General features: G+C 41.2%; 1 protein-coding gene across 3 annotated transcripts; it reads right to left on the bottom strand.

Annotated features, from left to right (window-relative positions):
* Positions 1-14226: 14226 nt before the first annotated feature.
* On the bottom strand, positions 14227-63931 carry LOC120518520 (zinc finger protein 62 homolog). Of its 3 annotated transcripts, XM_039741360.1 has the most exons (5): positions 50555-50564; positions 35119-35123; positions 33819-33877; positions 24059-24173; positions 14227-18591 (listed from the first exon to the last, which is right to left on the bottom strand). In XM_039741360.1, exons 4-5 carry the CDS (start codon positions 24153-24155, stop codon positions 15281-15283), a joined length of 3408 nt encoding a protein of 1135 aa, XP_039597294.1. In that variant the 5' UTR covers positions 24156-24173; positions 33819-33877; positions 35119-35123; positions 50555-50564; the 3' UTR covers positions 14227-15280. The 3 variants fall into 3 exon arrangements, with proteins under 3 accessions (XP_039597294.1, XP_039597292.1, XP_039597293.1); XM_039741358.1 differs by lacking the exons at positions 35119-35123; positions 50555-50564 and adding an exon at positions 63827-63931; XM_039741359.1 differs by lacking the exon at positions 50555-50564 and having other exon boundaries at positions 35119-35419.
* Between the last annotated feature and the right edge of the window lie 8158 nt (positions 63932-72089).

The raw sequence follows: 72089 nt of genomic DNA, 5'->3' as shown, positions 1-72089 counted from the left end.
TCTTCTCTGACTTTTGTCACACTTGACCACCCGATTCTCCTGGCCACCATCTCTGACCTTGGCATCTCTGGGAGTGCCCTCAGGTGGTTTACTCTTAGATCAGATCTTAGCCTGTGTGTCCTGGCATGAAGAGATGTCAAGGATACACCAGGCGAGCACAGGGGTGCCCCCAAGGATCAGTGCTGGGCCCTCTCCTGTCCTTTTTTCTCTATGCAGCTCCTCACCGGACCCTATCGTCCAGACCCCATCTGTGCTATGCTGACAAAACACAGCTGTACCTATCATTCCTTCCAGAGGACCACACAGTATCAGCTGGAATCTTTGCATGTCTAACCGTTAAATCAACCTTGATGAAGGAACACCATCTCCAGCTCAGCCTGGCAAAGACGGACCTTCTTGTTATCCCAGCTCATTAGTCTGTTCAGCACTCCTTCCTTGTTCAACTCAACTCATGATCGCCAACACCCACCAAGTCGGTACACACCCTTGGGTTGGTGGTTGATGACAAGATTCCTGTGAGGACAATGTTGCTACATTCTCTCAGTCTTGCTGATTTAACAAATTAATATCTTCAGCAGCACAACTCCTGGTCCACTCCTGGACTACTGCAACTTCTCTACTGGCAGGAGTTAAGTTGTCACCAAGCCACCGCAGCGGATTCAAACTGTAGTGGCACATGTCAGCCGAGTCGGGCACATGTCACTCCTCTCATCAGATCACTCCACTGACTTCCTGTAGTGGCACGTATGAAGTTCAAATTCTTGACACTTTTCTACGGAGTAGTCGATGGGACAGCAACTATGTATATGGAGACACTTGTGAAGTCCTCTGCTACAGAGCTGCCCACCGCCATCTGAACTGCCAACTCCCTCAACGTGTTTAAGAAGCGTCTGTAGGAAGTGTAACTCGCTTGTATTTTGTTCTCAGCTCTTCACTTCTGGTGTCACCTTGTACTTGTGGTGTCACACTTGTTCCCAGACAGATGTTTAATCGATTATGTTGATGTCGTTTGTAAGTCCATTTATACAAAAGTGTCTGCTAAGCCAATAAATATAAATGTAAATACGTGGATTAGAAAGGCAGGAGGTCAGCAATGCTACCTCACAACCCCAGGACCTGGACGCAAATTCCCACCCGGTCACCTTCCTGGTGTAGTTGTCCATTGGCTTTGTCGACTGATTCTTTAGCTCCCCTCACATCCAAAGACTTTGGGTTAGGTTCATTTTAAACTCTACCTTCAGAGGATATGTGCCCAAGTTAATTCCTGCTCTGCCCTTAATTCTGCCAAGATGGCCTCCCACTGTTCACCACCCAGCAATGAAATAAATGGAATGGATGGATAGTTGGGTGACACTTGTCGTGTTTCTAAAAGGTAGCCGAGCATCTTTTTAAAATCCGATATTTTTGTATACATTGAAAAATGTACACATTGATTTCAGTTGGTTTGTATGGTGCTCCTCACTGTTCCCACCCTTGAGAACATTCTATCTGTCCATCTTACATGGTAGTGTGGTGGAGAGCAGAACTTTAGGGACCTTTAATTTAACTCCATGTTATTTTTGACAATCTGAGTGAAAAGGATGGACGAGCCCATTGGGTTGAAGGGCCTGTTCTCATCACAGTTGTTCCAACATTTTAACGTTCATCCACTATCTCTGCCCACATTGTCCATTCCCAGCAGCATTCAGACGCGAGGAAGGATTGGACCGAGTGCCAAATCATTGGAGGACACAATCAGCCACACATCTGTCCCAACAGCAAAATCTGGATTTGCACCTATTTAGGATTCACTGTAGGTGGAAAAGCAGAGTACCAAGAGGAGTCCCATGCAAACACGAGGAGAACATGCACTGACATATGTATGCTTCGGTGGGGTCACCCGCTCTGGAATGGCAGGGGGTGCCGTTGCCAACTGCTTCTTCTCTTCCACCCACAGCTCTTGAGAAGATGATCATTGAGGGCAAATCTATAAGGTGGCATCTCTCATTCAGGCCCAAGCCTTGTGCAGGTTTGTAGCTTCTACATGAGAGAACCCCATGGCGACTGCTGTCTACACTGTCATTTGTGCCCTCATGCACTTATTTATTTAATTTTTGTTCTTGAGATTGTGATTAAATGGGGTTGCCCATTTGGTGCCCCAGCTCTTCTTGGTGGACTCTTTCTGCTTTTGGGCGATAGCAATGCAGACCCCCATTCAGCAACTGGGTTGTTATGCAAAGTCAGACAAACACACCATGGAAGCAGACACTAAAAGTGCCACTTTTCATTTTCTCTAACATGCTCAGCGTGTGTTTTGCCTCTTTGTTTTTTAACCTCTTTATGACGTTTTACTTTGTTTTCTAATCTTTGTCTTTTATTTCTGACCTCGCTTTGTCCTGCTTTTGTTTCAATGGCACCTGGTCCGTGGTGATTACTTTCCCTTTTTCGAGTAATAATTTCCATTTGTTTGCGCTCCTGCGATCTTTACTTTCTTTTTTTTTATACTTTCTAATTTTCTTTAACTTTCTCCATGCGTGTATCACGCCAACGTTTTTTTTGAGCCTTTTGAATTCCACTGCTTTCATAATCTCTAACCTGCTCTGCATGTGTGTAGCGCCAATGTCCGGATTTGGACGAGCTTCGTTTCAATTCCACTTGTTCCGGGCTGATAATTACTTTCCTTATTTTCTGAATTTGCACCTCGATTATTCTTTTTCTTTTTTGTCTCTCCAACGCTTTTGAGTCTCTTTTCTCCGCGCTGCTTTCTTCTTCGCTTAGTCGTCTACGTTTCATATTTATACGCTTTATAGGCGGCGAGACCCAGGATCTGTGTGTGCTCAAGTCCTTCCCACAAATGAGTGTGTTGCTGCCCGTGTAAGTAGGGCGTGTTTTGCAAGAATCTCATGTTCTACGTCATCGCTAGACGGTCCTGGGTCAATCTCTTGGCACAAAGTCTCATGTTTAAGGTCCCCGCGAGACGCTCCGTGGCCAATCTTCTTTCGTCTCGCGCGAGTCTTTTAAATGTCTTCCGTGATCTTAACGTGAAGATCACGTCTCGTCGCCCTACTGTTTCTCTCCACGATTTTTTTTTATAATAGAGAGATAGGTTTATTAGAGCTACGTGTGGCTCACAATGTTTGTTTAACTGTTGCTGACTCTTCTCAGCTGCTTGGCGATCTTGTCGGTCACATTTCTTTTGGTGAATATGTTCTTCATTCTGCATATGGTTTTGTTGACTGCTATGTAAGCTGTGTCATGTCCCCTGGTTTATGTAACCACCGTATGATTGTTCCATATTGGGTGGTATATGTCTTTTGTTGTTATATATGTTATACAGCTTGTGTTATATGATAAAACATCTGTAACTAGTGGATCTAAATGGTTTATTTGTGAATTTGGGATTAATAAAGTATCTATCTATTTCTTGTCTAAAAACTAGGGGGCTCTGTTCCCCTGCTCGCTTCGCTTGCCCACCCCCGGGTTTGGTTAACTGGATATACAATTTTAAGCGATTGTTATTTTCATGGGAATTGTTACATATCCATTATTTTCACTTTTACTTTAAAACTTCAGTAAAAACAATATTTGGAATGAACTTTTCTTCAAGACCACATTCCGTGTTTGGACTGACATCATGACAACACAACGTGAGTGAATATCAATTCTTTCTCTCTAATATATAAACAACTTCTTCGAATGTTTGTCCCTGCTCTTTCTTCTTCGCTTAGTCGTTGACGTGTCATCTAGAACAGGGGTGTCAAACTCCAGGCCCGGAGGCAGATTTTCATTCTAATCATCTTGTTCGTTAGTGCCCAGTTTTCACTGCTGATTAACTCCTCTTCCCTTCATTTTAATAGCCCTGTTCTTAAGGATTCAGTCCTCTTAACTGATTTGTTTCTTCATGAAATGGCAGCCAAACAGAAATGAGACGTGAAACGAGCCAACACATGAGCAGCTAAACTGGGATTTCAAACTCCAACCAATCTCTTAATGAGAAGCTGATTCTTGCTGTTAATTAAGCCCGTTATTTAATTCCGTGGCCCGTTGCTGCTCTCATTCTGCCACAGCAGACATTTCCAGAACTGTTGATTTTCCGTTTGTCAGAATGTTTTGGTGACCTGAGCAGATCAACCTTACTGAGACCTTCACCTTTCTTTATTTTCAGATATTGTGTGACGGGCACAGGTGAGCTGGTCATGTGGTGGCTCGTTGTGTGTCTCATTATTGTTTGGCTGCTAATTAAAAAAAAAGAGACAACTAAGGGGCCTGAGTCAAGTTAATTAAAACTAAAGCAAAAGAAGTTAATTAGCAGCAAAAACTGGTCACTAATGAAGAAGATGGTTAGAATGAAAACCTGCAGCCACTGCGGCCTTCCAGGACTGGAGTTCGACACCTGTGATCTAGAATGTATAAAATTATTGTCCTGATAAAATTTATAAGAGCTGAGAGCACAGGAAGTGTGTCTGAGAAAAGTATTCACCCGACTGAGGCTCGATGACCGTCGTCTTGTTTGGAAATGGTTGTAAGTATGGCGTGATTAGAAAGAATCTCATGGCAAAGGTCACCGTCACACAGCACTTCACTCCCAAAACTCTCTCTATTATAATAGATATATATATATATATATATATATATATATATATATAGTAATCCCTCCTTGATCGCGGGGGTTGCGTTCCAGACCCCCCCGCGATAGGTGAAAATCCGCAAAGTAAAAACCATATGTTTGTATAGTTATTTTTATATATTTTAAGCCCTTATAAACTCTCCCACACTGTTAACATTATTAGAGCCCTCTAGACATGAAATAACACCCTTTAGTCAAACGTTTAAACTGTGCTCCATGACAAGACAGAGATGGCAGTTCTTTCTCACAATTAAAAGAATGCAAAAATATCTTCTCTTCAAAGGAGTCTGCATCAGGAGCAGAGAATGTCAGAGAGAGAGAGCGAGAGAAAAGCAAACAATCAAAAAATCAATACGTGCTTTTAAGTATGCCGAAGCACCGCAATAAAGCGGCATTTTGTAAATGAGCGTCCGTATCCTCTAGGCAAACAGCCCCTCTGCTCACAACCCCTCCATCAGGCAGAGAGAGTGAGAGAGATAGAGAGAAGCAAACAATCGAGCACCGCGCGGGAAGCATATCGTATATCATTGAGGAGTTTTAGTTAACATGTAATACGTGCTCTGATTGGGTAGCTTCTAAGCCATCCGCCAATAACGTCCTTTGTATGAAATCAACTGGGCAAACAAACTGAGGAAGCATGTTCCATAAATTAAAAGACCCATTGTCCACAGAAATCCGCGAAGCAGCGAAAAATCCGTGATATATATTTAGATGTGCTTACATTTAAAATCTGCGATGGAGTAAAGCCGCGAAATTCAAAGCGCGATAAAGCGAGGGATTACTGTATATACACATTTTGTATCTATGTTTAAAACTAGTGTTCACATGTCATAATATATAATTTACGTAATATAGCACTTTTAGTGTCTGCTTACTTGCTGTTGATCTGCATAATTAGACCTGGACCACCCTGTATATATACTAGTTGTGCTAACCATCTAAAATCAGCATAGTGCTAATAAGTGCTTAGTAATCAGCGTAGAGCTCAACATTATCATCTGCAGTACACCACCTGCTCAAACATATTCTGTAATGCATGTTGTAATAAAATGCATTGCATTTGTCATTCCAACAGATGGTGCATCACAAATATTTGGAGTAATAATATGCATTGCATTTGTCATTCCAACAGATGGTGCATTACACACACTGCTTTTACGAATCCCATATAAGATGGCATAATAACAGAGACACAGCAACCAAATGGATACACAAACACAGAGGTTTTTTTTTTTTTAAGCAGGACTAGCAGTGCTACCCATCTAAGATGAGCTGAAATCTAATTAATCAATGCAGACCTCAGTGTTAACGTTTGCAGTGCACCATCTATTGGAATGTATTTTGTAAGGCATAAATGGATTGCATTTATCATTCCAACAGGGGGCACATCACAAACAGTTTTAGTAGTAGCATGCATTACTACAAATGTTTGTGATGTGCCATCTGTTGGAATGGAAAATGTGATGCATTTTATTACTACCTGTCATTTCCACCAAACCAGACTCATAGGCTGTAGCCTATCTCAAGTAACATAGAGTGCACGAAAGGGGCAAACCCTGGACAGGGCACCAGTCCATCACAGGACAAACACATACACGGGGGCAATTTAGTGTCACCAATTCACCTAATCTGTACTGTATGTCTTTGGACACTTCAAGGAAACCCATGCAGACACGTGGAGAATGTGCAAACCCCTCATAGAGAGGACCTGAGACATGAAGCCTAGTCTCCTTACTGTGAGGCAGAAGCACTAACACTGTGCCACCATGCCATCCTATTATTTAAGACTGATGGGAAAAATGACAAATGTATTTAAAATGAAATCCACAACACCATTAAGTGTGCAGAATGTAAAGGGGTCCACTAGATGCTCCTTTGTTTTGCACAGATCCCCAGTCCAGGTTGGGCTTTTTCTCTGTGCTTAGTGCTGCCAGAATATACTCCAGCCACCCAAAAATGACCATATTTTAGAATCTGTAGGTTTATAAAATTTATGGAATGGACTGTTGAAACAGGTAAATGGAAAGTCTGACTAAATATGGCGTGCCCCTACAATCAAGGATTAACCTTTGAGATGTCAGACTGCAGCCTCTGCACACGGACTGAGCTGGCGTAACACCACTAGCGCCATCTGGTGGAACATCATGGAAGTCGAGACATACCATTTCATTTTTTTTTTTTCCTCCAGAACAGTTCCAGTCATTTAGGACGCCGGCCGGACTCTCTTCTGTTTCTACTGTGGGTTGAATTAGGTGGTCCTGTATCTACCTTTTGTTCTCCAAAGGTGACCTAAACTAAAACACAAGAAAAAAAAAAGGAACCTAAGAATTATACATTCGCGGCAGTGCTTTTGTTTTCATTTCTCATTCCGGGCTTGGGCTGTGTAATTTGGTAGTTTGTTTGCTTTTTAAATTGCTTCTTCATATTGCCTTGATACATTCAATCTGAAATTTACAACAGAAATCAATCTTACAATTTTCTTCCTCCCGCATTGCAATTCAATTAATTCCAGTTCCGTGATCAATATGAACGTCCTTGGAAATCGAAACGAAGCAATAAACAATCAATTAACCTCTCTGGCGATCTCACGCCGGTGCCGTAAAGATGAATGACGGCTGTGATTTCGCTCTCATTTATTCCCAGAGCTTCGGCCTGCTCTCTAATGCGGCCACCCGGCGCCCTGCGTCGTCCGGCACTCGGCGTGCGGCAGCGAGACGCGCTGGGGAGGATTGAAAATCCTGGAATGAAGGGGACAAGTAATGACAGCTGTTGGCCGCCGTCCTACTTCTCTCATAATGGTAATAATAATAATCATCATCATCATCCTCCAGTTTGATAGGCTTTTGTCCTCCAGCGTAATGGAAAATGAGTACCCTGACGTGCGCTCGCTTTGTTAGCTCGAACGACTGAGATTGATTTCTGAAGACGAGTGGAAAACTTGATAAGAACTGACGAAGACGCTCAATGCCGAATTAAAACTGGAAAATGCTAATCCTTACTCCTTCGAGGAGCCTCGAGTTCACTTCAAAGTACAATCCTGGGAAAAAGTAGGTACACCCTTTTGGTTTTTTAACTTGACCAGCCACTGACTGGTGAAGTGGATACCTCATGACAATGGCACGTGTCAAGGGGTGGGATATGTTAGGCCAGCAAGTGAACAGTCAATGGTTGAAGGTGATGTGTTGGGAGCCTTAAAATGGACAACCGTAAGGAACTGAGCGACTTTGACAAGGGCCAAATTGTGATGGCTGGGTCAGAGCGTCTCCAAAACTGGTAGGTCTCATGGGGTGTTCTCAGTATGATGTAGTTAGTGCCCACCAAAAGTGGTACAAGGAAGCACAACCAGTGAACCTGCAGTAAGGTTCCTGGGCAGTCAAAGCTGCACGAGGGGAGCAAAGGCTAGCCTGTCTGGTCTGGTCTGGTCCCACAGAAACACAAATTTCTGAAAAATTTAAAGCTGGCCTTGACAGAAAGGTGTCAGAACATACAGTGCATCAAAGCTTACCGAGTAGCCGCCGACCACTTACAGTGTCCATGCTGACCCCTGTCCACCACCGAAAAAGCCTACAATGGGCACGTCTTATTATTTTCTAACCTGCTTGATCGAGACCCGGGTCGCTGGGGCCTAGATACTATCCAAGCTAGCACAGGGTGCCAGTCCATCACAGGGCAAACACACCCTAAGGTTAATTTAATGTTGTCAGTTCACCTAACCTCCATGTCTTTGGACACTCTGAAGAGTGACCACCCATACAGACCACATGCGAACTCCACACAGGGAGGACTGGAGTCTCTTTACTGCGAGGTAGCAGTTCTACCACTGTGCCATCCCCAGTGGGCATGTGAACATTAGAGGTGGACCATGCAGCAATGGAAGGTGGTGGCCTGGTCTGATGGCTTTTAGATCATGTGGCCGGCTAGGTGCGTGGGCATCGTTTACCTGGGGAGGAGATGGCAGCAGGTTGCATTATGGGAAGAGGGCACACCAGTGAAGGAAGTGTAATGCTCTGGGAAGTGAACGTTCTGCTGAGAAACCTTGGGCCCCAGCAGTCATGCGGATGTTACTTTGACACGTACCACCCACCTAAAAATGGTTGCAGACCACCGACATCCCTTCATGGCAAACGTATAACCTGATGGCAGTGGCCTCTTCCAGGAGCATAATGCACCCAGTCGCACTGCAAAATACTGTTCAGGAATGGTTTGAGGAACATGACAGAGAGCTGAAGGTGTTGACTTGGCCTACAAATTCCCCAGATCAAAATCCGACGGAGCGTCTATGGGACGTCCTGGAGGAAAAAAAAAAAAGTCGGACCCATGGAGGCCCCACCTCACCACTTACAGGACTTAAAAGGATTTCCTGCTAACACCTTCAGAGCACTTGTGGAGTCCATGTCTCAACAGGTCAGCACGGCTCCTACACTGGCACATGTGGACATGTCAAGATTTGATCTTCATTAAACCGAATCAAAAGTCAACTTACTTTGGGAAGGTGTCGTCTCCATAGAGGGATCATCACACCCTGTGCCCCCTTCAGAACATTTCACTACGCTATGTGGTGCTACACACATAACTACTTGGCACGTGTAAAGATGAATCTAATTTTGATATTGGCATATCTAATTGGCACTACACTGGCGTATCTAATTGGCACTCTTTGTCCTCTGGCCAGCAGTGCTGTAATTACACAGCGTATTAAGCCTGGCCTTTGGATGAAAACGAGCAGGGAGCGAGCGAGCCGACCTCGAGATGTCAAGTAATCCTTGCAGATTCTCCTCCAAATCAATTTCAGTAAATGAGACAGACATTTTGGAAGCGTGTCCAATATTTATTGTAAAAGAAAAAAAAAAAACAAAAAAAAAAAACAATGAATTTCTTTATAGTTACCTGGTAGGCACCTGCAAAGGTTTCCAATTTTTATCAACACAGTTACAGAAAAATAAGAATGATTTACAATTCTACCAGTGAATTGGGCAACAATTAAAAAAAAAAAAAAAAAACGCAGAAAAACAAGACACATTCACAAATAATACTGTAAATGAGACTTTACAGCTGCTACCAAGCCAGAGCTGGATAAAGAGAGCAGATCCTCTGTAGCAGGAGATACAAAGGAGGCTCTTGATACCTGACAACGGTAGTGGAAAAAATAATTATATTTCTCTGAAAATGACTAACGTGCCCACTACTGGAGTACAGGAAAGAACTGAAGTGCCAACTAATATTGAACAGATTGTGCTGCTCCGCCACTTCTTTATGCAACGAGTCCTTTAGGAAAACCTTAAAATGAGTCTAATTAGAAGCGGGATCAACTCGAAACGCTCGGGCTTGAAGGGCGCACCAAAGCGACGACGGCCAAAAACACTTCTGTCCGGAGCAACCCGATAAAATGTGCACATAAACCACAAACAGTGTCAGACAGGCCACAAAGAATAAAACGCTGGGCCGTAGCCTTAGAGAAATACCAAAATGTTATGAGTGACAAAAGAGAAGTTCCTCACAGCCAAACTAAAACGTTACGCCTAATGACTCTAAAGACTGGCCTTCGACATTAGCGACGCCAAAGATGTCCAGTTTGGAAGGGGATGGTTGGAGGGAGAAACTGAACATGGAGCTAAAACGAAGATAACAGTCCTGAATGATTAAAAAAAAAAAAGATTATTTTATTAAACCCAGCTATCTTAATTAACTAACACTTAAAAAAAAAGAATATTATGAATCATACATAAATACATGTCCACTACACAAAAATAAGCTCACCTCACAGAATACAATATAAATACCTTTCATATTGTGCTTCTTTTTCATTCAGCCTCACAATGGCATGAGGACCACTTTCTGATATCTGTGACGATGAAGTGTAACTGTGCAAACACTCACCTGGAAGCACTGACAGTTCTTAAGGTTTAAAAGACCTGCTCAACAAATTATGGGGTAAGCACCTATGTGGCCGGCATAATTATCACCCGATTCACTCTGCCTATGCCTTTATTTATTTGCAGGTATACATTTATACATACATATATACACACACACACACACACATATATATATATATATATATATACACACACACACATCTATATACACACATATATATATATATATATCTATATACACACATCTATATACATATCTATATACACACATCTATATACACATATCTATCTATATATACACAGTACTGTCATTTGCATCTGTGGATCATCCTTAGGGATCCTCTAAGGAATGTAGTACCACCTCAGGGCGAGAGGGGGTACTGTCGCTAACCATGTCATCTCCTTTTTCTCCAACAACTCCAAGGGGACACCCACATACCCAAAACACCACCCCCGCCGCACCCTGGAGGGCAACTGAGTCTGCCTCTTCTGGTTTTTCTGTGATACATTGCAAGCTGGCAGAAGAAGACGGCTATCTGCGAGTGGAGCACACGATGTTCCTAACCTGAACTTGACTATGACTTAAGCCTGTCTGAGGCCAATTTGTTGTTATTACTTTGTTGCCTTTGTGCCTGTATTTTTTGTTAATATTTGGAAGATGTAAACAGGGATGACCGATTTATATATATATATATATATATATATATATATATATATATATATATATATATATATATATACATACACAGTATGTACACAGTATGTATAGACAGATAGATCCTGCATGTCTAGAGGTTTAATGCAGGGAACAAATTTTAGACTTCTTAATATTAGTGTGCTGCATAAAAAACAGAAATTATGCCAAACTTCTATTTAAAGAGATAACTTTTTGTTAAATCCTTGGTATTTGTAAACCTGACTTTGATCCGACATAAATGAGCATGTGTGTGTATAACACAAGTGTGCCTACAAATACTGCACAAGTATCATGGATGGCTTGTCATAGTGTACACACATACATAGTTTGTTACAAACACTCTAATGTGCTGTACCTTATATATCTATTACACACGTGTTTATAGATCGGGCCAGAGCTGAGTCTTCAGTTAAGTACATATACTTTTTAAGAACTAAATCCTTAATTCTCACGTACGAAAAAAAAAAACAAAAAACTTAGTTAAATTTTTATGTCTAATGATAGCAAAAAACTAACAGATATCTGCAAACTGTGCTTTGTTTGACCGGCCCTTGAGGAGTCTACCTCATACACATACAGTATTTATTTGTCCAACTTGCAGTACTGTCTTTAACAACTGTCTTCACTTTATAGCAAAACAAAATGACTTAAAATGTGGAGATGCACTCTTTGCACATAGTATTGGGTTCACTGCATACATTAGATATTGTATAAATGAAACCGAGCTAAATTTTATTTAGTAGCAAACATTAATAAAGATTACTCTGCACGTCTTCTCAAGCTGAAAGAGGCACAACCCAAAGCCAGACTTGGACTCCAACTTAGAAGATGGACAACCAAATGTGTCGAGTTACACGGAGCTGAAAATGTCCACTTACACTGCGGTAGGGCCTGATAAAAAGAATGCCTCCTTAATATTCACTACAGCAACCTTCAGAATTTAATGACTGTCCTATTTGTATTTTCATTCTGAAATCCTTTTACTGATCTGCTAATCCAGGGGTGTCAAACTCTGGTCCTGGAGGGCTGCAGTGGCTGCAGGTTTTCATTCTAACCGTCTTCTTAATTAGTGACCAGTTTTTGCTGCTAATTGACTTCTTTTTCTGTAGTTTTAATTAACTTGACTCAGGCCCCTTTGTTGTTTCTTTTTCCTTAATTAGCAACCAAACAAAGATGAGACACAACGAGCCACCACATGACCAGCTCATCTGTGCCCTTCACACAATATCTGAAAATAAAGAAAGGTGAAGATCTCAGTAACGTTGATCTCTCAGGTCACCAAAACATCTTGACGGTGTTCTTAGAAAAAACAGAAAAATCAACAGTTTTGGAAATGTCTGCTGTGGTAGAACGAGAGCAGCAAGAGGCCACGAAATTAAATAACGAGTTTAATTAACAGCAAGAATTAGCTTCTCATTAAGAAACTGGTTGCAGTTTGAAGTCCCAATTTAACTGCTCATCTGTTGGCTTGTTTCACGTCTCACTTCTGTTTGGCTGTCATTTAATGAAGAAAAGAATTCAAAAGGACTGAGTCCTTAGAAACAGGGCTACTACAATGAAGGGAAAAGAAATTAATCAGCATTGAAAACTGGGCACTGATTAGGAAAAAGGGTTAGAATGAAAACCTGCAGCCACCGTCCAGGCCTGGAGTTTGACACTCGAGTGCTAATCCAATTCAGGGTTGCAGGGAGCTGGACCATCTCCCAACATCACTACGTGCAAGGTGGAGACCAGTTCTGGATGGGGCACTGCATCAAATATAAATTATTAGTATAAAGCAAAAGAAAGACTGACTTTTGCAATTTGTATTTTTCCTTTTTTTTTTTTACAGTTAGCATCACATACACTTTCTAAATCAATGATTCAATTTTAAAATCTAATTTCCCAACAGCATGTAAATAAGAGGCTTTACTATTAAAAGAGCCCAAAATTTTTTTTTTTGGTCAAATGTGCAGGAAGGCCATTAAGTAATTATTGAATGAATAAAAAAAAGCAATTAATGAAACATCTCTATCTTCATCAGAGTGTAACATGTATTTGAGCTCTAAATTACCTAAAATGAATACTCTGAGTGCGGTACAAAGTGAGCCAGTGAAAGTATGACTTGAGGACTGCAGCAGAGAACTTCTTCTTACACACAAACTGCAAAATGTATAAATTACAGTTCACAGTAGACTTCTTTATCTGCAACTGTCTCAGCCAAAGTGAATGGTGAATGAGAAATTCCGGTCTCTCTAAGCAGAAGTATGAATATCAGCCATAATGAATGCTGGAAAAGAAATGGCTCTCCGTTACATGCCGGATAATCCGATCCAATATGCTGCAGTATAACTGACAGCAAACAAGGAAATGCTTCTTAATTAGATCAACACGAGACTGGACATTTCCATTACAGCAGACAGAGAACAGCGACAAGAAACTGCTCTTAGAATGGCTTATACTGGCCCAGTCGGCTCAACTACAGCAGGGTGGACACTCAACATTAAAACGTCTACCAAGTACAACCCTGGACTGAATGATCAGCTTATGAAGAGTGGATGCTGAACTGGAAACTGTTCTTATTATGCTTCACCTCTAATCCACTAGGTCAGCATGGATACTGAAAAAGTAACACATCTAAACATCACGGCAGGCTGTCCAACCAACTCATCTATCAAGAAACTGCTCTTCGAATGGCTTATACTGGCCCAATTGGCTCAACTACAGTAGGTTGGACACTTAACATTAAATATCTACCAAGTACAACCCTGGACTGAATGATCAGCTTACGAAGAGTGGATGCTGAACTGGAAAATCTTATTATGCTTCAGCCCTATTCCACCAGGTCAGCATGGATACTGAAAAAGTAACACATCTAATCATCACGGCAGGCCTATCAAGAAACTGCTCCACCAGGTCAGCATGGATACTGAAAAAGTAACACATCTAATCATGATGGCAGGCTGTCCAACCAACTCATCTATCAAGAAACTCCTCTTATATTGGCTGCAGCAGGGTGAACACCCAACACCAAACATCTATCTGATGGAATGAATGATCATTTTATTAACCTCAAGTGGATGCTGAATCGGAAACTCCTCTCATGATGCTTCACCCCTAATACACCACATCTAAACAACAAGCGAAACTGTCCGACCAACTCATCTTCCAAGGACAACGAACAAGCAACTGCTGTCAGTTACTAAAGCGACAGCGAGTCCCCTTACCATCAACCCTCTTCGGCCCACCGCTACGGTCCACTGGCAAACTTAGGTCTATAGCTCTCTCTCACCATTATAATGTGGAAACCCCACCTAGAGCAGATATACTTCAGTGAAACTGGGTACAACCCAAGCTAGTCTTCCAGGAAAGAGCCCAAGCTACGCCGCCGAAAAAAATGAAAACACAGACCCAACAACTGGCTCAGCTGTTGGACACAAGGAAGGGTAAATGGCATATTAGACTGCGGAGCAAAAAAAAAAAAAAAAAATGGAGTCAGTATCATTTCACAACAGCAAAGGCAAAGTAGCAGCTGTAGGGCTTACTGTATATTTAAAAAACATACAACATAAAAAGATATGCATGTTTTTGTGTTTTAATTTATATATATATATACACAAACATGCATACATGTACGTACAAGTATATATTCAGAAACATATACATACACATACACACTGCGTATATATTATATATAAATATAAGAAATGACAAACTGTGAACTAAAGTCTTACAGGATTGAGAAACAGTTTTTTTCTTCTGTGTGTAAAATTTTGCCACGGCACATTCAGTCTTTTTATCCCCCCCATAACACAGGCTTGGAGCCTTCACTTGCACAAACCATTACCTTCAAATCACCAAGAATGTCAGACTGTGGTGCAAGGTAGCCAGTGCAAACACACACGCATGTGTACACATGAGGAGTATTTTTAACAAATACCTCTGGAGTGTCTGTATGTGTGAATATCCATCAATGTTTCTAAATGATAGTTCACGAAGTTACCATGGATGCCACCATGTCTGCTTGCAGGGACATTATGAAATATTTGAGGAAAAAACAGGAAGGCGATTCAGTCTCATGGCTGCTGGTGTTGATTTGCCCCCTCCGTGTCATACCACCGCTCAGCCTTTAATCTTATGCACATCCCGGATGTGCCGTGTCAGGTGGTAAGGCGATATGAAGCTCTTCTCACATTCTCCACAATGGAAAGGCTTCTCTTCTGCGTGCAGCAGGCGGTGGTATTTAAGGTAGGATTCCTGCTTGAACCGCTTACTGCAGAGCTCACATTCGTATGGTTTTTCACCAGTGTGCACCAGTAGGTGGCGGCGTAGCTCTCGTGGGCTGCGGAACCGTTTTGGGCACTCAGGGCAGATATGACGCTTCCTGGGGTCAGGTTCAGGTTCGGGGACATGTTTCCGCCTCTCGTGGACTAGACGGTGACGTTGGAGAGCACCCTGAAAACGAAAGGTCTTGGTACAGACCTCACAGACAAAAGGTCGGTCCTCACTATGTATGCGTCGATGCAGTCTTAGAAGGCAGGCTGTACGGAAGCGCTTGGAACAGGATTCACACTGGAAAGGTTTTTCACCAGTGTGAATGGTGAAGTGCCGTCGAAGGGTTGAGGAGCTAGAGAAGGTCTTGCCGCATTCACTGCAAATGTAAACTTCATTTGGGTCCTTGGGTTTCTTAGGCCGAGGGCAGGAATGAAGCCTTAGCTTCTCGGCAGCACCCTCAGGAAACCGCAAACCGCAGTCAGGGCACACAAGGGGGCCAGAGTCAGTTTTTTTGATAGTCTCCTCCAATCTCATCTCTCGTTGATGTCGCCGTTTGTGCTTGCGTAAGCTAGACGCTAGACCATAGCGGCGGTGGCAGACATCACACTCATATGGTGTGCCCTCCACGTGCGTCTCCAAGTGAGCTTTCAGATAGCGAGGGGTGCCAAAGGTCTTACCACACAGCTGACAGGGAAACGGCCTTTCTTCTCGATGTGTGATCTGGTGGCGGGCCAGGGCACTTTTGGTTGCAAAGTTCTTTCCGCACTCAGAACAGCCATGGGGACGCTCTCCCGCGTGCAGCATAAAATGTCGCTCGAGCTCCCACTGCTGGCGAAAGATCTTGCCACAGATGTCGCAAGGAAGTGGCTTTGGAGGCTCAGGCCAGTCACCATGAATAATAGCCCGATGTTTCTTTAGTTTTACAGCGGAGGTGAAAACCTTTGGACAGTCCTTACAGGAATGTGTTGTGGATGCTTCTGCTCCCTCCGAAGACAAAGCCGCCTCCGAGTTTTCTTGGCCGTTTGAACTTGCAGGTGGTGTCCACCCCTTGTGCATGCGACGCAGATGCCGCTGCAGGTTGCTCCGGAGCGAGAAGCGGCTGTTGCATACAGGACACTGGTGTGCCCTCTCCCCAGTGTGCACTACATGGTGATGGAGCAAGCCCGTTGAGTCTCTGAAACCCTTGTTGCATATGGGGCAAAGATAAGGCTTCTCTCCAGTGTGGGTGCGTAAGTGAGATGATAAGTTGAACGAATGCTTAAATGTTTTAGGGCAATGAGGACAGGGGTAGGGCTTTGCTCCAGTGTGACGTGCAAAGTGTCGCTTCAGTCCAGACTTGAAGCGGAAAGTCTGGTCGCACACACTGCAGTGGAAAAGCTCTTCCTTGGACTTGGATTCACCCTGAAGGCCACGGTTTTTCTGCTTTCTGTTTGGTGATGAAGATGATGATGATGATGATAGGGAGGAGACAGCTTTCCGTCTGCGAGGCCTCTTTTCTTTGGCATATGTCTCATCACTGCTTACATCATCCTCTTCATCAGCTTCCTCCTCTTCGTCATCTTCATCAGCTACCTCCTGTTCATCAAAATCTTCCTCTTCTTCCAGAACCTTGTTCTGCTCCTGGCCCATCTCATTGATAAACACTCTAGAACGGAGAGCTTTTGTGCTCGGTGTATATTTTTTGTTGTCTTTCTTCTTCTTCTTCTTCTCTTCTTCAAAATTAACTTTGTCATCATCAGAATTATCTCCATCTTCATCCTCCTCTTCCTCATCATCCTCAATCACTTTGACCTGCAGATCATCTTCACAGTAAGAGATACTTTCCTCACTTGCCTCAGGTTCAGCCATCTTTTTGCTAACCACTTCACTCTTCAAAGAGGTCTCCATATCCACATTGCAGCTTGGGTCAGCTTTCATATCTTTTTTATTATTACATGATACCTTAGGGTCTGTCTGGATACTAATCTTTTTTGCTTTCTTGTGAAGAGATGTAACCCGGTGGCGAAGTGGGTACAGATTCTCAACATTTCCAACCTTCTCTGTGTTAGGCTTCTTTTTTATGCTGGTATGCAAGGTTGTTTCCGCCTCAGATTTTACAAATCGATGGTTATCCTCCCTGAGGGTCAATGGTTTTGTGTCATCCTGTGTCACAGAGGAGTGTTCTATTCCAAACTCATCAATGAAGCAGGTCCCCTCCACTGTCTCTCCAACATCTCCCATGTCTTGTGCCTTTTCAGAATAGTTGGTATTTGGAGTTTCTTCATTTTCTGCCTGACAGCTTGACTTCATCTTTTTGAAAACCCCTTGCGTGGGGTGGAAAGATCCACTGTATTTGCTCTGTCCCTTTGTGATGAAGCTGCTAAAGTAATCCGCTGATTTGCGAGGTGATTTGCCATAGCAGTTCTGTCCAAATTCGTCTATGTATTTTTCACCATAAAGTCCCGTTTCAGCTTCATCTTCACCCAAATCTTCTTCTAGATCGTCCAGCTCAGCCGGATCTGGATCTGAAGGATCTGAGGACTCAGACTCTAGGCCTAATTCCGACAGTTTTATACCTGTCCCTGGGATCAGAATCCTGGGATTGTTACCCTGGGATACATTCACTCCAGGTCTGCTGACAAGCGAGGAAGGCCTCTTCTCTCCCGTTTCTGCCTGTGTAGAGTTTTCTTTGCAGAACATATCAGTCTTTAGTTTGCTGGTCAAACGTTTCTTTTTGTCACTCAATAATAAGTGCCGACTGCGCTGCTTAGACCTGTTTACTAGAACATCCTTGGAACAGACCATGTCATCAGTCTCTGAATGAGAACCACTTTTGGAGACATGCTGATCAGCAAACTGGTCAGGCAGCTTGGCAGAGAGGTGTCGCTCCTCCGTGTCATCAGAATGATCACTCGTATCTTCAGTTTTGACCAATTTGCTCCTTTCTTGTTGCTCTTTGTTCACCCACCTCTCCTCTTTAGTAACTGCATGGATGGCTCGTTTTTTCATTTGTCTTTTTGGCAGCAGTGATGGCCTATACCTGCGTATTCTCTCCTCTTGCTCCTCCTCTTCATCAGTAGACACTTTGCCTTCTTGTTTTAAGAAACTGGGACAATCTTTTTGTGTGGTTCGCTCAGGAGAAGCTGGGGGATGCATTTTAGATCTCTTCAAAGCCAGCTCTAGAAGACAAAAAGTAAAGACTATGTTTTGTTATTCTTACTACTGATCAGATGTCTCTCTTCAAAGCATACAGGCTGCAAGTTTTAACTATCTGCTCATCATGACCTCATTTTGTAAGTCACTGCTCTCAGAATGTGTGAAATGAGCATTTCTAGAACTACTTGTGAACATTTGTATCATTTTTTCAAGCATTCTACATGGCAGAGTAGTATTTAGCCTCTGCCAGTTCAGGCTAGTCATTTGTTTCACACCCCTTTACCAAAACTAGCTAATCAATTCTGAGATGGCCCTTAAAGGGATACTACACTCAAAAATGATATGTTACTTACTCCATGTAGTTTGTAGTGACGGTTGGAAAAAAAAAAACGTAATCTCACATTTTCGAGCCGTGTGGAGATAAAGTATCTGATATAATGAGCTCCCATGGTGAACAACATAGAAAAACAGCAACTAATACATAAAAAAACCTGCATTACTTGTGTTGCATAACCCATGTGAAGTTGTCTAGTCACACGCTCACAACATCCAAAACGCATTTTTACTGTTAAGTCAACCAATTCCAGAAAATGTTCTCATGAACGAAAATGGAATGTGCTCAGACGTGAATGAGAATTTGAATTGTAAACCTGCGTCCCATCGTTACAGTTAAATTCACATCCACAACAGGAGTACCTAAGAATAATTTAACAACAGTCTGTGAAAACGTGTGAGTGAAATGCCCCGCTGCTTGTTGATGAATCATGGATATGCACAATTCTGAAACATAGCCTCGTCTTGATAATGGTTTATTTTAACTTGAAATATTTGGTTTTCCATGTCTCTTGTTAGCCTGTAGCGGTCGCGGAGATGCACACCGTCCGAAGAAAGTGATACGTTTGTTTTGTTGTGGGGACCCCAGGAACACACCCAGCCTTGACCTGACATGCACACACTCATGCACAGAGACACTGTTGGTAGTACTGTGAATAGATAATTAAAATAACAAAAGCTACGTGTACAAAGGCCCTCCCCAGCTCCCCGATGGCGATAATAAAATACCACAATAACAGCAAACAATAAACACTAACAACAATGTCCAAAGCAGTTCAGTATAGTGTGGCAGCTGATGATGTTTATGCAATTGAAACACCCTGTGAACAGCTTTCTGAAAGCAATATAAAATTTTATCCTACCAGGTTCCTGGTGTGTGGTATGAAGTGGTTGGGAGCGCTCCCTCAAAAGACGACATATCTGATCAGTACAAACTCAAACAAACAGGCAGGCACACGACAGAACATACATCCAGACAGAAACTGTAATCCAAGGTGGTCAAGTTGTAATCCAATTATGTGTATGAGCCATATTAACAAACAGAAGGATGGTCACCTCCCCCTACATTTTTTAGGTTCCTTTTTTAAAGGACCCACCTGCTCAATCTTCTCCCCAGCAGCCCCTGCAAAACCAAAAGCTGTCTAACAGCGCTATATCGCCAGGGCCACTGGGACATTTTAAATAGCACTGCTACAAGACAATAAATAAGCTATCACTGGGCTGGACTCCTGCTGCATCTGAGTGTATCCCATTTTGTGGTTTACTTACCAAAAGTTTACCAAAAATACATGTGTTTGGGACACTGTCAGCATGCAAATGGATGCCTTGACATGTAGATTATGTAACATGAAATGTTTTTCATGGACTATTTGACATTGTTTGCTATACCCTATCTATTATAATAATAAACCACTAAGGTCTGGGTGTCCAGTTCCTCAGAGCAACCAGATTCTTCAGTATGGCTTTGGTGATGTGACGAAAGAAGAAGTGTGTGAAATGCAAAAGGAGCAGTACAGGTACACACTGACAGTGTTGCACTCAGAGACGGAAAGTATAAAAGCAGACAGGAGGTGAAAAAGGCACCTTGAAAATAACAACAGAGTCTGAGAAGCAGGTTTTACAAGAACACGCTTCAGATACGGAGCACCAGTCAAGAGACGTTCAGGCACACGCGAATACAGAGGAAAGATGCTTAAAGTACTATTATTCTATTGTCTGTCTTTGACAGGTAGCCTGGCTAGTTATATCATAAACTCAATTCGTTGTCTCCATTCTGTGTGAAAACATGAGATTAAGCATTCAACCATCACATTACTACTAACCTAAGGGAGAAAGTAACAGATAAATAATTAATCAATTCTAGTTGGAGTATCGTTTTCACAGATGAGAATGACAATCATTTTGGCTCATTCTATGAGAAGTAAATAGTCACTCACAACTCTTAGTCATATACAGATGTGAACTTCTCTATAGACAGAAATTAACAATCAGCCTACAGGGAAAGAAAATCAATACAATGGTAACATAAAATGTCATAAAACTTTGAAATCAAAAACATGCCATGCAAGTTCAAAACAAATCAGACTAACCAAATGCTTAATTAGATAGCAATAAGCCACAAGCTAATTAACTCATTTTAATGAAGGAAGATCTTACCACCTTCAAGGGTCAATAATTGCATATTATATTTGTCCTTCATCATAGATATCATCACTCAGAGTAGCTTTATCTACACTGTATAATAGTTTTAATATTTCTACAAATCAAACATTAGCAGATTAAAAACTCTTTCACAAATGCAGGCTATCCTAGGAGTCTGCACTGAACCTAACCATCTTTCCTGGCCAGTTAAAGACAAGTAACATTTTTCTTCACACACTTGCCTTGTATGTTGCCCTTGAGTTTTAAAATTGTACGTCCACAGTGCTACATCTCAAAGGCATCCTTGTGTATTGTACCCAGTAATAAGAATGATGCTAAATAAATGTCCTGCCAGGTCATAACCTCTGTTAAATTTTTAATTATGTTTTGGGATTTTTCTATCAGTACTTGCAATCTGGTGCACAATTTCAAACCTTCTATCTACCTTCACTACCCACTCACCTTTGGAGGTCTTCTTTTCGACCTGAACTTGGTTGACCTCTCAACCACAGAGATTAAATCATCATCTGGACCCAGTATTGCTAAGTGGCAAGAGCTGGTAACGGTTGGTCCAAGCACAGATGCCATTTCTTCTCTCATAACTAATCTCCAAGCTCTTTGAGATTCTGTGGGGTAGAATGTCTCTCCTCCTGTTATCTCAAACATCATACACTGAGAAATTGTGAGCTGGGGAATGGGCACTGATGGGGGCTATTTTTATATGTATCTAAACTGGTTTCCCTCCGTTTATAATTTCAAACCTATGTGACACTGTACAGTGGCTTGCAAAAGTATTCGGCCCCCTTGAACTTTTCCACATTTTGTCACATTTACAGCCACAAACATGATTCAATTTTATTGGAATTCCACGTGAAAGACCAATACAAAGTGGTGTACACGTGAGAAGTGGAATGAAAATCATACATGGTTCCAAACATTTTTTACAAATAAATAACTGCAAAGTGCGGTGTGCGTAATTATTCAGCCCCCTTTGGTCTGAGTGCAGTCAGTTGCCCATAGACATTGCCTGATGAGTGCTAATGACTAAATAGAGTGCACCTGTGTGTAATCTAACGTCAGTACAAATACAGCTGCTCTGTGACGGCCTCAGAGGTTGTCTAAGAGAATATTGGGAGCAACAACACCATGAAGTCCAAAGAACACACCAACCAGGTCAGGGATAAAGTTATTGAGAAATTTAAAGCAGGCTTAGGCTACAAAAAGATTTCCAAAGCCTTGAACATCCCACGGAGCACTGTTCAAGCGATCATTCAGAAATGGAAGGAGTATGGCACAACTGTAAACCTACCAAGACAAGGCTGTCCACCTAAACTCACAGGCCGAACAAGGAGAGCGCTGATCAGAAATGCAGCCAAGAGGCCCATGGTGACTCTGGACGAGCTGCAGAGATGTACAGCTCAGGTGGGGGAATCTGTCCATAGGACAACTATTAGTTGTGCACTGCACAAAGTTGGCCTTTATGGTAGAGTGGCAAGAAGAAAGCCATTGTTAACAGAAAACCATAAGAAGTACCGTTTGCAGTTTGCCACAAGCCATGTGGGGGACACAGCAAACATGTGGAAGAAGGTGCTCTGGTCAGATGAGACCAAAATGGAACTTTCTGGCCAAAATGCAAAACACTATGTGTGGCGGAAAACTAACACTGGACATCATTCTGAACACACCATCCCCACTGTCAAATATGGTGGTGGCAGCATCATGCTCTGGGGGTGCTTCTCTTCAGCAGGGACAGGGAAGCTGGTCAGAGTTGATGGGAAGATGGATGGAGCCAAATACAGGGCAATCTTGGAAGAAAACCTCTTGGAGTCTGCAAAAGACTTGAGACTGGGGAGGAGATTCACCTTCCAGCAGGACAACGACCCTAAACATAAAGCAAGGGCAACAATGGAATGGTTTAAAACAAAACATGTCCATGTGTTAGAATGGCCCAGTCAAAGTCCCGATCTAAATCCAATCGAGAATCTGTGGCAAGATCTGAAAACTGCTGTTCACAAACGCTGTCCATCTAATCTGACTGAGCTGGAGCTGTTTTGCAAAGAAGAATGGGCAAGGATTTCAGTCTCTAGATGTGCAAAGCTGGTAGAGACATACCCTAAAAGACTGGCAGCTGTAATTGCAGCAAAAGGTGGTTCTACAAAGTATTGACTCAGGGGGCTGAATAATTACGCACACCCCCACTTTGCAGTTATTTATTTGTAAAAAATGTTTGGAACCATGTATGATTTTCGTTCCACTTCTCACGTGTACACCACTTTGTATTGGTCTTTCACGTGGAATTCCAATAAAATTGATTCATGTTTGTGGCTGTAATGTGACAAAATGTGGAAAAGTTCAAGGGGGCCGAATACTTTTGCAAGCCACTGTATTTCTGTGATATGTCCCTATTATTGCTTAATAATACAAATGTATGGAAAATAAATTAACAGAACAAATGCAGCACTCAAGAATTGCTGCTTACCAAAATTTTACTTAAAAGGAAAAAAAAAAATACTGTGCATGGTCGCAGACCTTCTAAATTATAATCCTTGATTTTATTCATGTTAATGGTATCAACCCAGGAAACCATTGTGTCATCCTGGTTATGTGCGAAAGAAAATCCCACTAAATTCCTTTCTTATATACAGTCTCCAGATCTTATTGAAAGACATGTTTCATAAGTGCTGCCAGTGGGAAGCAAACTAGCTCTCAGTTTGCCACTTGGCAATTTGATGAGCTTGGAGTTTGCCCAAATAAATCTGGTCACTTTGTTCTGTCATGTTTTCAGAGATCAGTATGTAACTGTCTGGGGTAAACACACAAATTGATTTTGCTCTCCTTGTGTATGTAACAGTCCTAAGTGTAGACACAACAACGGGCATGCTTCCCACAGGTGAACTGTGTGTGTATGTATGTGTATTTTGTATATTCATACACACAGTATATCAGTCTGGGTGTCCTGCTTCATAAATTTGGTTACCAGGACACAAAAAACAAGCTGACACAATTTCCACTTACCATCTTGGTTTTTCTCAGTGGACATTTTATACTCCTTCCTTTTGAAATCTGCAGTGTCCTCTTGGGGAAATGGCTCAGAAAAGGCTGCAGGCTGCATTGAGGATCTCTACAAAGCCTGACATAAAACACAAGCATGAAGCAGCAGGTTAGACTTTTTACTGCTCGGAATGTGACAGCAGATCCAAAAACATTTATTTCAGCATAAGCACAGGAGAAAAGCAAAAATGACTCGCACAGTTAATCTTTCAAAGGAACACTTATTATAGCCAACTTTAAGTTGAATTACCATATATACTTGGGTATACGTAAAACCTGAAAAATCGATCATAAGACCAGACCCCAACTTATGCGCCAGTTCAACAATGCGACCCTTTTTTTTATTTTATGTCCTCTATCTTCCCCCAATCTCTCATCAGTTTCTCAGACACATGAAATTTTGTTGCAGCAGCGCCATCACCAATTTCTTTCGCCACTTCAACGACTTTTATTTTAAAACCAGCTTCATATTTTCTTCTGATCGAACGCTCCATCGTAGATAAGGGATGCTCTTACAATAAAGGTGTATGAGGGTGTGAGATACAAAAAACACAAAACAGTGCAAACATCGCTTTCGGAGTAGTTTGGGTATTACCATGTGGTCATGTAGGCACAATACATAAGAAAAAAAGGCAGTTTGCTCAGTGGTTACTCTCTCAGATGGGTGTTAGCATATCATAATCCCTTGTACCAATAGCGTGAGTTTTCCACATTCGATTTATACGACCGAGATTATAAAATACCGGAAATTATACGGTAAAATCAAGCCCCGATTTATCCGCGAGTATATACAGTATGTGATGTTCAATAAATTAGTCGTTGTACTGGTATCGGCCAATACTGGTTTATTTTTGGCAAATGGCTGAAACCAACATTTTTCAGGTATGGTGGACAAATACAGTATATATGTGGCATTATGTGTCAAAAGAACTGAGAAGCATTCATTTCTTCATTTTTTAATCAGATACTTACCAGGACTGAAACAAGGGTGAGAGGCGATCCTTAAATCATCAGACACATGCAAAGAACCATCCCCTGGAGGAGATGGCAGTCCTTTGCAGGGCACATGTTTACACCTGGCCAACCAACCTACACAACACATCATCAAATATGGGAGAAAACTGAAAACCCAGACAGACAGAGAGAATGTCAAGTGAAGCAAGAGACACAATCAATTTACTGTTTGCTTTGCAATGTAAAATATGCAGGATTACCAAGTATGCATATGTAGACTTATTTTATTTTTTTTTTTACCATGCATGTTAGTGACAACACCAGAACAATCTTCAGCACATGCTGTATCTTTCGTGAAATAAAAAAAATTGAATGCAATAAATTCGGTCAAATTCCAAAATAAAGAAATCTAGAAAAAAAAATAGATAAAATGCCTTAAACCTTAAAGCAAAAAAAACAAAAAAAAAAACAAAGCCTAGCCTGCTTCTCCATTGTTGACAGGGCAGATATTTGAGAAAATGATGTCAGCCTCAAAGCAAAATCTGTTACTTGGGAATATAATTGAAGTGACTTCATTTGATGATTATCCATTTTTCATCCATTTTTGCAGAGTATGCTTGATTTGACACCTGTGTTCAACCACCTTAGCTCAGCTACAACAGGTTTGGTTAGTTTTGTTATCTTAATACCGAATCTACCATCTGATGAAAGTGTACATGTTTACATTTAACGAAATATTGCTGAGAACATTCCTTCTCAAGGAGTAACCCAGTCACAGGGGATGCACAAACCACTGTGTTTGTTCGTGCTGGTCAAAAGCCCAGATAAATGCTGAGAATTATATCAGGAAGGGCATTTGGTGTAAAATTCTGCCAGATCAATATGCAAACAATAATACAGATTTCCATACGGGATGAGTCTAGGCCCTGGTTAACAATGGCCGCCGCCAATACTGTTAGCCAACAGGGTGCTGGCGGAAACAGGGCTACTGTTGGCCGAATAAGGAGAAGAGGGGGAAGACGTGTCCCGGAGGAGAGGAGGAAGGTAAAGCGAGTAAAATTTTTTGTAGGAACTTTGAATGTTGGCAGTATGACTAGTAAGGGGATAGAGTTAGCCGATATGATGGAGAGAAGGTTGATATATTGTGCATGCACGAGACTAAATGGAAGGGAAGTAAGGCCAGGTGGATTGGAGGTGGGTTCAAATTGTACTGTCATGGTGTGGAAATGGGGTAGGAGTTATTCTGAAGGAACAGTATGTCAAGAGTGTATTGGAGGTGAAAAGAGTGTCAAACAGAGAGATGATTATGAAACTGGAAATTGGAGGTGTGATGATGAATGTTGTTCGTGCATATGCCCCGCAAGTTATGCATGCGATGGATGGGAAAGATTTCTGGAGTGAGTTGGATGAAGTGGTGGATAGTGTACCTAAGGGAGAGAGAGTGGGGATTGCAGCTGATTTCAATGGATTTTCAATGTTGGTGAAAGGAACAGAGGAGATGAGGGGTCGGTATGATGTCAAGAGGAGGAATGCTGAAGGTATGACGGTAGTGACTTTTGCAAAAAGGATGGGCATAGCTGTGGTGAATACGTATTTTAAGGGAGGAGCATAGGGTGACAAGAGTGGAGGAAGATGCACACAGGCAGATTATATCCTATATAGGTGGCAGAGTTAAAGATGTTAAGATTCGCATTGGGTGTGAAGAGGATGGACAAGATTAGAAATGAGGATATTAGAGGGTCAGCTCAGGTTGGACGGTTTGGAGACAGAGAGGCGAGATTGTGTTGGTTTGGACATGTGCTGAGGAGAGATGATGAGTATATTGGGAGAAGGATGTTAAGGATGAATTGGCCAGGAAAAAGGAAAAGTGGAAGGCCTAAGAGGAGGTTTATGGATGTGGTGAGAGTAGACATGCAGGTGATGGATGTAATAGAGTAAGATGCAGAGGACAGGAAGATATGGAAAAATATGATCTGCTGTGGCGACCCCTAACAGAAGCAGCCAAAAGAAGAAGATTCCTTCTCAAGGAGTATTACAGATCCCGTCTCCGATAGGATCTCACTTTTTGCATTCTCTAGGAAGGGAAGAACTGCACAAAATGCATTCAGCTAAATTTACACATAGTAGTGGAAAGTTAGATCTTAATGTGCAATGTGAAGTCACTAGGCTAATGTCATTTCCCGTTTCCGCACTCTACACTGAGTCCAGCAAGTCAGTTATTCTTGGAACAGTGTTTTACAGCTCTCCTGATGACCAAAGTACTACAGTAAATGTGCAACAAGATGCTTACAGAAGTATCATGCTTGGTCAGGGTGGCTGCAAATCAAGTGAAAGGAAAATAAAACATTTGTAATGCAGAAATATTCAATCCTGATCAAATATACCATAACAAAACCTAACATGACCAATAACTACTGCCTTTTGGTTCAGCAATATTTAATCCTAACTTTAGGATGCTAAAGGGAAATCATTTCTATGCTATTTAAAGTCCAGTATATACTATAAAAAGAGTCAGCTTGAAGCTGTATTCATGCATTGTGAGATACCTAGCTATAAATGTATTATTTTCATCGCTAAAGGGTTGAATGTATTGTTGTGTGAGCATATTAGAAGTTTTTGATAATGTTCATTCTATCCTGTAACTCAAGGGGTACTTGAACCTTAAATCATTTCAGTATTTTTCCAAGTGAGGTACGCTCTTTTAGTGATGTAAAAGCTATTTCACTGATTGGTCGATACATTGACCACAAATACTAAGATTCCCATGCTCTGTACTGTATAAATACCCCTAGCCTAATTCTTCAACCTCATCATACCCAGATAATCAAAAAAATCATATCTATATATTTTACTGCCTGTATTTGGAGTTCAGGGTTTGGCAGTTGCCAGAAGTTGCAAAGCTAAATTGTTGGAGAAAGAAAAAGAACTCTGGGAGTCAAATTACCATCCCCTTCTTCTTCCTCTTCATCTTTTCCCACTACTATGTGGGGTTGATGTGCTTGAGCAACCTTCTCCACACAGTTTGGTCCTGACCCTCATCACCCCCCTTTTTTCCTTCAGATCTTCTTTTACTTTATCCTTCCACCTCCGCTTTGGCCTCCCTCTCTTTCTCTTCCCCTGTACTGCCATTCCCATCACTCTTTTGACCACATATTCATCGTCTCTCCTTAATACATGTTCATACCACTTCCATCTAGTTTCCCTGTACTTTCTTAGTCATTTCTTCTACTTTTGTTGTACCTCCGATTGTCTCATTTGTTATTCTGTCATATTCGTATCCTGTCTGTAATTGAGTCAAATTATCCTCTATATGTTAAAAATCCGGGAATAAAAACAGTACTGACACATCATTAAAAACAAAGTAAAAAATGAATGACATTTGTTGTGTACTTTTTATATTCTTCTTCTAATGCGCAGTCTTGGAGTTCAATAACTAAGCATTTCACTACATTGTGTACCGTGTATAATTGCATGTGACAAATTAAACTTGATTCGATCATTAAGAAAATGAATGCTTTCATTCTTACATCAAGTTAAAATGGCAAAATTGGCAATCCATCATATCAGATGGATGGTGCACACAATAGCAATATCGCACTATGTCTAGACAACATGCTGCAAAGTCCGGCTACATCTACAAATCAACTATGACATTAGTCTAGTACTGACAATATGTCGAATGGTACGAGAATCATCTTCTCTAACAGACAAAGTGCCCCCAGTCACCTAATATCATTCATCTAAACCTATTTACTACTACTGCTGCTACTGGTTCTAATAGCTTTATAAGCCGATGGGTTACTGGGTAATGTCTGTCACATTTAATGTTTTTTTTCTGCTCTTTATATTTTAGTGGATGATGCAAATCAAGTTTTCAAAAAACAAAAGAAAAAAGAAAAAGGAAGAGAGTTTTATAAGAGTTTATTTTTCTTTTATTAAAGTGCTTTTCAATGTCTCAGCTACCAGAATTATATTACATTGTCAGACTTGAGTGATCTGTGCTATTATCTTTAATTACATTTCGCCTTACTTTCTTTTTAAGATATTTTGACCCTTGCATTAATTCAATTTGGGATTCAATGGCATATGTCGAATAACAACAGTAAGCAATGTGCTGTGGCAATTAAAAAGGTAGGCAACAGTTGACAATATGCTGAATCAATTAAAACAGGAAAAGGAAAAAGGCTAGATAATATTGTGAAAACTGCTGCATATAAATCAGGAGGAGTTATGAAAGGCTAAAACTACATCCGCACTACCATGTTCTCATTTAAAAATGGCATTTTTAAACAACAACTACTTCCATCCACACCTTGTACAAAAGTATCTCCGTCTGCATTAAAATGACATTGATGGTTGCCTACATTGGGCATGAGCACATTGGCAGCAAAATCCCTGAACCCCACCATCTATAGGATTTTTAACAAAACTGTATTGGCCGATAAATTATTTGCTTTTTGTCCATGTAAGCAGCATTTAAACTGTACAAAAATGCAATTTACTTGCATACAGGTAAGCAAGCGAGCACAGCCATGGGACGCAACTCCTCTACGTTCACTATGCTGGAATATAGTTTTCCTCTTTGAAGGATGACCAATCAGGGAATGAGACATAATCACCAGTATCCAATCAGGAAAGGGCTACATAATAAACATAAGCAAATTACAGCACATTTAAAGTCTGCATTTTCAAAGGTCTATGTGTTCACCCCGAAAGACTTGCAAGTTACACTAACTGGTGATTGTAAACTGTGATTGTGTGCGTCTCCCACAATGGAATGGCACCCTGTCCAGAGTTGGTTCCTGCTTTATGCCTAGTGCTGCTCAGATACACCCCTACACCCTGTGATCATTAAGTAGATTTAGTCATTTGAAAATGTGTGAAATTATGCATGTATTATGATCTTAACATTAATTTAATTTAGGATTTTATTACATGTGCTTAATAACAATAAGCTGTAAAAACAACTGACATTTTTCCAGGACACTGTGTGATAGTGCATGCTGTGCAAGGCACTGCATAAAAAGACCGAGCATAAATATATATACTCAGCAAAAAAAGAAACATCCTCTGACGTTCAACTGTTTTTACTTTCAGTAAACTTAATGTGCAAATATTTGTATGAACACTAAAAGATTCAACACCATAAGACATAAACTAAAAATGTTTCACAATGTGTCCCTGAATGAAGGGAGGCTCAACATCCAAAGTACCAGTCAGTCTCTGGTGTGGCCACCAGCTGCTTGAAGTACTGCAGTGCATCTCCTCCTCATGGACTGGACCAGATTTGTCAGTTCTTGCTGTGAGATGTTACCCCACTCTTCCACCAAGGCACCTGCAAGTTTCTGGACATTTCTGGGCAGAATGGCCCTAACCATCGATCCAAATCGATCCCGCTCCAGGGTACAGGCCTCGGTGTAACGCTCATTCCTTCAACGATAAACACGAATCCGTCCATCACCCCTGGTGAGACAAAACCGTGACTCATCAGTGAAGAGCACTTTTTGCCACTCCTGTCTGGTCCAGCAAAGGTGGGTTTGTGCCCATAGGCGTTGTTGCTGGTGATGTCTGGTAAGGACCTGCCTTACAACAGGCCTACAAGCCCTCAGTCCAGCCTCTCTCAGCCTATTGCGGACCGTCTGAGCACTGATGGAGGGATTGTGTGTTCCTGGTGTGACTCGGGCAGTTGTTGTGGCCATCCTGTACCTGTCACGCAGGTGTGATATTCGGATGTACCGATCCTGTGCAGGTGTTGTTACACGTGGTCTTCCACTGCGAGGATGATCAGCTGTCCTTCCTGTCTCCCTGTTGTGCTGTCTTAGGCGTCTCACAGTGCGGACATGGCAATTTAGTGCCCTAGCCACATCAGCAGTCCTCATGCCTCCCTGCAGCATGCCTAATGCATGTTCACTTTCTTTGGGTGTTTTTCACAGTCGGTAGACAAGTCTCTTTAGTGTCCTGCGTTTTTAGAACTGTGACCTTAAATGCCTACTCTCTGTAAGCTGTTAAGGTCTTAACGACCATTCCACAGGTGCATGTTAATTAATTGATTAGGGTTAATTGAACATGCATGGAAAACATTGTTTAAACCCTTTACAATGAAGATCTGGAAAGTTATTTGGATTTTTAAAACATTATTGTTGAAATACACAGTCCTGAAAAAGGGACGTTTCTTTTTTTGCTGAGTATATGTTAATTTCCAAGGATTCGTGACACTGATTGGCATCAAACTGATCACATTTAACATATAGCCTTTCTTTGTGTATATACATATATCATTCTGACTGCATACATAAAATCAGCAAGATATGTTAAAAAAAAAAAAAAAGTTTCATGAAATATTTTCGTTTATAAACTTTAGTGTAGTGGTTACCACCGTAGTCTAACAGATTCAGAGCCCTGAGTTCCAATCTCATGTGCAGGGTTTTTCTCTCACATTCTCAAAGGCAGGCATCAGGTTAACTGGTGTTTCTGAGATGACCTCTTACAAGAATAGGTGAGTGCATGAGTGGGCCTGTGAGGGACCGATGCCATGTCCAGGGCTGCTTCCTGCCTTGTTTGCAATGCTGCCACCCTCCAATGCCCTGCGATTGGATTAAGCTGGTTTGAGGGTGCTATTTTAGTTTAAAATGTTATTTACTATGTGCATTTATGATTAAATCTATCTTAAGCTAAGCAGACTAAGTCAAACCTGCTTGCAAGTTTACCAGCTAAACAGCACTTCACTTTTTCAAATTTACTTAAGACCAAAAGTACTATTTAAGTATTCACCACCCTTATGACAGTAAGCACTGTTTAAGCTTTTGCTTCACTTTTAGGTTGAATAAAAGATGATTTTGAAAGTCCTCTACATGGAGTGTTTTGATTTCCAGTGGACATACAAATCTCAAGGTCACCTGTTTACATGTTTTATGTATTGTCATGGATTTTACATCATGCCAAACTGTATTTTTTCAAGGGAAAGTCAACAGATAATTACAAAATGTGTTGTATACACTGGACATCTCTTTAAAATAAAGGTACTAGAAGTATTCAGCTAAGTGCCATTAACAATAGATACATGCAAAGAAACAGACTAGCTGTGCATTTTAGGGTTCACTAAGTGGTATAGTTAAAAGTGGTGATGGAGACCAGCAAGTGGTGAGCTTGTGTTGTTCTTGAAGATTTTGCTGAGAGCGACTAGAACCAGAATCTCACAATCAACAGATATTATATTGTAGAAATTATAGGGATAGGATTGGTGAGCATGTTGTGTGCACTGAATGGCCTTTTCTTATCAAGATTGATCTAATGTATAATAAATGTCTCAATCCATTTCCTCAGCTTCCTCTGAAAATAATAGGAAAGTGACAGGTGGTGGTGACCCCTATGACTCGTGGGTAGTGAAGATATTTAGACAACCTCTATAATAGAATGGTGTGTGGAGAAGAGTCTTAACAGATAAAGCCAGAAAATGAAGCTGAGAAAGTTAAGTAATGAGTGGAACTGATGAAAAGATGACTTATGGAGTAATGGAAAGAATTAAAATGGAGGGGAAAAAAACAGTGCAGATTTGTTTGTGCATAACTGAAGGTACAGGGAAACTGGGTAAAATTGTAATCTTGATTAGGATGAGTCCGAAAGGAAAGTCAAAAACTATACGGATAGAGGTGATAGCAGATGACATGACTTGAGTGAGTCTATGCAGAGAGTAACAAGAACTATGTTGATGGATAGGGGAAGAGAGAGATAGAGAGCACAAAGATAAACTTACAGATAGTTCCTTAAATCATGTTATGTATACGTGTGACAAACACAAGGAAGTCAACAATTGATTATAGATACGAATGGCATTGTATGATAGAAGATCTTATACCATGGTAGGTGCATGTGTATGTATGCTTCAGACAGAAATAAAGATCAGCAAACAATGATATATATGAAAGACACTACTGAATATGGCAGAATGATGCTCAGTTATTTGCCTGGTACATAAAGAGATACACTATTGATCCCCAAAATTGAATTTTTTTTTTTTTTTTTACATCTCATCACCTTCCTTATGCCATCCATACAGTGAAACACAGTGTCAGTATCATGTTCTTGGGATGCTTCTCAGTGAAAGGGACAAGGAGACTGGTCAGAACTGAGTGAAGGATCAATGTAGCCAAACAGAAATAGGAACTTAAAGAAGACCTGCTCCGGAATGTATGTCACCTGGGGAGACAGTTCACCATTCAGCACAACACTGAACCAAAGCATGCAGCAACAACAATGCTGGAGTGTCTGAGTGGACAAGACAAGGCCCAGACTTGCCTATAAATAAAACACCTGTTGAGAGACCTGAAGATGGCAGTTTACAGAAGCTTCCCCTCCAATCCAACAGAGCTTCAGAGGACCTGCCAGTGAGAAAAACGGGACAAACTGCCCAAATCTATTTGTGCAAAGCTTGTACAGACTTACCCAAGAAAACTCAAAGCTAGAATTGCTAACAAAGAGACCCTACAATGTACTGAATTAGAGTCAGAATACTTCTATGAATGAGAGATTTCAGCTTTTGATTTTTCCGAAATTTGAAAACCTACCAGAAAACATGTTTTCTCTTTGTCAGTATGGGTCACGGAGTGTAGACTGAGGGGCAAAAATGTTAAATGTATCCATTTCAAATTGAAGCTACTACACTATAAGAAAGTGTGCAGAAAGTAAAGGGACCACAATACATTTTGAATCCACTGTATGTGCTCACCAATGGCAAAGAATGTCAGTAACATGATATCATCAGCTTACTCACTAGAACGGAAGATGGAGTCTTCTGAATTCTGGAAGTCTTTTCTTTTTTCACATATTTTGCTGTCAAAATTAAAGACACAAAAATATATTAATCATAGAAAACTGTTGTGCAAGAAACAAACAAACACAAACAAAAACATTTAAGAATACACCAGTTTAGTGTCTCAAACTTTCTCCTAAATAAATCCTATGGCAGCAGGTTTATGTTTCAAAAAGGTTCAATTATAAGCAAATTCTTCTTGCTAATTTCTTCCATCAAAATTAAGTGCTTTAAAAAGACATTTTCATTTTTCTGTGAAACTGTGCAAAGACCTATGTAATTTATTCACAGAAATAGATTTGTTCTTGAAGTTTAAGATTCTCATATCCCATAATTCTTTTTTTAAAAAAATGGCTGCTCATTAAGAAAGTGCTTTCTCCAAACTAAGCTAACTAAACTAAAGAATCTTTAAGTTTGGTCTTTATTTTGACCTTGTGTTTGAGAAACACTGAGCACATTTGTCCGGACTGTCCGGACTAGCAGACACTTTTATCCAAATAGATTTGTAAATCACAGTGTAATCGTTTATAAATGTCTACAACATGACAGCACTGGGAGGTTAAGTGACTGTCTGAGGAGAACACCAGGAGTCAGTGGCAGTAAATGAACATTCAGTATTGATTTTGTGCAGCATTATACAGGAAGACTACAATTCCTTGTGTAATTTTACAATGATAGCTTGGAGGTTTAAGTATCTCACTCAGCACAATATGGTCAGTCAGTAGTGAGACTGAACTAAGCGACCGCGTCCTTTGTACTCCAATACCCTAGTCACTAAGGGAGGGCATTGCTTATGATTAGGCCAGACTTTCCGTTATTAAAATAGCCACTTGCTTCTTCATTATGAGCACAAAGAGGTGAATTGAAAATAATCGAGCAGATCCTGCTTAGGACACATTTACACAACAATTCAAGACAGAAGGTAATTTCTATATTTTCTCTTTTATTTACAGCTCCCAGGCCAAAGTACTATAAATTTACAATAAAACAGGGCGTATGGGTAATTCCATGTCAAATAATTACACTTTTGGACCTCATTGTCACAGATACTAACAAAACTTGGCATGCTGATATGAGTAACCCATGGAGCTGAAATTGCATGTGTCTTGGATCAATATTAAGGAAGATTTAAGATAAAGTTTGAACTTATTATTTGATGACTTTAAATGGCTATATCTCCTGTCACACATGTGGGAGGCAGCTAAAGGGTCTAAATGAGAGTAATTCCACACAAGACCAGGGGGTGGCGGAGTACACTGACCTTTTCTCTCACTTTCCTGTAGACCGTTCATGGGAAATCCTGCCTGGCCCTGAGGATGTCACTTCCGGTGTGGAACCTATGAATGAAGAGCCTTCTGGTTCCGACCCTTTGGATGAAGTCACGTCCGAGTCCAAGCCTATGGAAGAGGACCCTTCTGCTTCCACCCTGAATGACCTCACTTCCCTTGCTGGCCTATAAAGCTGCCATATTTATCCTAACTCAACAGTTCTGTTTTGTACTCCGTACTGAGCACATCAGTGTGAACAATGCATCCTTTTGCAGCCAGGAAATATTATACGGGTGGCTGCCCCAAACCTTTTTATGACTCTGGCGCCTGTTTTTTGTGACACTCCCAAAATATAAGTTGCATAGTAATGGTTCTAATATCACTTTAAAACTCCTTTCCAGCTCTCTTCTTCTGTTGGCTGCTCCCAATAGGGGTCGCCACAGCAGATCATCTTCTTCTAGATCTTCCTGTCCTCGTCATCTTGCTCTGTCACACCCATCACCTGCATGTCCTCTCTCACCACATCCATAAACCTTCTCTTAGGCCTTCCTCTTTTTCTCTTGCCTGGCAGTTCTATCCTTAGCATCCTTCTCTCAATATACTCAGCACCTCTCCTCTGCACACGTCCAAACCAACGCAATCTCGCCTCTATACAGTTAGGTCCATAAATATTTGGACAGAGACAGCTTTTTTCTAATTTTGGTTCTGTACATTACCACAATGAATTTTAAATGAAGCAACTCAGATGCAGTTGAATTGCAGACTTTCAGCTTTAATTCAGTGAGTTGAACAAAACGATTGCATAAAAATGTGAGGCAACTAAAGCATTTTTTTAACACAATCCCTTCATTTCAGGGGCTCAAAAGTAATTGGATAATTGACTCAAAGGGGCAGGAGTGTTCAAGTCCATCGTTATGTCCTTATCAATTAAGCAGAAAAAAGGCCTGGAGTTGATCTGAGGTGTGGTGCTTGCATGTGGAAGATTTTGCTGTGAACAGAAAACATGCGGTCAAAGGAGCTCTCCATGCAGGTGAAAGAAGCCATCCTTAAGCTGCGAAAACAGAAAAAACCCATCCGAGAAATTGCTACAATATTACGAGTGGCAAAATCTACAGTTTGGTACATCCTGAGAAAGAGAGCAAGCACTGGTGAACTCAGCAACGCAAAAACACCTGGACATCCAGGGGAAAGACAACAGTGGTGGATGATCACAAAATCATTTCCATGATGAAGAGAAACCCCTTCACGACAGCCAACCAAGTGAACAACACTCTCCAGGGGTGGTGATCGATATCCAAGTCTACCGTAAAGAGAAGACCGCATGAAAGTAAATACAGAGGGTGAACTGCAGGGTGCAAGCCACTCATAAGCCTCAAGAATAGAAAGGCTAGTTTGGACTTTGCTGAAGAAAATCTAAAAAAGCCAGCACAGTTCTGGAAAAACATTTTTGGACAGATGAAACCAAGATCAACCTCTACCAGAATGATGGCAAGAAAAAAGTATGGAGAAGGCGTGGAACTGCTCATTATCCAAAGCATAGCACATCATCTGTAAAACACGGTGGAGGGAGTGTGATGGCTTGGGTGTGCATGGCTGCCAGTGGCACTGGGACACTAGTGTTTATTGATGATGTGACACAGGACAGAAGCAGCCGAATGAATTCTGAGGTGTTCAGAGACATACTGTCTGCTCAAATCCAGCTAAATGCAGTCAAATTGATTGGGCGACGCTTCATGATACAGATGGACAATGACCCAAAACATACAGCCAAAGCAACCCAGGAGTTTATTAAAGCAAAGAAGTGGAAAATTCTTGAATGGCCAAGTCAGTCACCTGATCTTTACCCCACTGAGCATGCATTTCACTTGTTGAAGACTAAACTTCGGACAGAAAGACCCACAAACAAACAGCAACTGAAAGTAAAGGCCTGGCAGAGCACGAAAAAGGAGGAAACCCAGCATCTGGTGATGTCCAGGAGTTCAAGACTTCAGGCTGGCATTACCAGCAAAGGGTTTTCAACCAAGTATTAGAAATGAACATTTTATTTCCAGTTATTTAATTTGTCCAATTACTTTTGAGCCCCTGAAATAAAGGGATTGTATTAAAAAAATGCTTTAGTTGCCTCACATTTTTATGCAATCTTTTTGTTTAACTCACTGAATTAAAGCTGAAAGTCTGCACTTCAACTGCATCTGAGTTGCTTCATTTAAAATTCATTGTGGTAATGTACAGAACCAAAATGAGAAAAAAGTTGTCTCTGTCCAAATGTTTATGGACCTAACTGTATATTGCGTAAATAAATGCTATTCCTCAAAATGAAAAATTACTATGTTATGAGTGATTAGAATATTAAAAGTTAAATAGCAAAAAAAAGTATATTTTAAAATTGGTCAATTGTTTTACTAAAGCTATCTTATAATGTCATGAACATCTCCAGAGAATTTAGTCTTTGGTTTTTGAGTCGTTGCTAAAATATCACTACTTATCTGAAGTGTGCATCAAAACAATTCCTTACAATGCCATTGAATAGCAGTTAGTGATCAGTGAATGGTGAAGGGTTATTAGGGTTCATGAAAACTAAGACTAAAGCCAGAACTAGCAGTGGAAATATAATTTTAACTGAAATGAAAATGCCAATTATAGTTAAAAATGACCAAAAAAGACAATAACACCAAAGTAACTAAAACAAAACAGAATTTAATGGCAACATCAGAATAGTTTTAGATTTTCTCTTCAGTTCACACTTTTGACTTCTTGAGAGACACTGGCCTACTAAAAAGGGCCTTGAATTAAGTAAATCATATTTGAGATCATGCACTCATTCATTGTATGTTTTTAGAAAATACAGATCAAACCTTTCCTCATAAACCTGAAAAACTAACACAAAAACTAAATAAACTGAAACAGTTGTTATACTGCATTTGCTTAGGCACACAAACCACAGTGGAGGACTGGGTCCATAAATTAAAGTCTCTGGATTGCTCAGTTGCTACAGAGAAAATGCACTATATATTAGATTAACACTGTGGCTCCTTGTACCTTCATCTGCAGATGTTGAGGGACCAGCCATAGGTTCAGGATCGAGAAGGTCTCCTAAGTCACTACTGGAAAAGTCAGACTGACAAAATAGTTTGTTCTTGGGTGTGAATTTCTGCAGATGTGTTGACCTGACCTTAAATTGAGACTTGGGTGATCCTGTTTTGCTTTCTCAGGCCCATCCTTAAAGCATGGGTTATCTTCTTCAGATGGCATTTGAAAGGGTCACAACAAGATTTCTGATTGAGTCTTGTGAAAATGTATGTTGCTGCAGCAAAGACGATGCTTTTATGTCCATCAGGTAATTGACAGCATCTGCTACGGATTGATTACACCTGGCCGATTTGCACACCTCACTCCCCTCTGATGAATGCAGGGCAGAGCATTGGCATTTCTTAGCCACACTGGAATGGGCCCTTTTCACAGCTGCCATTTTGACATGAAATAACATGGCAAGAACTAGGGTCACTAATGAAGCTTCGGTTCAATTTCAGTGTATCATAATTGGAACCTTAATGAACGTAATTACTTACACACGTGCTTGCAATACCGTTTCATGTCAAAATGGCTGCTATGAAAAAGGCCCATTAGTGATATGAAACCAAGTGATGCCACCTACAAGTAATGATAGCTCAGCAATGACTCAAAAACCAAAGATGAAATTTTCTGGAGATTTTCAGGACATTACAAGCGAGCTTTAGAAAAATACAAATACAGGTTTTTTTTCACTATTCAGTTGTAATTCATATAATCACTCATAACATGGTAACTTTTCATTTTGGGGTTAGCATTGTGTTTACACAATACCAAGATGGCCAAAATGCTTTAAAACAAATATGGGAACCATTTCTGTTTAGCTTATATTTAGGTAGTTATAGTCAGTCAAAGTCATAATCCCCCCTACAGTGGTGTGAAAAACTATTTGCCCCCTTCCTGATTTCTTATTCTTTTGCATGTTTGTCACACAAAATGTTTCTGATCATCACCATTAGTCAAATATAACACAAGTAAACACAAAATGCAGTTTTTAAATGTTGGTTTTTATTATTTAGGGAGAAAAAAAAATCTAAACCTACATGGCCCTGTGTGAAAAAGTAATTGCCCCCTTGTTCAAAAATAACCTAACTGTGGTGTATCACACCTGAGTTCAATTTCCTGATTACTGCCACACCTGTTTCAATCAAGAAATCACTTAAATGGGAGCTGCCTGACACAGAGAAGTAGACCAAAAGCACCTCAAAAGCTAGACATCATGCCAAGATCCAAAGAAATTCAAGAACAAATGAGAACAGAAGTCATTGAGATCTATCAGTCTGGTAAAGGTTATAGAGCCATTTCTAAAGCTTTGGGACTCCAGTGAACCACAGTCAGAGCCATTATCCACAAATGGCAAAAACATGGAACAGTGGTAAACCTTCCCAGGAGTGGCCGGCCGACCAAAATTACCCGAAGAGCGCAGAGACGACTCATCCGAGAGGTCACAAAAGACCACAGGACAACGTCTAAAGAACTGCAGGCCTCACTTGCCTCAATTAAGGTCAGTGTTCACGACTCCACCATAAGAAAGAGACTGGGCAAAACGGCCTGCATGGCAGATTTCCAAGACGAAACCACTGTTAAGCAAAAAGAACATTAGGGCTTGTCTCAATTTTGCTAAGAAACATCTCAATGATTGCCAAGACTTTTGGGAAAATACCTTGTGGACCGATGAGACAAAAGTTGAACTTTTGGAAGGCAAATGTCCGTTACATCTGGCGTAAAAGGAACACAGCATTTCAGAAAAAGAACATCATACCAACAGTAAAATATGGTGGTGGTAGTTTGATGGTCTGGGGTTGTTTTGCTGCTTCAGGACCTGGAAGGCTTGCTGTGATAGATGGAACCATGAATTCTACTGTCTACCAAAAAATCCTGAAGGAGAATGTCCGGCCATCTGTTCGTCAGCTCAAGCTGAAGCGATCTTGGGTGCTGCAACAGGACAATGACCCAAAACACACCAGCAAATCCACCTCTGAATGGCTGAAGAAACACAAAATGAAGACTTTGGAGTGGCCTAGTCAAAGTCCTGACCTGAATCCAATTGAGATGCTATGGCATGACCTTAAAAAGGCGGTTCATGCTAGAAAACCCTCAAATAAAGCTGAATTACAACAATTCTGCAAAGATGAGTGGGCCAAAATTCCTCCAGAGCGCTGTAAAAGACTCATTGCAAGTTATCATAAACGCTTGATCGCAGTTATTGCTGCTAAGGGTGGCCCAACCAGTTATTAGGTTCAGGGGGCAATTACTTTTTCACACAGGGCCATGTAGGTTTGGATTTTTTCTCCCTAAATAATAAAAACCATCATTTAAAAACTGCATTTTGTGTTTACTTGTGTTATATTTGACTAATGGTTAAATGTGTTTGATGATCAGAAACATTTTGTGTGACAAACATGCAAAAGAATAAGAAATCAGGAAGGGGGCAAATAGTTTTTCATACCACTGTATAACTTCAAACTTTGTTAGCTTAAATCTCCATTAATATTGATCTAAGACACATGCAATTTCAGTTCCATGGGTTACGTATATTACCAAATCAGCCGCCAAGTTTTGTTAAAATCTGTGATGATGAGGTCTGAAAGTGTAATGATTTCACATGGAATTACCCACATGTGAAGTCTTCAGTCTTGCTCAGTAGATTATATTTTAGTGTCAATGAACTTTTCTTTGCTAGCATTTGAAAGTGGCTCCAATATGCTATGAATTCTCTGGAATACCAAATACTTTTCAAAATTAGAAAGGTTATAATAATTGGTATACTGATTTTGCAGAATATTCACCACAGGTTAAGATCTACTTCTGACTATCAGAAATAAAGTTGCTAATTAAATTGAAAGTGGCTTTTGAACAGAAAAGTTGGTTAAAATAAAAACAAATGCAGTTAAAGAGGTACCCCCAAGAGTGAGTCTGAAAGGTAATTTTTTTACATTTGGGTTACTGGGTTTGAGGAGATACTGTTCACATTAAGTTTATAACAGCTGAAGGTCTGTGCTGATTTGAGTCAGAAAGGGAACTTTTTGACTTATTTGGTTGCTTACATATCTTTGCATTGACAATCATGTCAAATTAGCAATGTAGATTTATGCCATTTCAAAAGGCTGTGTCACATTATGCAACTTTTCCAGCAAATTTCAGCTGTAGCCATCATTTACATAATCTTAGCGAGTTGAAGCGGCGCACTCTCATGTTGTAAATCACTTGATGGGACTGACATGCTCACCAACTCCATCTTGTCTGATTTTGTCTTTATTCGTAGAGGCGGACTCTGTGTGTGTGATGGCTAACAACCAATGAATCCTCATCTGGAAACAAAAGCACAGAGTGCAGCAACACAGGTTCCTTTGGACGTCACAAACAGAGGAGAAAATCGACTTTCTAATATCTTATGTTTTACATACCATGACAGAATGGGAAAAAAAAAGAAAAAAATGAGTCAAGATTGCAGCTGAGCTTGGTGTATTGTTCAACCTTTGTACAGCGCCAGCGCCATCAGGCAGCATGCTCTTCACACAAAAAGGGCAGAGTTCAACCGTGCTGGAAATTCAGCAAGCAGACAGTAAAGCGTCCAGCGTTGTTCTATCATTTAAAAATGACACGGTCCACTGACAACTTCAACAACTGGGGATGACAAGTCTGACATACTCCATGACATGAAGTTGCATAATGCGACATCGACTTAACACTAGAATTACCAGAGCCTACGAAAAAACTCGTAAAACCGTCCCACCTTAAATCGCTTCTTAAATCCCTTCACACCTCTCCGCCAGCGTCCTTTGTCTTCTAAATGTGCTGATAAAGAGAAGCTAGAAGCAGCCGGCTTATTCCATCACCCCACCAATTTAGAACGTGCACGAACTTCTCCAAGCCCATGCCTTGATTGAGTATCTGGGAGTGAAGTGGAGTTGTAGAGTGGAAATAATAGATAGTTATTCGGAACACACGCATTTCATGTCTGTTCCGTTTCTACAGTAATCTGTGTCAACACATTGTTAAAACAGAAACGTTTTTTATATTCTAGTAGATGACAAAATGTAGGCATAAACTATATAATGTATGAAGCCTGAAGTCCAAATATCAAAGAAATATTTTCACAAAAGGTACATATATAAGACAACAATTGCGCTTTTATTTAAAAATATAGCTGCAGAAAAAAAAGCCGCCTTAACATGTGACATTGACACCCACTAATTACAACCGGTTCCATGGCGCAATACATTCGGCTACTGACTGGGAATCAAAAGGTCGCGAGTTCGATTCTGCAGTATTCCGTTTTGAGAAGTAAACTGCTCTTAGTCTTACTATTTTAGAATAAAAGCATACATTTGATTTCAGTCTGTAACAGCCGGTGCAATTTATGATCCTTATAAAGGTTAGCTTTTTTTTTTTTTAATTCACTTTTCATTCTCTCAATCGCTCAGAATCAATCCATACAACCCCATCTGACACGGCTGTTTTCACATAAAGACGCGCTATAGCTCTGCAGTGTACCACGATGCAGGTGGTCGTAATTAGTGGGTGTCAATGTCACATGTTAAGGCGGCTTTTTTTCTGCAGCTATATTTTTGAATAAAAGCGCAATTGTTGTCTTATATTTGTACCTTTTGTGAAAATATTTCTTTGATATTTGGACTTCAGGCTTTATACATTATATAGTTTATGCCTACATTTTGTCATCTACTACTAGAATATAAAAACGTTTCTGTTTTAACAATGTGTTTACACAGATTACTGTAGAAACAGAACAGACATGAAATGCGTGTGTTCCAAATAACGATCTATTATTTCCACTCTACAACTCCACTTCACTCCCAGATACTCAATCAAGGCATGGGCTTGGAGAAGTTCGTGCACGTTCTAAATTGGTGGGGGATGGAATAACCGCTGCTTCTAGCTTCTCTTTATCAGCACATTTAGAAGACAAAGGACGCTGGCGGAGAGGTGTGAAGGGATTTAAGAAGCGATTTAAGGTGGGACGGATTTACGAGTTTTTTCGTAGGCTCTGGTAATTCTAGTGTTAAGAGACCATAACGGCATTTGTTCTGATCGGTTCTTGCCGGGCTTCTTCTTAGGAGAAGGTAGTCCACTTCTGATATCAAGACAGCAATGTTAATAACAAACACTAATTAAAAGCTGATCATGAACAATTACAACAAAACCACTTAGAAAGGTGTTGATTGACAGAGCCCAAAGAGGATAGCACAACAAAATGACATATTTATGTGAGTATTTCTTACTTAGATAACCTCAAAAAAATAATATATCACATTAAGCAAGAATTTAGTTAAGGAAGACAACCATAGCCACAATTTAGCCTCTGATCTTCACTGCAGGCCACTGAGTAACTTACATACTCTTGTTCCTAAAGATACTCACTCTGAACAAAGTCTGGGTTGTTATGCTATATTTAATTAGGCACACAAACCACAGTGGCTGACTGGGTCCATAAATTAAAGTCTTTTAATTGCTCAATTGCTAAAGTGAAAATGCACTATTATACTACGTAGATTAACACTATGGCTGGGCAGATTTAGACAGGGCACTGTTACAGCTAGACGTGCAAAAAATTACTTTTGAACAGAAAATATATTTTAAAATAGGTGTTAAACCTACATTACAGCATGTACTCAGTTTACCATTTTCAAATTGCCTATGACATCATTCTTGAGGGTTTCCTGATGATAAGACCCAGAAGGCACTACACTGAATTCCTCTTTTTACTTTAATTAAAGTTGTTTGGGTGAGTCCAGGACAGTCCCATTCTTAAAGATGCGAAAGAAAACTGGTACACATATGTTTGCAATCTCCTGCTTTCTAAATGCAATTTCCTGTGCAGCATGATCGAGCTATCATTAAGAGGTTTCTCATCTGTATATAGTTGAAGCGACATCCAAATAGCTTAAAGTCGCTTCACTGTACTCTCGGCCACCTCTGCAGTTTCTAGAATTTTCTTCTAAAAATGCTGAGAAGATGATTTGACCTCAAAGTCAGGTTTAATCAAAATATGGTACTTCCTCCAGATCTTGATATAATCCTCCAAGAGAAGCGGCTTTTAATCTTGTTCAAGGGTAATTGGCACAGCTCTACAAAATAGCATTGCAAATCTGCAACATACTGTTAATCCTTTGTCCTCCTAGTTCTGTTTTCTTTAGGGAAGTGACGCTACTGTGGATATACAATGAGCTGGAATCTTACTGGCAAAGCAGCTCCCAGGCTTACGTTGTTAGCAAGGCCGTACTGAAGAATAAAACCATAATCCGAGAGTGAAACCACAATCAGGTGAAGAGTACATCCAAATGCAGACTGGTCAAAGGAGAAAGGCACAAGACCTTGTGTGATATTTTACCACCTAACTCAAATGAAGAAGTCTCAGTTTGAATAGCAAACCTCAAGAGCATCATTTACCAGTGGACTAACTTTAATTTTAGAATGAAGCCCTGTAGTAGCAGGGGACATTAGGAGAATGGATGGGTAGTTCACATTTGACCAACCGTACCTGATGTCCAACTATGGCCTTCACTTCCCAACCAAGGTCACATCTTGATACAGTGTTTTGTGAAAGCACTTGTCATTACTAGGCTTGATGGAGTACCTGGCCTCCCAACAAAGATGTACACACACAGAGAGGGCTTAAGAACTACTAACACTCTTGGCAAACACACACAACTATTAATACCCTTGGTAAACACATACAATTATTTGGTAAACAAAAACCCACATAAAAAGACCATATGATAAACTATACTTTGGAAACACTACAGAGATATACAAACGCAACAATTTGAAAACCTTTTTATTCTATTTTAAAATGCTTACCTGTTAAAATTATTAGATCTGCCTTTTTTAGAAAGTTAAAACAATATGAAATGGAATTCTTCACAAAAAATAAAACAAAATTCTCTGGAAAATTATTCAAGAATTTTATTTTAATCAGGCCGTACCAAAAATGTGTCACACACAGAAAATTTTCCTTATCACCTTTGGGTAAAGCAAATAACTATCAAATTAAAAAGACAAATCATTTATATTCACAGATAAGGTGAAGAAAATACAAAAGAAGTTAAATATTCCACTTGACACAGTCAGGAGGATAATAAAGAAGTTCCAATTCAGTCGAATTGGACCATTATTTAAAAGTGAGAGAATGTAAGGGGATCTTCTCCTGACACACAGCAAGGATTGTGATGGCAAAAAAGAAATCCCATGTTTCAAAGATGGCAAACTGTAGTGTGTGGCAGCAACATGGCATTACTTTACCTTCAGATGGGACTCTTACAGCAAAAGATTTTGATAGTGCTACCCAACAAAAGGCCCTTAGTAGTAACAAAGAAAATATAAGACAGATGGAACTGAGTGCTGTGGTTAAGTGAGCCAAAAACTGAACTTTCTGGTTGTAATATTGATGTTAGCAGTGGAATGAAAACAAAAGAACTTCCTATCAATCCTGAAATATGGCACTAGATTGTCGATGTTGTGGGACTGTTTTGCTGCTGCTGGCATGGCACATTTTGATAACATCAAAGAACCGTCTACCTTTGTCACAAGACTGTGACCTTCCGTCTTGACAATGGCTTTGAATGGTGTTCAAAACGAACAATGAAATAGCTGGTAGAAAACAAAATCGGTATATTGAAATGGCCATCTCAGGGCCTTTAGTTAAGCCTAATGGAAGCCTATGATCTGAATTTAAGCCATGAATGCACAAACACAAATATAACAGCATCAAAGAGCTCAGATTTCTGGGAAAAGAAATTTAGATCAAAATCTCTCCCAGTTTGTTATCTGAACTCATTAAACAAAGGTAAAAGATTTGCACTCTCTTAGTGTTGCACCAAGTATGAAACACAAATGAATTAACAAATTATACACACAGGTGGAAGGGATAAAAAAATATATTTTATATATATATATATATATATATATATATATATATATATATATATATATATATATATATATATATATATATATATATATATATATAGTACAGGCCAAAAGTTTGGACACACCTCCTCATTCAATGTGTTTTCTTTATTTTCATGACCATTTACATTGGTAGATTCTCACTGAAGGCATCAAAACTATGAATGAACACATGTGGAGTTATGTACTTAACAAAAAAGGTGAAATAACTGAAAACATGTTTTATATTCTAGTTTCTTCAAAATAGCCACCCTTTGCTCTGATTACTGCTTTGCACACTCTTGCCATTCTCTCGATGAGCTTCAACAGGTAGTCACCTGAAATGGTTTTCACTTCACAGGTGTGCCTTATCAGGGTTATTTAGTGGAATTTCTTGCTTTATCAATGGGGTTGGGACCAGCAGTTGTGTTGTGCAGAAGTCAGGTTAGTTGGACGATCATTTATTTTTCAACAGGACAATGACCCCAAACACACCTCCAGGCTGTGTAAGGGCTATTTGACCAAGAAGGAGAGTGATGGAGTGCTGTAAATGGTCATGAAAATAAAGAAAACACATTGAAGGAGGAGGTGTGTCCAAACTTTTGGCCTGTACTGTATGTATGTATGTGAATATATATACATATACATACACACATACACACATCTGTACATTCTCCTAAAAGTTTAATCCATTTTAGGGTCACAGCACTAAGTGCAATGTGCAAAACCACCATTTGTTAAAAAAATATTGTGAAAAAAGTCTGTAGTTTCCCTATTGTTTGTAGAATTATCTTTGTAGTTTATAAATATTATATTCAAGATGGGTTCCTTGTGATCCTGAATGGCCCCTTCTGTTTCCGCAAATACAACTGATGGACGGTGAATACCAATACTCACGTAAACAAAATCAATCTCCATCCACACATGGGTGGCCTTAGGTATGTGCAAACTGTGCACCTGCACAGGGCCACCAAATCCCATGGGCCGACACTCCAATATATTGTGAATATAAAACAGAAAGAGAAAATAACGACACAGCTGACAGCTAAAGCGAAGCTAGTGCAAGTGGGCGAGTCGTCTTACAAGTTAATGTTTCACCTAGTTTTAATAAAGTATTAGTGTTAGCGCAATAGTCATAGTGAATATCTGAATAGTCATAGTGAATATCTGTCCAGATAGGGGACACAAGACATTCGCATACCCATTCTAAGCAAAATGAATAGATTAAGAGTACACGAATCTGGTTATTCGAAACGGAAGAGAAAGGTGGCTCAGGAGGCTTTCATTGCGTCACAGGAAGGAGCACTCCTGAACTTTATCATAAGTTAAACGCTCGTGTCATGAGCACGAGGCGGCTATGCACTGTCCGCAACGGACGTGGCCATCCGACCATGCATAAGATACCATATTGACATTGGCAGGCGAAGGGGCCACCGATTCTTTCTCTACCCAGGGACGCCACAAGCCTAGAGCCGCCCCTGATCCACACTAATGCTTTCATATCATTTATGAAAGTATCTCTGTCCAAGCAGAAATGTCTAGAAAAGAATGTGAGGTAGATGTTCACCTAAACAGGGCATGTATTTATCAAGGGAAAAAAAAATACATAAAGGGTTATGGCAACGTCACCAGCCACGGGATTCATCTCAAAACTGTCTTTTGCGCATGAATGTAGCATTCAAAGTTTACAAAATGCAATTTAATTCATAAAGGAAAGCAACACAACAAGCACCATGGAAATCAATTCCTCTATGTCTACTATGTGGGAATGCTGTGTAGGAATGAAAAAAAGAAGTTTAACTTGTCCACCCAGGGATAGTGATGATAATGTGGTAAGGAGGAGAGATTTACCTCAGTTAATAATCAGTCTTGCCCTTGGCAGGCTGGTTAACTGGTTAAATAATTCCGTAAGGCTCCAACTTTATTCTCCTTACTTTTCTCTGTTGATAGATTTATATCAAAGTAACTGAAGCCCACTCATTTTAAAAAACAGGATAATACAATTTATTAATAAACACAAAGATTATACAAAAATGATAACTGTGTACAGTTGACATTTACGTAAACTTTGGGTATATTCTTTAAAACTCGCTCTTTAACCCCTACACAGATTTTGTTAACGTTGTTGGAAAAAATAATTTTTGCCCTGCACAAAATCGATGTCTTAAACGATTTGCCAAATTTATAGTTTGTTAGTATAAAATCTGTGGTGGGGTTATAAAGTGAGTTTTAAAGAATTCACCCGTTCAACTGCATATATATTGATATATAAGACAGGATGCACACAGACAAATATGTAACTGGCTGTTTACACACTGTTTAGAGTTCCAATTGATCCTGGCACAGATAAATAGTTTAACAAAGCCAAGTCTTTACAGATGATATCCAATGTTGTGTGAAGTTGTTGCTCTGTTGCTGCTCCAGGTTCCAGTGAACCTTCTTGCGTTGGAGTACACTCTTTTTCTTTGTTTGTGGTATGCAGAGCTTTCTTCAGTTAGGCACAAGAGTTTTAGATTATTGGTTTCAGGCCCCCAAACAGAGAGAGAGAGAGAGGTTGTTTTGCTTTAGAGATTTTCAGTCATTTTTGTAGAGTGTGCTCAGGAGTGACCCAGGGCACAGTGCCCCAGGGAATCCCCTGAGAGTTTCCTCAGAGTTCCCTTGAAAGAGCCACTTGAGAGAGCCAAAGAGAACCTTTAGAATGGTGCAGATAGTTTCAAAGGAATGTAAAATCGTCTCGTGATTAAAGTTACTTCCAGTTACAGAATCACTGTGTCCTCAAAAGCAAGTTCTTCTGTCCATCTGAGTTGCCATTCACTGATTTACATCTCTTTGTTCTTGCTTGAGTCTGCAGTGGGGCCTCTAATTTACAATTTCGTTACCAGATGAAGTCCAAATATATCCTGGTACAACACGGAGTTCAATCACGGACACTGGAATAAAAGTGGGGGGTTTTGTGCAGCTGGATGTCTGTTAAATCTGCTGCCTTAACAGGTCTGGTGTGCCACTAAAGCCCAGTAAGAATGGGCAATGCCCACTCAGCCCTACAGTGGGTTTCTTCCCCCCTACCCCCAAACCACCCCAATGAAGGGTAACAAATCAGAGAATGCGACAAAGTAATAAACGAATTCCAACCCTGGTTGGGCTACGCAATATGCACAAATTTTTGCCCATCCACACCAGCCACACTAAACGGCTGTGTTTTCAGAAGTATACAGCTCTGGAAACCATTTTCAAGACTCTCTGTTCTTGAAGGTTGAAAATGCCAGGACAGCATTGACGAAAAGCAAAAACGGAGACTAAAATCTATGTTTTTAAATAAAAACATAGTGTGGACAGGGCCATAGTAACACACCTTTTCAGTACTAGAACGCAGACTATTTCAGGCTAAGTACAACAATTACCAAAATATTAAACAAGCCAGTTAATTCTCGGCAAACATACGGGCATCTGCTGCTACGGCTACACAACCACAGTGTAACCGGTCTCTGCCTATATACAAATCCCCCTCCAACACACTGCTATGCACAGAGTTGTCACTGTTCTGTCCTACACTAGTGTACTATTTAGAACTAACAGGTAAGCAGATCTATGGCTTTTCCGATAAAACAACATTACTACTCTACTGAATCCAGAACAACAAAGAAATATCAAAAGGAAGTGGCCTGTAGCTGACCTCTGCCATCTCCACTTACTCACAAATCAGGTCCTGGGATGTGTTGCATTTCTGCAGTTAATTACCAATAAGGACTGATTTCTAATGTCAACACAAACACCACAATGTCTCATTTCAAGCTAAGAAAGACCTGACATGCTGAATGCCATTTGGAAACTTCGCCTAAACCTCCTCCAAAGTGGTATCTGCTATTTGTAAAATTCTGAGATAATGCTGTTCCCCCAATTTACTAAGCTATGATGTCATCCAGACTTTTTTATGTTCTGGATCTCCCGCAGCAGGTGGATAAGCTATAAATACTGAATTTTAGTCCAGTCTTTGTCTTCTCCTCTAATAAACTGGTCAGAACTGGCATCTCTTTTATTTCTATACAAGTGATTAATGAATACTCTGAACAGTAGAAAGGTTTACCTTACTTATTAATGGGGTGTAGCCAGCCTCTGTCTCCCCCCACTAACACACCAGTTATTACTGGGCTTGACTGCAACTCTTAACCTATAAAGCAGTGAGCTGGGCCTAGACGAGCTCTATAATTATCATCACACAAACTGGACTAAATATTCCAGTCACTACTGCACCTACACGCCACTGACTTTATGGATTCCATGGAAACACACTGGCATCGTTCCCACTCAGTATTATGTATTTACTGTGTAATGCATCCACCCAACTTTCATCCTTAAACCTGCGTAATTCAGCTTGGGGCTGTGAGGATGCACTAACTATACTGACAGGAGTGTGGACAAGCTGGACTCTTGAATAAACAGCATGTGTGTTACTTTAAGTCTTGTAGTGTTCAATTGTTAAATGTGCTATTGTGTGTGTGTATGTACGCCCTGCCCGGGGTTTGTTTCCTGCCTTGTGCACTGTGTTGGCTGGGATTGGCTCCTGCAGACACCCACCCATACCCCCAAATGTAGTCATAGGACATAGCGGGTTGGATAATGGATGGATATCTTGTTATCTATGTAAAATGCCTTGTGACAGTACAGGTTGTTAAAGTCACTTTTAAAAGAGTCTGCTTAATGAGCCAAATGCTAGCCAGGATACTTAGTTCTCCACTTGCCACACAAAACCACACCCGACTCCTCCTGTGCCAGATCAATTCAATTATGAATTTACCTATTTCTAAACCAGCATAGTACACCCATTTACTACTAGGATATAATTAGTATCTGCCTTTTCCAACAACACTCTGGTGTGAGCAGGGAATCAATGTACAAGTGCCCCGCTCAGTACCGGGCTGTAATTTCTCACTACCTTTCTCACCAACTCTCCAAGCCAGTAGTGCAGCTTACATATTCAATCTATTACGCTGTGAGGTACATCCCACACCTGTAAGGGCATGCCACGCTGTAAGCAGAACCACTATCCCTTCACCACCACCATTAACACTTAACTCTGTAGGTAAGTAACCAGCTCCATATTCCATACTAAAGTCAATGCCATGACTTCAACTCATTGGGTATGTCAGATTTGCCGACAGCGTTTGCTGATCTTGTCACTGGACCGTGTCAGTTTAAACGACTGAAAGTTCCTGCCCAGGTCACATTTAGGTACTGAGTGCCAACTAGTGCTGTGGAATGTTACTTTTAACAATTGTTTACTTAACATTACTGATTACTCACAAAAAAAGCAACTAAATATGTTACATACTTACTATAAAATGTAATGTGTTACAAAAACTGCTTCACTTTTTTTGTTGAAAAACATACACCGGCCAGCACTCGATTTTAAATCCCAAGCCCATATATGGCCCTTCATGAAACTGACCTGAAACAAAACCGAATTTGATCATTTTCTTCTGTTTTATAAATACGTTAAGTCCTTCATGTGCTGTGAAGTAAATAACACTCATTCCCTTGGCAAGACCCCTAAGATCTGAGGTGTGAAAACCAGGGTTTTGGAGTCGGTAGATAAATCCTTCGACCCCGACTCCTCTGTATTTAATATGCTAATGTATTTTCCATGTTGATTAAAAGGAAGGCAACATACACGCCATTTAACCACAGAACTACTGACTAGGAAGCTGACTCTCTACGGTATTGGCCAGTTTAAAAAAAAGACAAGAACCCCTGAACACACGTCAGGCCACAGCACACACCTCCACCTACATCATTACACTTGTTTACATGCGTATTAACTTGTTAAACATATTACATCTGAAATAAAATGAAAACCCTTTTTGTAATGTACCATAATCCAGATTACAATATGTGAATGTCAGGATGTACAATAGCTCAGCTGAACTTTAGACTAGTAGTAACACAACTATGCACTGGGCTTTATTCTTACATCAGAGAAATGCTTAATTATGACAGTAAGTGAAATGGGACATTTGAACTTGTATTTTTTTTCATTACAATTTAAATTTATTAGGAGTCAGACTCCAACCCCGACTTTAGGTACCCAAAATTGTCTCCGGCTCCTAAACTCCGAAGCCCTGAAAACTGTGCCACCAGATCACACCATTTCAGCATATCTATAGCAAATACAGGGGTGCTTGAAAGTTTGTGAACCCTTTAGAATTTTCTATATTTCTGCGTAAATATGACCTAAAACATCATCAGATTTTCACTCAAGTCCTAAAAGTAGATAAAGAGAAACCAGTTAAACAAATGAGATTAAAATATTATACTTCGTAATTTATTTATTAAGGAAAATTATTAAATATTACATATTTGTGAGTGGCAAAAGTATGTATACCTTTGCTTTCAGTATCTGGTGTGACCCCCCAATAACTGCAACTAAACGTTTCCGGTAACTCTTGCTCATTCCTGCACACCGGCTTGGAGGTATTTTAGCCCATTCCTCCGTACAGAACAGCTTCAACTCTGGGATGTTGGTGGGTTTCCTCACGTTATCTACTCACTTCAGGTCCTTCCACAACATTTCAATTGGATTAAGGTCAGGACTTTGACTTGGCCATTCCAAAACATGAACTTTATTCTTCTTTCACCATTCTTTGGTAGAACAACTTGTGTGCTTAGGGTTGTTGTCTTGCTGCATGACCCACCATCTCTTGAGATTCAGTTCATGGACAGATGTCCTGACATTTTCCTTTAGAATTCTCTGATATAATTCAGAATTCATTGTTCCATCAATGAAGGCAAGCCATCCTGGGCCAGATCCAGCAAAACAGGCCCAAAACCATGATACTACCACCGCCATGTTTCACAGATGGGAAAGGTTCTTATGCTGGAATGCAGTGTTTTCCTGATGGTGGACTCATGAACATGAACATTAGCCAATGTGAGAGAGGCCTTCAGCTGCTTAGAAGTTACCCTGGGGTCCTTTGTGACCTCGCCGACTATTACACGCCTTGCTCTTGGAGTGATGTTTGTTGGTCGACCACTCCTGGGGAGGGTAACAATGGTCTTGAATTTCCTCCATTTGTACACAATCTGTTTGACTGTGGATTGGTGGAGTCCAAACTCTTTAGAGATGGTTTTGTAACCTTTTCCAGCCTGATGAGCATCAACAACTCTTTTTCTGAGGCCCTCAGAAATCTCCTTTGTTCGTGCCATGATACACTTCCACAAAAATGTGTTTTGCGAAGAGCGGACTTTGATAGATCCTGTTCTTTAAATAGCACAGGGTGCCCACTCACACCTGATTGGCATCTCATTGATTGAAAACACCGGACTCGAATTTCACCTTCAAACTTACTGATCATCCTAGAGGTTCACATACTTTTGCCACTCACAAATAAATATTCAATCATTTTCCTCAATAAATAAATGACCAAGTATAATATTTTTGTCCCATTTGTTTAACTGGCTTCTCTTTATCTACTTTTAGAACTTGAGTGAAAATCTGATGATATTTTAGGTCATATTTATACAGAAATATAGAAAATTCCAAAGGGTTCACAAACTTTCAAGCACAATTGTAGCTGGATGAACACTAAACCCATACTCTGTTTAAAGGATTCTGTGTCTGAACTGCACACTCGTTTCTGCCTGGCTGTGTGACTGAGCCCTGTAGAGGACCTGCATACAGTCTACACAGCTAGCCAACCAGTGGTGCTGAGATAATCACTGGTTTCCCATGACTGTCAACTGGGCCAATTCCATTTTCTCCACAGTACATGCAAGATTAAATAAGTTTTGTTCAGTTCCTTTAACTTGATTGCACATTACACACATGCTTAAACTCTTCCTCACTAACTGTCACTAGACAGCCAGAGCAAAGATATGCACGATGATGCTGAATAAAGGCAATACTTCTGCAAAATAACTACGTAATTTTTTTGCAGTATAGGGAATAAGCAGTAATGCATATTTTTTAATGCAGGTATTTTTACTTCAATAAAATTAGTATTGCATTATGTTACTCGTTACTTCAAAAAGTACTCTGGCAACGTAGTGCAAGTTGCTTTTAACGTGTCAGCACTGGTGCCAACTTTCTAGCCAGAGTCCTGCTCGCCCCTTTATCTGACAGCCAATGGTATGCTGCCTGATGGAGCCGCGGCTGCTTAAAGGGTAAGGCAAGTTCAGCACTGTATCAGTCCTTTTTTATTCTTTTTTTCTATCCTGTTGGGGTACACAAAACATGAGACATCAGACAGACAACCTTCTTTTCTGTTGGTGAGGTCCAAAACACCCATGTCCCTTATTCCTTGTCCCTAAATAGGATGGGATGAAGATCATCACTGACTGCAGCTCGAAGCGGGGTGCCACCATCGAGAGAGACGTGGAGAGAGCAAACCAAATGAACAACTTCTTTAACAAGTTTGACCACCCTAACCCACTCTCACCTCAGAGTACTGCACCCTCCACCCATCAATCTGCTGATACCAGCATAGGAGAGACATCCCTACCCACAATTACAGCAGCCCAGGTGAGCAGAGAGCTGAGGAGACTGTGCGCTGCCACGACAGCTGAAGGCCTGTGCGCTGGAGCTGGGGAGTCCTCTACAGCGCATCTTCAACCTGAGCCTGGTTGGAAAACATCTTGTATCACCCCAGTCCCAAAGGCACCACGTCCTAGTGAGCTGAATGACTTCTGGCATGTCGCTTTGACGTCACATGTGATGAAGACCATGGAGCGGCTGCTGCTTCACCACCTGAGGCCACAGGTCCGCCACGCCCTCTACCCTTCTCCAGGAGAAGGTGGGAGTGGAGGATGCCATCATTTTTATGCTACACAAATCCCTCATCCACTTGGACAGAGGCAGTGGTGCTGTAAGAATTATGTTTCTGGACTTCTCTAGTGCCTTCAAAACCATCCAACCTCTGCTCCTTAGGGACAAGCTGACAGAGATGGGAGTAGATTCATACCTGGTGGCATGGATTGTGGACTATCTTACAGACAGACCTCAAATTTGTGCATCTCGGGAACTGCAGATCTGACACTGTAGTCAGCAACACAGGAGCGCCGCAGGGGACTGGACTTTCTCCGGTCCTGTTCAGCCAACATACATCAGACTTCCAATACAACTCGGAGTCCTGCCACGTGCAAAAGTTCACTGACAACACTGCTATCGTGGGCTGCATCAGGAGTGGGCAGGAGGAGGAGTATAGGAACCTAATCAAGGACTTTGTTAAATGGTGCGACTCAAACCACCTACAACTGAACACCAGCAAAACCAAGGAACTGGTGGTGGATTTTAGGAGGCCCAGGCCCTTCATGGACCCCGTGAGCATCAGAGGTGACTGTGCAGAGGGTGCAGACCTATAAATACCTGGGAGTGCAGCTGGATGATAAATTGGACTGGACTGGCAATACTGATGCTCTGTGCAAGAAAGGACAGAGCCGACTATACTTCCTTAGAAGGCTGGCGTCCTTCAACATCTGCAATAAGATGCTGCAGATGTTCTATCAGACGGTTGTGGCAAGTGCCCTCTTCTACTCGGTGGTGTGCAGCATAAAGAAGACATCTCACGCCTGGACAAACTGGTGAGGAAGGCAGGCTCTATTGTAGGCATCGAGCTGGACAGTTTGACATCCGTGGCAGAGCGACGGGCGCTGAGCAGGCTCCTGTCAATCATGGAAAAGCCACTGCATCCACTGAACAGGATCATCTCCAGAAAGAGGAGCAGCTTCAGATAGACTGCTGTCACTGTCCTGCTCCACTGACAGACTGAGAAGACCCCACACTATGCAACTCTTCAATTCCACACCCGGGGGGATGAACGTTAACATTATACAAAGTTATTGTCCGTTTTTTCCTGCATTTTTATCACTCTTTAATTTAATATTGTTCTTTATCAGTATGCTGCCGCTGGAGTATGTGAATTTCCCCTTGGGATTAATAAAGTATCTATCTATCTAAATTACATGCATTGTACTTTCAGATGAGCGTTCACTGGCTGTAAGCTCTCAGGCACACACGGCCCACCCCAAGTCAGACTAAAGACAACATAAAACCTGTTTGATTTTATCAGAGCGAGTCGCAGGACAGTTGGATTGAGTCACTGGGTATGTCATATTAGGTGACGGATTCTGACTCAGAGGTAATCTTTTAAAACTTTGTGTAACGCATATAACTGAAAACCACTGGAAAAGTCGCATAATGTGACACAGCCATAAGCCACTACAATGTACTGTGATCTAACTCACTCCAACAAACGCTTCAGTCTTTATTGTGAAATATCCAACACTAGCCAACCCGCGGCGTAGCATATGCCGCATAATCAGGCCGCTTTTTAAATGATTTTTAAGCACAGAGGAAAAAATAAACATTTGAAAAATCCGTAATTTAATAAACCACCAAGAAAAGTAACATTGCAACAATGCACGCTACGAACCAACATACAATTGTCCGTGACTGAAAACCTGAGGAGCGCCGTTGCGCTTTCTCCTTCATAAGCGAAGAACAGGGTTGAACGGCGCTCGTTCAGTATGCACTGCCCGCTTATGTGCCCGCCCCCAACTCCCTACCTGAGTCGCTTTCGTCTGTGTACAGTCAACACGCACCTGTGAGTCACGTTGACTGTTAATTTTCCAAACACCGCCTCAGTCCGTTTCCACGTTGATTTTTCATTGTTCTTTGCGGGTCCGGCTGCTTTTTTTTTTGACCCGCACGTACTGGGAATTTCTCATTCGTGGGGAACAATTGGAAGCCATGGTCTCCATCACGAATGGGGTTCAACGGCTTACCCACGCCGGGTAGACACACGTTGATCCATTCAGTGTAGCGCGCGTGCAGAACCGGACATACAAGTGCATCACAGACCTGTTAATGCTCAATCTCACGTGGCTGAAAGCCACTAGTCCCTCTAAGAATTTAAACGCCGACCGCTGTTGGGTCGTGTAACTATTTAGCAGGCGGGAGTCTCATTCGTTTTCGAAAATAACCAGCCAAATCACTCCACCAACTAAGAACTGCCATGCACCACCACCCACAGAATCGAGAAAGAGCTATCAATCTGTCAATCCTGTCCGTGTTCGGGCCGGGTGAGGTTTCCTGTGTTGAGTCAAATGAAGCGACAGGCTCCACACCTGGTGGTGCCCTTCCGTCAATTCCTTTAAGTTTCAGCTTTGTAACCATACTCCCCCCTGAACCCAAAGACTTTGGTTACCCGGTTGGCTGCCGGTCATGGGAATGACACCGCCGGATCGCTTGTTGCGGGCCTGCATTGGTGAAGCAGGTGAGACGGTAATGAAACAGAGGCACAGGGCTTATTGGTTTTTAAAGACTGCTTCCTTCATTGGGTTTTAACCAATGCATGGAACGAACCAACACACAATCGTCCGTGCGCCGCTCAGGGTGGAACGGGAGGAGAGGAGAAGGACATCCACTCCGCTCCCTCCGTCATGTTAGTCTGCTGATTTCTCGTTCAGTATATACTGCCTGCTCATGTGCCCACCTCAAACTCGTCACTCGAGTCTTTGTACAGTCCAGATGCACCTGTGACTCACGTAGACTTTTCATTGCTCTGTGCGGTTTTGACTGCCTTTCTATATATAATCCACCAAGACACCCGACCACGGTGGGAGGGGGGTGTGTACAAAGTGCAGGAGTATCTAAGGAGACGCATGTTTGTCGCGGATGCGAATTGCTGTATGTAGCGTGTAAAACAGTTTGCTATGGTGCACGCGGTCATGCGTTGTAACCCGAAAACTCGTTTTTTAAAGACTGCTCACTTCATTGTGTTTTAACCTCAGTTGTAAAGGAACGTTTTAAGGATCCCATGGGATACCCCTCGAAAATAGTTTAACACGCCGCATATGGCGATTCACCTCCTGAGAAACATGCCTCTATTAACAGTCAGCGTGGGCCGGAGCTGCATGTGACCTCTACGACAGACGAATATGAATGACGCCGGTTTTTCTGTGTCGTCGCGTCCCAGTTGGTGGGCGTGGCTCTGTGAGTTGTCGTCGTTTCCAATGGTCTTGGAGTTGGTGGGTGTGGCTCCTTCCTGTGTGCACCATAGGTGTCTCACTTGTCGGCGGCTTAGTGAATCCACGCCGGAATTCCATGGTTGTCTTGCCTTAGTGAATATATATATATATATATATATATATATATATATATATATATAGATACTGCTGACATGAAACTAGACCCACCATGTTAACACTCCAGTAAACAAATCCCACTCTCTAGTATCAACTCAAAAAGTGTTAATGAAGCATGACTTGCATGTATAGTCCCCACTAACACTCCAGGTAGTAACGAGGAGCATCTCACTTCTATCTCTCATTACTTGGGTATAATCAGTGCTCCGCCATTCACACTCCGGCAAGTACAGTACACTGGGATCTCCCTCACCCAACACTAATTCACCACTGCATACATGACTCATTCACCACTGGGGTGAACCTTTCCTATCAATTACATCAACACTTTAGCCTTTAGTGGTTAAGCCCCAATCCTACATCAGTGCACCAGAGGGCTGAGGTGCAACAAGTCCTACTTTTTCAAATTAGGCACCAGTCAGCAGTGCTACAGTGCATCCGGAAAGTGTTCACAGCACATCACTTTTTCCACATTTTGTTATGTTACAGCCTTATTCCAAAATGGATTAAATTCATTTTTTTCCTCAGAATTCTACACACAACACCCCATAACAACAACGTGAAAAAAGTTTGTGAGATTTTTGCAAATTTATTAAAAATATAAAAACTGAGAAAGCACGTGTACATAAGTATTCACAGCTTTTGCTCAATACTTTGTCGATGCACCTTTGGCAGCAATTACAGCCTCAAGTCTTTTTGAATATGATGCCACAAGCTTGGCACACCTATCCTTGGCCAGTTTCGCCCATTCCTCTTTGCCGCACCTCTCAGGCTGCATCAGGCTGGATGGGAAGCGTCGGTGCACAGCCATTTTAAGATCTCTCCAGAGATGTTCAATCAGATTCAAGTCTGGGCTCTGGCTGGGCCACTCAAGAACATTCACAGAGTTGTCCTGAAGCCACTCCTTTGATATCTTGGCTGTTTGCTTAGGGTCGTTGTCCTGCTGAAAGATGAACCGTCGCCCCAGTCTGAGGTCAAGAGCGCTCTGGAGCAGGTTTTCATCCAGGATGTCTCTGTACATTGCTGCAGTCATCTTTCTCTTTATCCTGACTAGTCTCCCAGTTCCATCCCCACAGCATGATGCTGCCACCACCATGCTTCACTGTAGGGATGGTATTGGCCTGGTGATGAGCGGTGCCTGGTTTCCTCCAAACGTGACGCCTGGCATTCACACCAAAGAGTTCAATCTTTGTCTCATCAGACCAGAGAATTTTGTTTCTCATGGTCTGAGAGTCCTTCAGGTGCCTTTTGGCAAACTCCAGGCGGGCTGCCATGTGCCTTTTACTAAGGAGTGGCTTCCGTCTGGCCACTCTACCATACAGGCCTGATTGGTGGATTGCTGCAGAGATGGTTGTCCTTCTGGAAGGTTCTCCTCTCTCCACAGAGGAACTCTGGAGCTCTGACAGAGTGACAATCAGGTTCTTGGTCACCTCCCTGACTAAGGCCCTTCTCCCCCGATCACTCAGTTTAGATGGCTGGCCAGCTCTAGGAAGAGTCCTGGTGGTTTCGAACTTCTTCCACTTACGGATGATGGAGGCCACTGTGCTCATTGGGACCTTCAAAGCAGCTAAATTTTTCTGCAACTTTTCCCAGATTTGTGCCTTGAGACAATCCTGTCTTGGAGGTCTACAGACAATTCCTTTGACTTCATGCTTGGTTTGTGCTCTGACATGAACTGTCAACTGTGGGACCTTCTATAGACAGGTGTGTGCCTTTCCAAATAATGTCCAGTCAACTGAGTTTACCACAGGTGGACTCCAATAAAGCTGCAGAAACATCTCAAGGATGATCAGGGGAAACAGGATGCACTGGAGCTCAATTTGGAGCTTCATGGCAAAGGCTGTGAATACTTATGTACATGTGCTTTATCAATTTTTTATTTTTAATAAATTTGCAAAAACCTCAAGTATATTTTTTCACGTTATCATTATGGGGTGTTGTGTGTAGAATTCTGAGGAAAAAAATGAATTTAATCCATTTTGGAATAAGGCTGTAACATAACAAAATGTGGAAAAAGTGATGCGCTGTGACTACTTTCTGGATGCACTGTACATCCACCACTCTAACTTGGATACATCACTCAGTACTGAGGAATAACCAGTCTGTAGACCACCACCACAACCCTCCGAACAGACATTCTGTCTAGTCCCACCCTCCAGAAATAACCACCTATCTGCTGCAGTCAGATGTTAAGCGGACATCCCTTTGGCCTGGTCCAGCTGCTCGGTTCCTCAAAAAGGATCCTGCAGGCCGGATCCCCCTCAGGAAATTGCACAACATGACCATAGTGTCGTAACTGACGCATCCCTCACAATGCAGGTAATGTGCCTCTTTCGGGACTCCATGAACAACTGCTCATTCAACACAAAGTCAAACAAGCTGTACCCAAGGATTCTCTAAAGAGACACAGTACTGAAGTAGTCCAGTCTTCGTCTCAGGTCACTGGATAGCGTCCATGTCTCACAACCATTTAGCAAGACAGGAAGCACCAGGACTTTAAAGACCTGGACCATCATCCTTTTGCAAAGATATCGGGAGCGCCACACACACCTTTCCAGTGACCTCATGAACCCCCATGCCCTTCCAATCCATCTTCTGATTTCATATGAAGACTCACCAGAGAAATGAATGTCACTGCCAAGGTATGTAAACCTCTCGATGAGGTCAACACTCTCTCTGCAGACAGACACACTGCTGATGGCCGTGCCCAAGAGGTCATTAAAGGCCTGATCTTTGGTTTTTATCAGGACACTCACAAGCCCAGACACTCAGACTCCTCACTCTGGAGCTCTCGAGAGCTCCAATCAGAGCCTCCATTGACTCCACGAAGATCACAGCATCGTCAAAGTCAGATTAGTGAATCTCTGTTCACCAAAAGATGCCCCACAGCCACTGGACCCCATGACCTTGCCCAACACCCAGTCCATGCAAGCACTGAACAGAGTAGGAGCAAAAATAGACCCCTGATGAACCCCAGAATCAACTGGAGGAAAAACACAGAGTTTCTTCCTCCACTCTGCACATCATTCAACGTACTAGTGTACAGGTCAGCCATGATATCCAGCAACTTCTGGGTGATTCCATGAAGTCTCAGGATATCTCACAGGGCAGCTCAGTCAACTGAGTCAAACACTTTATGAAAATCGACAAAGGCTGCAAAGAAACTCTGCCGATATTCGCATTGGCGCTCAATGAGAACCCTAAGTGCCAGGATATGGTTGATGATAGACTTCTTAAATATAAAACCAGACTGCTCCAGTCACTGGTAGGTGAGCAAGTGGTCGGCCTCCAGCTCTTTAATACATCTCCACTCATTTCTGGGTTTTAGCCTAGTGTAATCATCCCTTCACACCACCAAACCCATCCATCCATTTTCAAGCCCTTTAATCATTATCAGCATATTATACTTTTCTACTGCATCTATTAACTTTCAGGACAGCAATGTGAAGTACACCTCTGTGCAGTTGGTACACAAAACCTCCGACTCCTATTCCTCAATTTGCAATTAGATTGATATACTTTTTGGCACCCTACCCTGTTAAAGTTTGTGTTTTAAAGACTGTAGCGATGCTATTGTGGCTTTATTATATAGTTTATCAAAGACGTTACAAACATTGAGCAGCATTAAAAATAAGCAAAAACTTACAAAATGAAAAGAGAAGCCATATTTGTATCAGAAGGCAAGAAAAAAAAAAATCTTATTATTTGAGTAAACTAACACATACTGTACTGCAATTTACATTTAGTCAGAGTTGGTACATTTTTACCGACTCCAGGTGACGGTTAATTGCTTCCGATTCTAACTCTACAATCAAGTCCTAATTTCTTTTTATTTCTGTTACTTTTTCTATTTTTGCATACTGCTTTGATGACTGTTGATGTCTTCTAATTATACTGTTTTATTCATCATTACTCTGAATATACACGGGGAATAAAGAATCCCATCTTCTCCCCTAACAGTCCAGTGAGGACACAGTACTGAGGCATGACCAGTCTGTACACCCCCAACCCCACCAAAAAAAAACCTTACACACTAATTCTGGTCAACAGTGAGACAGATTTAGGGAGGCAGTAACCGGCCTCCACCTCATCTATAAATCTCCACTGAATAGGTGTTACCCCATTCTGACTCCTGTCAACACTTAAGCATCATCTTCTCTCCTTTCCAGCGAGCCCGTCCATCTTCAAACCTGCTTATTTGGAGCAAACCTTTTAATCGTTTTCAGCATAAATTTTTCTATTTCATTGACAGTAATAGGAGGTCCACCTCTGAGTGCAGGACTCTAAAGACTTCCAGTTTCATTTAACAACCCTCCAGTAAGGATGGCTATCGACCTCACTCTCACACCAGTGAAATGCACGTATTTCAGTAATGAAGCATAACCAGTCTGTCCAACCCCCTTCCCATACCGGTCAGACCCACTTAGTGAAGGCATGTAACCTGCCTCTGCCTCATCCGTAAATCACCAGTGAATTCTAGGTTTTATCCGATTCTGACTCCTGAGCACCATCATCTCTCCTTAGCAGCAAACTCTTTAATCATTTTCAGCATGTACTTTTCTATTTTATAGGCTGTAATGGGAGTTAAAGCTCTAAAGACTCCCATCTTCTCTACTGACACTCCAGTCAGAGCAGACACCTACTTCACTCTCACACTAGTGAGTGGTACACTACTTATTGCTGAGACATAGCCAGTCTTTACACCACCACCACCCTTACCAGATCCTGTCCGATTCCAGCCCAGCTATTCTGGGTAACAGCGAGACAGGCATATATCCAACCTCAACGTCATCAATCAATGAAGTCAGTTGTGGGCTTTACCCGACTCTGGCTCCAGTTAATATTTGAGTGTAATCGTCCCCCCTTACCAGTATATCCACATCTACGGCACCTACGGTATTAACACTCCAGTCAGTAATATGAAGTACACCCCCAGTGCAAAACTGTAAAGACCCCCATCATCTTCTCCACTAACATTCCAGTCTGTCGTCTGTCACTCCCACGCCTGTGAGACGCACACTCTACAGTAAAGAGATGTGACCTGTCCCTCCTCTCCACAAATAAACCAGTAAGTACTGGGACGCGCTCCAAACCCCCGTCACCTTTACATCAGTCAGTAACGGAGAACGAGCAGTAATGATACGTATGGCCATCGCTACTTAGCTGTAACCGGTTACGTTTATCCCACTAACACCGAAATAATTACTGATCTATTCTGCCATGAGTTTCTATCCAAAAGCAGACCCGACATTGTTCATGCTGTTTATTATAAGGTACATCTGAAAACTCAAAGCGACGAAGCAGAAAAGGGCGGGGAATAAGAAGTGAAAACTGCATCCGACGATCGAGTTATGATGCCTGCCAGCCGTGAAGGAAGCCCAAGGCCATGCCGGGCCCCGTCCGAGTCGGTCCGCCCAGTGCAGTCTGTGCCTTTTGTGTCTTCACTAGTAAGCAAATGAAAACACTGCCAACGGTGTCCACCAAAGCGACCAACTCGGGAAGAAGCTTCTCAGTCGAAGCACAATAAACTAAATGCAACTTTGCTTCGGCGTACAAATGCAAAAGCCAGGAAACATTTTATTTTACCTTTTTTTAAGTCTTTTTCCAAACCGCGGCCCCAGACCGTTTCTTTGGCCTCCAAAAGCACCATCGAGCCAACTACAAACTGAAGAGCGGCTACTTCCGCCCCGCTTTGCGGTCCGTCCGTGCGAGGCAGCGCCGCCATATTGAGTGGCACCGTCTCTTCGTGGAGATCTGGCGGAGAAGATCGCCGTGTAAATATTGTAGAAGTTATTTGCACTACAGTATATTTCGACTTGCTTGAGCTATCTAAATGCACTGCACCGATCTGCTTATGCATAATGACTATATTTACGCATTAATTTGCCTGTCTCATTGATCATTTGATTCTCTTTTGGGGGTTCTATATATGTACGTTCTAGCTGCCCCTTACAAAAAACAACTTAGCATAACAAACAAAAAAAAATATATACGTTTGAGAGTACGAAGTTACTGCATGCAGTTACTAGCATCTATGCATTATTTTCGTTTCCTTTTGGCATACATCTATAAATCTATCAATGTTCCTAACAACTTATCCAGTTTAGGAACGGCATTGGGGGTTCAACTTCGCTGGCGTACCCGGGTGTTGTATTGTGTTAGCGATTATGGATGTAACGAGAAGTCAAGCAAAATGACGCCATTTATTGGCAAACTAAGTTGTAATCTTCCCTGAGCTGCCTCAAAACTGGATAAATACACAAATAACAGACAAAAAGATAAGGGGCTAGACACAATATATAACCGTTGTGTAGCCAAATGTGGGAGTGGGCGGGTGATCGTCTAACCTCCCGAAGACCCCGCCCACCAAATCAGTTTTCAAACTGAAATATATATGTAATATACATTTTATATAACAGAGGTTTCATATCTATGACAGTATTACAGGTTTTTATTTGTAACGGCTCGGTCTTTGAATTTGTGCTTTCCAAAGTTGTATGCAAATTTGAGCAGGGTTTTATTAGAGGATCTCCTTCGTTCGGCCGCTGATGTTTAGGGTCTATAAACCATCCATCCATCCATTATCCAACCCGCTGAATCCGAACACAGGGTCACGGGGGTCTGCTGGAGCCAATCCCAGCCAACACAGGGCACAAGGCAGGAACCAATCCCGGGCAGGGTGCCAACCCACCGCAGATAAACCATCTTATCTGAATGAAATTTTACATGCCCACCTAGTTTCATATATGTCCACCCACCAACAAATGTCTGGCTACGCTACTAATATATAAGGAGCTTCAAGCCTATAAAGCCCAGCTCTTCCGACGACACTGGGTGGGAACCAACACTGGTTTAATTATGCAAAACTGTATTTCTTCTTTTGAATTGTATTCATTTCTTATTTTGAAAGTGCTTTGTAAACTATGGAGGATTACTCGTAGTAAACTTAAATGCAATTCCATTGTGTTAACTACATTGCAATGCATGTGCACTTAATTTTGGAATACTGTATTTTTATTGTGCCATAATTAAAACAATATAAGCCAATCGATCGATTGCTTTTTGTTACGGCACACGATTTTTTTGTCAGTTTAAAATGCAATACAAAGGCGTCATGCATTTTAACTCGTTAATTCGCATCCATTGATCGCATGTCATAACAAATGGCAAATTAAACGTATTGCATTTCGCTTAGTGGATGCTCTAGATTATTTGCATTTTGATTCAAAACCACGGGTTAATTATGCTAAAAGTGAATGTTATCAAATGGCCAATCAGCGTCGAGAGGTATGGCAAGGGGCGTCAACAGTTGGGGTAGGAGACATTCCACTGCTAAACATTTCTGCGTTCTGGCAACAAGCTTATGTGGACTGTGGAGTAATGGTGAGAAGTCTGTTTTAAGTGTCGTTGAAAGCATTACTCTTATGTTGTCTATATAATGTGTCATATCGTCCCATTCTTATACTGTAGTTCTGAATGATACTGTACGTCAAGAAGTTTAGCAACAGCCGGTAGCCCCTACTGTCATCCCCATCTGCAGGTGTTTACAAACCACATGTAAGGGAATATCGGTGTACGGACACCCCAGCTGATGATCTGCATAATCATTTGTTGCAGCTCTTCAAGACAATAGTTCTTCAATGCGACCTTAGGATAATACCGTTACTGTAGCAGTGGAAATTCTTCCGTTTGCTGTTTATATTACACTGTCTGTTTTCGGCAACCAGTTGATGCGGTAGAGAATGAGAAATCAATACATCGCCAGCTTCAAAATATTCAATGAAACGGCAAATCCCTTGCCTTATCAACTTCCTGTTCACCATATTTAGTGCTCGGTGAACACGCTCGTGATTAGAACATCACCTACTCCAACTGTTGGTGCCCCTTGCCCCATCGTTTGATGCTGATTGATTACTTTCAGTTTTGGTATGATTAATGTGTTGTATTAAATCGGAATGCAATTCACTTGCATAATTCACAAAGCAAAATGCAATACGTTTGCTTTGTTTTTAGTTATTACATGTGACATACAGTATAGCCACAATTTAATGTGTGATTTGGTTTGTATTGCATTTTAAACTATTGTGCAAATCATGTATAGTGCAAAGCACTCAGTCATTTGATTGATATTGTTTTAATTGTGGCGTAATAAAACGTTGACAAAATTAAACGTACCACATGCATTTACCTTACACTGCAATGTAGTTAAGATATTTGACATCATTTCATTTTGGCAAATATAATCTACCATAGGAAATTAGTGGTCACTGTAACTTAAGCAAAACCCTGGGCTTAAAGCCCACAAAACATGGTCATGGAGAGACCTGAAGTTGGCAGTTTACAGACACTTCTCATCCAATCTAACAGGATTTAAGAGGATCTGCCATAAGCAATGGAGTCAACTGGCCAAATCCAGGTGTGCAAAGTTTGTAGAGACTTGTCCAAAAAAGACCCAAAGCTGGAACTGCTGCCAAAAGAGCTTCTACCAAGCACTGAATAAAGGGTTTGAATACTTCAAAGAAATGACAGATTTCAGTTTTTGATTTATAATACATTTGCAAACCTTTCTGAAAACATGTTTTCACTTTGCCACTATGGGTTATTGCCTGTAGATTGATGGGGAAAATAGCAAATATATCCATTTAAAATTAAATCTACACCAAAATAAAGTGTGCAGAAAGTGATGGGGTCTGAATAATTTCTGAATCCACTGTATGAGCAGAGGTAAATCTTACAGTTTGTGGAGACTACATTTTCTTTTATGCAAGAGGTTAAATTTGGTCATATAAACCAGGTTTTATTAATCTTATCAACATTATATTTCCAATTATAGGAGTAACTATCTTTGCTGCTTGTCTAAGACAGATTTATATCTAAGTAATCACAAGGCTGGATAGGATTAGAAATGAGTACATTAGTGTCAACTCTGGTTGGACGGTTTGGAGACAAAGTCAGAGAGGTGGGATTGTGTTGGTTTGGACATGTGCAGAGAAGAGATGTTGGGTACATTGGGAGAAGGACGCTAAGGATAGAGCTGCCAGGGAAGAGGAGAAGAGGAAGGCCTAAGAGGAGGTTTATGGATGTGGTGAGAGAGGACATGAAGGTGATGGGGTAACAGAACAAGATGAGGAGGACAGGAAGAGATGGAAAAAGATGAAATGCTGTGGAGACCCCTAATGGGAGCTGCTGAAAGAACAAGAATCAGCATAGAACTCAGCTTCAACGCGCACCATTTAGTTTGGAATGCATTGCATTTGTCATTCCAACAGATGGTATGGCACAAACATTTGTTGTAATGCATTTCATTACTACAAATGTTTCTGATGTTCCATCTGTTGGAATGACTGACAAACAGCAATTGAACAGACACACAGATATACAGACACACACACAAATACTTGTCCTTTTATTAATGTCAATAAACTGATTTCTGTCTGTCCAGCAGTTACTCTCTGTTGGATATATTCAGTGTTTTGTTTCTCAGGATAGTTTGTCTGTCCAGTTGCTTTGTCTCTGTTATTAAGCCATTTGCTATGGGATACACAAAAGCAGTGCTAATGTTTGTGATGTGCCAGAGACAAATATAGCAACTTATCACAGCCACATAACTGGTTCAAGATTTGATGTGAAAAAAATACTAATTTTAAGAAATTACATTCACTTTGGTACTTTTGCTGAAACGTCCAAATATTATGTTGCCATTTAAAAATCCATCCATCCATCATCCAACCTGCTATATCCTAACACAGGGTCACGGGAGTCTGCCGGAGCCAATCCCAGCCAACACAGGGTGCAAGGCTGGAAATAAACCTTTAGGAAACAAACCCCAGGCAGGGCACCAGCCCACCGCAGGGCACACACACACATCAGGGACAATTTAGGATCACCAACGCACCTAACCTGCATGTCTTGGGACTGTGGGAGGAAACCCACGCAGACACGAGGAGAACATGCAAACTCCACGCACGGAGGACCCGGGAAGTGAACCTGGGTCTCCTAACTGCGAGGCAACTGCACCACCATGCCACCCCCAATTTAAAAATGAACATCATTATTCAAACACTGCTACCATAACTGTGTTGTACAACAAGATCTGAGGAGGAGGAGGTAGAGGAGGAGGAGGAGGAGGAGGTTGGGAGCATGTGCTGATAGAGCATTGCTGTACCCACCACACAACAAACCACCTGGATTGCGACCCAAATGCAGCGGGTGACACCTGAGCACCACACTGGAACACTGTGAGTGCCAATCCTACCACCAGTCCCCAAGTTTTCCCTGTAGGTAGGAGGACCTGCTTGCAGGGCTGGACACAGATTAACGTGCATAGCCATTAAACTTGGTTTAGAAAGATGCTGGTACTCTCAGAGAAATAAATATTTTAAACGACTCAATGTTTCAATTCCATTGGAGGTATCTGTATTACATTATTATCTCCTCTCAGAGAGGGAGTGTACTGTAGTGGTTAAGGCTTTGGATTTCAAACCCTGAGGCTGTGGGTTCAAATTCCACTACTGTCACTGTGTGACCCTGAGCAAGTCACTTGACCTACCTGTACTCCAACTGGAAAACCAAAAGAAATGGAACCAATTTCATCATAAATGTTGTAAGTCACCTTGGATAAAGGTGTCAGCCCAATAAGTAAATGTAAGTTTCCTACCATCCCAAATATTCTTTGTTTCCACCATTTCAGAATGAAGCATGTGAAAAGTGCATTCCTCCAGAATAAATTCTGGCACAATTTCATGAGAAAAAGCATATGAAACAGAACCATTTTCTCTGATTTACCCACCTTAACTTCTATTTGTCTTGTCTTCTTTTCACAAATGGTCTCATTATTCCTAAATTTACCCTACAATTAGTAAAGAGGTATTTTTGAATCCACTGATATTAGTAAAGTTACTGCAGAATACGTTGGTGCATATAAAGTATTTACCACATCTAAAATAAATGACCTTATAGTCTCCAAAATTTTCAGTTTTCTACAGCCCTTGGTTCAATATTTGTATGATTTCCATTACAGAGTTACCATCTTTTCTGCTTTTACCCAATTAATTATTCTATTGTTGATGAATTTGCTAAAGGTTAATGCTTCATTGGCCGAGTAGATGAAAGCTTTTAAATTATTTTCAGGGCCCACTCACACAAAAACCAGGGTCAGTTTATAGCCACAAATTAACAGAACACACGTGTCTTTAGGGATGTGGGAAGAAAATCGGAATACCTACTGCAAAACAAATGTGTAAATAGAGAGAACACGCACACACCACACACACACACACACACATTTTTCATATGTTTGTCAGTAAACACTCCATTGTAACACCATTTAAAAGGGTCTCTATTAAGGGAAACATGCTGGAATGTCCCAGGGGTTGTGTCTGACTGTCAGGCGATTATTCACAAACCACTGGGGCTACAGCCTTGATCTTGGTCTCAATCAATCTTATGACGTGATACACACTGGTGAGACAAATAATGTGTCTAGCGGCAACCTTCACTAGATTATCAGGTTCACATCTTTCTTGAGAAGGTGACATGGCAGAAAGAAAAAGAAAATACTAGACTAGGACAAAAAAGAGTATCCTATACTCTTGTCGGTGTAACAGCAGCTGTCCTGTAGGAGAAAAGCTAAGCAAATCCAAAATAATTAATGAAAAGGTGCCTAAACAGGAGTAAACTAATAACAGTGTGAACAGATAAAAGGAAGTCATTCCGCAGCTTTGGAGCAAGAACAGTGAAACACTGTCCAGCCTTGGCCACGCCTGGCAATAGGAGGGATGGTCAGCAGATAGGCAGAGGCACAACAGAGACTCCTTCAAAAGACATTATGGAGACACCAAAGACTGGAGATACTGAGGAGCAGAACTGTTCAGAGAACTGTAGGTCAAGACAAGAGTTTTGAATGGGATCTTTGCAGAAACAGGAAGCCAATGGAGATACAGAAGTAGAGGAGTAGTAGGAATGAAACCAGGAACAGAGAACATCTGGAGGAGCTGGAGAGGTCGGACAGCAGTTAAAGAAAACCCCACCAGGAGGGAACTGCAATAGTCCAGCTGGGAGAGAACTGGTCTTGGAACATGGAGGTCTCTAGTGTGGAGGAGTAGAAATCTCTAAATATTTTGAATAAAGAAACAAGAAGACAGGGTCATTTAAGATACACGTTCAGTGAATGAAAGTAAGGGGTCCAAAGACACACCAAGATTCCGGACTATGACTGATGGTGAACGGTTGATATCTTCAAGGGCGATGCACGGAGTCAAATCTGAGGAAAGAGGAGCAGAAGGCAAATACAGGATATCTGCCTTTGAAAGGTTCAATTTAAGGTAATGATCACTCATCAGTGATAAGATGAGAGAGACAACTGGAGATCTGTGCCAAAACCTGTGGGTTGTAAGAGGGAAATGAGACGTAGATCTGTGGATCATTAGCAAAGAGGTGGTGCAAAGAAATAACATTACCTAAGGAGCGAACGTAGAGAGAAAAGGGAAGCGTACCTGACACTGATCTTTGAGGCACACCTGTGGAAAGTTTATGTCGAAAAGATGAGGTGTAAAGAGCAGGAGACACAAAAGATTCGGCCCGAGAGTTAGGACCTGAGGCAGCCCAAAAAAGAACTGCTAATTCTGGCTTTCTTAAGGGAAGAGATGAGCATGGATAACAAACGTTGCCCATCATTTTGGAATATCCTCTGTGCCAGGGGTCCCCAATCACGGTCCTGGAGGGCCGCAGGTTTTTATTCCAACTAGTTCCCAATAAGAAGACAGTCCATGCTGATAATGAAACTTGGTATTTAACTATTTAGCTTATTAATGCTTGCATTTATCCAAGAGCAATTTTAATTGCACTGTAGAGTTTTCTTCTGTGAGAACATCATCCATGTGTTTTGCGGACAACAATAGATTTAAACTTAATGGCCCTCACAATTCCCCTCTCATTCATTTCTAAACATTTTTATCAGAGATACTTCATGGTAAGCACGTTAACTGGAGAGCTGCTGACTTATTGGTTATCTGCATCTCATTATTAACTAATATCTGATTAAGAAAACAGGCAACAATTAAAACGTAAATGCAGCTGCTAAAATGTTAAACAGGCAATTACGGCTTCTGAATGGTAACAGGCAACAGAACTAAAATTAAGCCCAAAAAAACATATTGCTTTAGTAGTAAATAAAAAGATTCTAATTAAGAAATTGGCTAAATTGAAAACCTGCAGCCATACCAGACATCCAGGACTGTAATTGAGGACCTCTGATCTACAAAGTAACTAAAATTTGTCTTTGATTAATAAACTTTCATTATCAGCAAGGACTGAGTTCTAATTATGACACTGACTGGAATGAAAACCCATAGCCACTGCGGCCCTCCAGGACCGTGATTGAGGACCCCTGATCTACCCAGTGCAAAAACATGCCCTGGTTTGCCATAGCATACAATAATGCATACGAAAGCTGGAAATTATTTTTCATCGTAATAATCTTTTTTTTTTTCACAACTGTAGCCTGAGCTAGATACTTAGCTGAGCTAGATACAAGTGACAAGACCTTTCTTTACAATAATTCACCGTTTAATGCGGAATACCTTTATTAAGCTTGTAAATTACTAAAAAATAATTAACGAGATTTTGTTTTTCAGAATGTGGTAAATTCTCAAAATGAACGAATATGTCATATTGATGATATTGACTTTAGTACTGTACCTAGTTACCATGCTCCACTCAAGGTTAGGTCTCAGTTTAACCTCGCGCACCAGTCCACCAGCAAGCAGGCACACTAGCGTGCTAACGGTTTTGCTTATACAGAATATATAAGTACATTTAAATAAAACAAAACAACTACAATATTCAACGT

This window comes from Polypterus senegalus, chromosome 18, assembly GCF_016835505.1.
Source record: "Polypterus senegalus isolate Bchr_013 chromosome 18, ASM1683550v1, whole genome shotgun sequence".
Lineage (NCBI taxonomy): Eukaryota > Metazoa > Chordata > Cladistia > Polypteriformes > Polypteridae > Polypterus > Polypterus senegalus.
This window is presented reverse-complemented; position numbering and strand designations above follow the sequence as displayed.

Coding starts and splice junctions, on each gene's coding strand:
- LOC120518520 (XM_039741358.1), bottom strand. CDS start 24,155: ATGCAGCCTGCAGCCTTTTCTGAGCCATTTCCCCAAGAGGACACTGCA. Junction 18,592..24,058: donor CACTGAGAAAAACCAAGATG/GTAAGTGGAAAT, acceptor TTTGTCTTCTAG/AGCTGGCTTTGAAGAGATCT.